The sequence below is a fragment of the Triticum dicoccoides genome, chromosome 1B, assembly GCF_002162155.2.
Source record: "Triticum dicoccoides isolate Atlit2015 ecotype Zavitan chromosome 1B, WEW_v2.0, whole genome shotgun sequence".
NCBI lineage: Eukaryota > Viridiplantae > Streptophyta > Magnoliopsida > Poales > Poaceae > Triticum > Triticum dicoccoides.
In genome coordinates, this window is record NC_041381.1 from 618,694,324 (window position 1) to 618,765,306 (window position 70,983).

General features: G+C 49.7%; 3 protein-coding genes across 4 annotated transcripts; 2 read left to right on the top strand and 1 right to left on the bottom strand.

Moving 5' to 3' along the window:
* Positions 1 to 5,366: 5,366 nt before the first annotated feature.
* On the top strand, positions 5,367 to 9,039 carry LOC119349156 (RGG repeats nuclear RNA binding protein A-like). The gene is made up of 6 exons (XM_037617166.1): positions 5,367 to 5,805; positions 6,088 to 6,466; positions 6,560 to 6,701; positions 7,707 to 7,868; positions 7,953 to 8,015; positions 8,629 to 9,039. Exons 1-6 carry the CDS (start codon positions 5,613 to 5,615, stop codon positions 8,818 to 8,820), a joined length of 1,131 nt encoding a protein of 376 aa, XP_037473063.1. The 5' UTR covers positions 5,367 to 5,612; the 3' UTR covers positions 8,821 to 9,039.
* A 1,650-nt stretch (positions 9,040 to 10,689) lies between these two features.
* Positions 10,690 to 18,012, top strand: LOC119349158. 2 transcript variants are annotated; one of them, XR_005169261.1, is made up of 11 exons: positions 10,690 to 10,867; positions 10,934 to 11,129; positions 11,222 to 11,382; positions 11,503 to 11,648; positions 12,052 to 12,114; positions 12,204 to 12,296; positions 12,736 to 12,897; positions 12,986 to 13,092; positions 13,873 to 14,021; positions 14,100 to 14,639; positions 17,959 to 18,012. XR_005169261.1 is itself a non-coding variant. In XM_037617167.1 (10 exons), exons 1-10 carry the CDS (start codon positions 10,750 to 10,752, stop codon positions 14,369 to 14,371), a joined length of 1,467 nt encoding a protein of 488 aa, XP_037473064.1. In that variant the 5' UTR covers positions 10,690 to 10,749; the 3' UTR covers positions 14,372 to 14,645. The 2 variants fall into 2 exon arrangements, 1 of the variants encoding a protein (XP_037473064.1); XM_037617167.1 differs by lacking the exon at positions 17,959 to 18,012 and having other exon boundaries at positions 14,100 to 14,645.
* A 17,407-nt stretch (positions 18,013 to 35,419) lies between these two features.
* LOC119349159 lies at positions 35,420 to 38,196 on the bottom strand. The gene is made up of 8 exons (XM_037617168.1): positions 37,838 to 38,196; positions 37,636 to 37,702; positions 37,514 to 37,553; positions 37,275 to 37,407; positions 36,706 to 36,777; positions 36,527 to 36,607; positions 36,009 to 36,070; positions 35,420 to 35,913 (listed from the first exon to the last, which is right to left on the bottom strand). The coding sequence occupies exons 1-8, from the start codon at positions 38,105 to 38,107 to the stop codon at positions 35,844 to 35,846; spliced, it is 795 nt and encodes a 264-aa protein (XP_037473065.1). The 5' UTR covers positions 38,108 to 38,196; the 3' UTR covers positions 35,420 to 35,843.
* Between the last annotated feature and the right edge of the window lie 32,787 nt (positions 38,197 to 70,983).

Genomic DNA, 70,983 nt, shown 5'->3' on the forward strand with positions numbered 1-70,983 from the left:
TCTGTAGGAATTTACGTTATCATTCTAGTTTCACATGTTCATTTATTCATGGAAGATTCATGTATGACTGATGTAGTTTTCATATGTTTTCCATGTGCCATATCCAAATGACTATCCTTGATTCGGTTTTTTGCAACCATGTATTTTGGGATTGCCCTCCCATCATACAAATGTGTGTGTACCTCGACTATATTGATATGCAAAATTATTATGTATCAAACCATTCTGCCAAAAAGTATATCCATCATAGGTTGGAATAACAAATAATGTTGCTTTTCTTTTCATTGTGTGGACACCAGAATTAAACATACTTTCTTCTCTACATGAGGGACAACATAGCTTTTTCGATGCAAATGTAATGTAATTCAATAATATAACAAAAGGAACTCATTTTCTAAAATATGCATGCATTTGGTCTACCTTCATTAGACGTACTTGGAACTAACCACCATTCTTTTTCTTTACTGGTGTGTTGGTATCTTTGAACAGCCTACAAAACTTCATGTAAGAGCGGTGTCTCCATTGTACCGATATTGCGTATTTTGCTGCTTAGACCAGCATAGCATGATAATTGAACGTCATAAATGTGTCAGCTTTAAAAGTGCAAAAAAATTCTGCATAATATGTCGTGTTGTTTGTAGTTATGTATATTGTGAATATATTATGTAATTAGTCAAAAAAGACGTGTCCAAATGTTTGAATTTTCAGCTTTATCAAACAATATATTGCTTTGACATTATTAAACTTTTGAGATTCTTATAAACTAACAATTTATAGATATTTGGTGCTTGTATTTAGCTAATTCTCCTCGTAGCATGAGATTTTCCGCAGAAACCCGAGAAAGAATGTGAAGGCTCGCAAAACTCTTGAAAGTTCATCGAAGCCCAGAAGATCATCAACACGGAAGAAGAAAAATTGCAATGAACAAACTTCATATAGATGTAAGTTCCCCCTTATCGTCGATGCTATGGTATTTATTTATACATGCATGTGTTGCACATGTTTCTTTCTTTAGGTTTGTGCATACTGTTACATGATCTAGTGGGCAAGTAAATTTGGCTATACACTTATATGTATTCCTATAAGATTGTTCTATCCCGTGAGAGTTAAGATTTGGATTTTCTTGTTTCATCTCGGGGGACATGAGGACATCAAAAAAAGAATCCCATCACATTTTTTACGACTTATGATAACTAGTAGAATGCCCGTGTGTTGTCACGGGCTTTTGAAATATTTTGCTAGAGTTCTATAAACATAATGCATGTCAAAATTTACATATAGAGAAAAGATAGCACATACACAATTGGGTAATAATTGAAGTCCACTTCACTTACAAAGGCAATTTAACTATGTATATGTATAATATAGAGTGATTATTCAACTGAAAATCTACAACAAATTAATGTCTACTTGATGCGCTTAAGAAATTCTCGCACAATACCAGGAATGTTGTTTTTAGATTCATTCGCATGATATTTGAGCAAGTATAATAGAAACTTCGCCACCGTCGCGCGCAAGCAACAACTTCAACCGCAAGTAGCCGAACGGGAGCACCATTGGAGATAACCGGCATACCACAAACCGCGTCGGAGCTTCGACCACCACTCCGTCGTCCCAAGGTGGTTTCTTCAAGAAGAAAACGACATCGACGCGTCATCACGACCCAATCTGGAGACTCTGGGCTTTCACCCAGGACGGGAATTAGAGGGCAAGAGCAGGATCACGATGCTGCCTTCAAGAAGGAACGACGTCGGAGCACCGTCGGCATCGTGGCCATAACAATCGGCCAAGGGTTTCCCCAATCCATCCCTACCAGACCCTCAACCCCACCGACCGCCAGATCCAGCGATCAGAGGACGCCGACATCGCCGGCCAGCGCAACAAGAAGAAGCTCCAGGGAAGGCCTCCGTCTGCAGATGCGCTCCAAGGACGAACAAGAAGCTCTGGGAGCCAGTCCACACCCGTTGTCGGCCCGCCGCCCACACGGCCAGGCACGACGCCCCACCGCATCGCATCAGCCACCGTCCGACTGTGGCCGCCACCATAGCTCCAGGCGCAATGCGCGTAGAGCACCATAGAGCCCATCACGCCGCCGCCAGGCAACGGCCCAGACACCGCCACCCGCAACACTCTCTACCAGCGCCGCGCCGCCGCCCGACCACAATGACCCGCATCAGCCACCATCGAGAGGGGGAAGATAGGCCCCGCCACCGCCGCCGTGACCGGGCTTTGCCCGTCAGCGTGAGCCAGCGGCGGCGAGGGGAGAAGCAAGGAGGAGGAAGGCCCTAAGGCCATCAGCTAGGGTTTCCCTCCGCGTCGCTCCGATCCGGAGGGGGAAGGGGGTTCACTTCTTCGCCCTTTTGTGAAGTTATTTTTATCATGTCTAACTAAGCTCGAGCATGTGCTCCACAAACAACATACTATAACTCTATAGGGCATTGCAAAGTTAAGTCTCGACTAATACAAATCAGAAAGAACATTAGAATCACAAAGAAATTATACATCTATTAAATTATAATCAAGTATTTCATTCATTGATAAATCATAAACTGTACATTGACTGAATTTTCCAAATGTCCTTCTGTAGAAATAATTCACTATAGACTAGGTACACAACACATGTAGAATTGTACTTACATTAAGAAATGCTTGACATAGCTTTACAAAAATTGTTTGTCAAAGCTATATGAACTCCAACTCAAGTGATAGTACCACATTCTTATTCGATACTATCCGGAACAATCGTCTAACTTGTCGTATATCCCAGGCATCAATTTTTTTTGTCTTGATTATTCAGAGCACTTTCTTCAGTAAGAGTAAGACAGTATTTCCTACGACTTACCTTAGAGCATTTGAATGTAGTAGAATGCATACAAAGATTTAGAGGATGACAATTGATAGAATATATACCATGGTCGCATAATTTTTTAAAGCTATGAGACCCCGCATACATATGTTCCATAAAAGAACAATTCTATGTAGATCATACTGGCCATGTGTTATAATATAGTCATGAGAATTTTCACACTCAAGAAATAAGTACTTACTTAGGCCCTTTCCCTTCATCCAAGTTCAATTCATGAAAATCAGTTGGTAAGTACCTCCTAGGCTTCATTACTTATTACTAACATTGTGGAAGAAGCCTCACATTTTTTTCAGACATAAAATGGCATGGAAAATAAATTATTCTGGAACAATTTTTAGCCATGATTAGAATTTTATCCCTCCAAATAGTCTGCACCACCTGCAATTCCATTAACCATTAGAGAAAATAGATGCAAAGAACCAGCCTTTTTTCCTCCATCCGGCAATGAGAAGAGAAAGTAAACACTATAAACTACAGGAAGCATCAACCACTTTGATCCTAAATTCTGACTATCCATGTTAAAGAGTAAAACTACCGGAATAAGTTGTACAGAACATGAAACAACCTCCTATCAATGAGGTATTCCAACCATTTTAACTCAACACTACTTATTCCTAAATCGTGATCATGCATCAGCCTATACATAACATAACCTAAAAACAAGCATGTTGTGTTGTTTTTAGGACATCTACCTGCTGGAGCAACTTATAGGACATATTATATAGGTGGATGGCCCAAATTGATTTTAAATGCCTAAAAATAATGTCTGTACAAAGGCATTCCAAAGTTAAGCAGGACCTAACTTGTAGAATATATAGTAAGAAGAAGAATGGATGGAAGCCAAATTTGTGTATTGTACTACTTCCGTTAGTGGTTGATACCAGAACATGGTAAAACAAAAGAAATACTACAAGATTTCGGGTGGCATGTAAAATGTGTTATTGTACTACTTTCCTCAGCATTTCGCAATGGCACACATTTCTGAACAGATTATCCATCATGTAGATTTCCAAAGGACAAACTAAAATTTCCCGCTGGTCTACAAGCATACCACCGGTTAAAAGTTAAAAACAAGAACAATGCAATTCTTATTCAAGCAACACAAACAATAAAAGGTATCACAATATGCATATCTCTATTCATGATGAAAGAAATCGAAGAGAGGTGATATTCACCTTCCGTTTGATGTATTAGATGGAGTGAAGTGCTCACATGTCGCAAATAGCGTCTGCACTTTCAGAATTTGGACGAGAAGTTTTTAACCTCGCTGGGTAGTCGCTCTTGGTATTCAGTGGCCAGTCAGAACACAATATATAGAAAACTGCACTGAGGTAGTCAAGAAAAAACCCAAAACTGTAGGTTCTATTCAAAGGTAGCTAAAAGTTTCAAATATATAGGACCAATTGACTCACCATGTAGATGTCTATATCTTCAAGCATGCAACCAAAAGTATATCAGCCTTCTGGAACTGTATTATAACATTCACGAAACACGACATATGGATCATTACGTATAAAAAAGGGTTTAGATAGCAGCGGCCATTACTGGTACTTCAGCCAATGTATCGGTGCAAGACGCCATCGTTCCCGAGCGCGAACCCTGTGTTGTCGCCGATGAACTTGCAACATCCCTCTTGCCAAACATTGTGATAATTGCAGTTTCAGATGACAAATAGACTCAGTTCCGAACATGCTGAACAAATAATCTATCTCCTACAAACTGCATACAGTTCATTTGAGTTACTGTTTCAATCTTACCTAGTAGCATCATGTAAACATCATACAATTCATTTCAGTTATTGTTACTTTTGAGCGGTAGCCCACGTCCAGAATTCAAAAGCTTCAGCTTCGCACCGACGATTCCTAAATTGCTTCAACTATCTGAAAATGGAACCCAGTTAGAGGAAGTTGATGAGCGCTTAAAGGCAGAATAAAAAAATTATTTCTCATGCCAAACTGATGAGGCTGAGAAGAGCTAGCCTCACCTCTGTGCCCTTACTGTGGAAGAGCTAGCCCCGGCTTCTATATAAACCTTATGTAATCAAATGCGGGATGTTTTAGTGCCTAGAACCGAAAATTGCTTTGGAGCTCGGCCTCCATTTGCAAAATTTAAAATTCATCAAAATTCATATTTCTATGTTTCAACCCACTCGGCTAGAACCCTGTACATCAACAGGGATTATTTTTCAATTAAAAATTAGATTAAAGCCACGATTCGCGAGTCGCGAGTGAGCGGTCAGCACGAGGAATACCGCAACGCCGACAGGCGAACCCCCGCGGGGCGATCCCAGCCGCTCGATCGGAATCCCACGGCCCAGCGCCCCCACGAGCGCCGAGGGCCCTACCCGACCCGTGAAATCCCGTAATCACCCCAAATCCCCGGGCCGCCTCCAGCTAAACAGCCCATCGGCGCGAGGGCACGGCGGTCATTTCGGCCGGCAAGACGACAGCGAGGGGATAGGGACTCGCGGCACTAGTAGTAGTCCGGGATAGTGCGGCTAGGGTTTCTTCGACTCCCCACACACATTCCTCCTCTTTCCCCCCACCTGCTCCGTCCCCATCCCCCTGCCGCCGCCGCCGCCGCCGCCGTCTGAGCCTTAGACTCGCGCGAATCCTCCCCGGGCCGAGCGATGGCGATGCAGAAGTCCGGCAGGAGAGACTGGTAGCGTGGAGGGTCAGTTCCCCGGTCACCCCACACACAAATCCCGGCGAGCGAGCGCAGAGTGACCCGACTTTTTCCGCCGTCCATGGCGACCGTGAACCCCTTCGACCTCCTCGGCGACGACGAGGGCGACGACCCCACGCAGCTCCTGGCCAAGGCGGCCGCCCTGGCGCAGAAGGCCGAGGCCAAGAAGGCCGCCGCGCCGGCCGCCGCCGGGAAGGGCGGCGCGAAGACAGTCGCCAATCTGCCCACCAAGCCGCCTCCTCCTGGTCAGGCTGGTAAGTCCAGGGTCCGGGTTTAGTAGCGAGTTGCGGAGATGCTGGATCTGGGGTTTAGGGTTTGCGGGGATTATTTATTTTTTTCGGTGGAAAGCGTGGCCTTCGGTCAACTGCTTACTGCTATGGGATAGTCTAGTTGCTAGTGTCTGAAATCGTACAAAAAATTCATTCTGATAAAGAATCGCTGTGAAGTTGGGGATTTTGATTCAGTTTTAGACATTGCTGCCGTGAAAGACTATTTTTTTGTGGGGGTTTAACTCCTGTTCTGTGTATGTGTTTCAGCTAATGAGTCTCGTGGTGGTGGTCCACCCTCCCGTGGAGGATATGGGCGCGGTGAACGTGGCTCAGGCAGAGGTGGACGAGGAGGGTATGGTCAGAATCGCGACTACGGCAGTGAAGACACAAATGGATACAGGGGAGGTTATGGTGCCAGAACTGGAGGTGAGGAAGGCGCCCAGGATAGAGAGAGGGCCCCTAGGCAACCCTACCAGGGGGGTGGCCGTCGTGGTGGGTATCGTGATGGTGAGTTTGGTGATGATTCTGAGAGGCCACCTCGAAGGAACTATGAGCGCCAAAGCGGCACAGGCCGTGGGTATGAGATAAAACGCGAGGGTGCTGGCCGTGGGAACTGGGGAACTACCTCTGATGAAATTGTTGCCCAGTAAGATATCTGCTCTACTGCTCTATGATGTAGGCTATTTATATGCAGAGTGGTGAAATGGGAGGTAACCTGTGTTGTTGTTTTGGTCACCAGGGAAACTGAGGCCCTGAAGCAGGATGAGAAGGCCCCTGCACCTGAGAAGCAGGGCGCACCGGAGGATGCACCACAGGCAGATGAGAACAAGGCCACCAAAGATGGCGCTGCAGTTGTGGAGGAAGAAAAGGAAGAGGATAATGTATGCTTCCTTCACGCTGTGGTCCTTATGAATGATAATTTTTTGATTAAGTTGTCTAGTTATAGTTATATTTCTAAGTCTAGTTCTAGTTATATTTCTAAGGCATAATAACATGCACATTTAGTTCTCTTCTCAACTTGAACAGAAGTGTGGGTTTTGGCTTGCTACTTTTACGTTATCGCTCATAGTTATCCTTTGGTATTTTACTTAGCTTGCCCCATTGTTTTTGTTTTGTTTTGCTTTATGGTTTGTCAGTCATATCGAGTCTTATGCAGCATGCATTTGCTTTAATTCATACACTATTATGTCTTGCATGTTTTATAGCTTGGAATTTTCATTCTTTTATTATGGATTTTTAAATATAGGGATAACTTGGTAATCTTATTGTCTTCTGTGAGCCAGTGAGATTTTTGCAATATTTCTCTTTGAGTATTCAATTAGTGCGTTCGCAAGTGCATGCTGATTTGGTTGGACTCGTAACATCCCCGAAGTTGCCATTTGATATGCCTTGCATTTGGTATATACTTAAGAGGACTGAAAGAAGTGAGAATAACAGTTTGCCGTAGGCTTTTGCTCTGCTCACTTCCTGATCATGTACAATATCTGTTTTGGAAGGACTTGCTAATTTCATCACCTTGCTTTCGATATTCATAGACTAACAGATAATTATTTACAGTAGTTTGTCAGTCTGGTCATGATATGCAATACCGTTGTCTGAATCTCAAATTAATGTTGATTATGGCTCTTTCTTCTGTTAGTGTTCGTGGTGGCTGAGTGATTATTAGTTTATTACACACATGTACAGTTTATCAGGCAACTCCACACAATAGCTCTTTTCAGACATGATTTATGCAGCCATTCTCATTGTATTTAAACATTTCCTTTTTGTATTATTATATCATATATCTGTTGCGGTCATGCTGTATGCATTTGCTTGTTTCTAAAGAAGGAAGAGTATACCTATATTTGTTGCAATCATTTGAATGAGATGTTTGATGATCTTAGGAGATGACTCTTGATGAATTTGAGAAAGTAATGGAGGAGAAGAGGAAAGCACTTGCTGCTTTGAAGAAGTCTGAAGAGAGGAAGGTTGAAATCGATAAGGATCTGCAGGCTATGCAACTACTTTCCACCAAGAAAGGAAATGATGAAGTTTTCATCAAACTGGTAAGTTAACCCATTATGCCTTGTACTCCATGCCTCTTAACTCAGTGGAGACACGTGACTGATTTTTTTTATGTATTTCCTTAGGGTGCTGATAAGGAGGCTTTGAAGAAGAAAGAGAATGCTGAACGTGAAGAGCGTGCTAAGAAGGTCTGACATTACATCCCTTGCATTATTTAGAAATATTTGTACCTTTTTTGTCAAGGTGCCTAAATACTAACAGTAATGTTGTGATGCTGGTGCAATCTTGCAATAACTTTCCTGATTCTCACTTTGCGTCTTTCTAGACATCATGCTACATATTGTCAATAACCACTTAGGGCATGTACAGTGGTTGATAAAGTTAGTCTTATCGTAAGCCACCATGTAATTTAGATATGACAATAAAAAATGATGCACAAAGGGTTATCTCTTAGCATAATCTCTAGTGACCAGATTTCTTGAATATGTGGTTGGAGGTATTATGCTAAGAGATCATCTCTTAATCTTGTTTCTCTCTCCTCCACCTCATCATTTATCATTCCTATGTGGTACTCCTGAGATAGAAGAGAACCATTGTACACACCCTTAGTTACTGAAGTGCTAAATTGTAGGCCTTTCTGGACATGTTAGTTGCCTGTCTTGGATTCATCTGTTATTCCCCTGTCCTGTTGTTAAAACAGCAATTACCTTTCGTGCTTAGCGCGCCCAGTTTTGTACCTGCACTTTGGTCTTCCTGCTAGATAACAATTACTAACTGGGGATTGTTTTCTGATGGGTGTAGTCTGTGAGCATCAATGAGTTCCTGAAGCCTGCTGAAGGAGAAAGGTTCTATGGAGGCCGTGGCCGTGGCGGCAGGGGCCGTGGAGACCGCGGAGGCTTCAGAGGTGGATTTGGTGGTGGGGGTTATCACGGCCCACCGCCTGCCCCGGCAATTCAGGACCAGAACCAGTTCCCAACCCTTGGTGGGAAGTGAGATTGCTGTACCGTCTCAAGTACCACCTTCACCGGTACCGTCGCCTGTCAAGTTTAATTTTTCCTATCACCATATATTTCTGCGCGGATACTTATGTTGAAGCAAATAACTCTGCTGTATGTGGACCATTCATCCCTGTGTCTGTCGACTTTGTAAATCCGACGGTTGTCGCTTGTCAGAATTTTGTAGGCTATAAATTGCTCGTTCCTTTGTCCGTCATCTTCAGGTTTCTAATGTCCTCTGTTGCGAGTGATTCATCAGATATAGATAGCGCTGCATAGGTGCGAGTGATAATATTGGGACAGCTTGTTTGTGAGTCCATTGGATCGGTCGATGCAGCATGATGTCTTTCTCCTCTCGTTGCAGCAACACATCCTTGTGTGATCGGCTTGCATACTCTGTTCATCGGGGGTGCCGTTTTGCCTACGTCCCCATTGCAGCAGCTGTGGTGCTGGCCATGCAACAACGCTCCCCATTGCAGCAGTGCCTGGTGTTTGCTGTCAAACAACGCCAGCAGCCTCGCATGAGTGGCTCGGGCTTGTGATGAGCCCCCCTCTCCCCTAGCACATTGCTGCTCACATAACCACATCCCTCGGTTGCAATGTCGATGAGTATGCGATTGTAGCACTGACGAGCACTCCCTTATGGCCGCAGCATGAGGTGCCCTAACCTCCGAGCATCGCGCCCCTATTCGGCTTGCAGCATTCACTCGGCCACCGCTCGTGCAACACCACACAGCGTGCTTGCGACACCGGCCATAGATCCATTTCTTCTGTTGATTTCTTCCATAAGCCGCTTCCCTCCCCCCATTCTAGAAGCACAAGTTCCTCGCTCCAGAAGGAGGTGACTTATGAGGGAAAGCAAAGAAAAAAAGAAGAAGAAGAAGAAGACCGGGTCCTGGTTGCCTACGTTTTATGAGAATCAGTCACCTACCGACTCAGCACTGACAACATTGTTTCAAAGCCAAATGGTCAACCGTGCCCTGGACGTTTAGCATGTCCGAATTCTTGAATTGCGATTTATTTTTGCTCCGTTGCATTATTCAATTGTGATGAATTTATGCTATATGATCGACGTGCATGGATTTTAAGGTTTTGATATGAAAAGTGTAACTGTCTAGCAAAACTTTTGAGGGGCCGTCCGGCACAGGCAACGATCGTGCCAGCGCGCGTCCGTTGACGTTTTGAGGACCGGATTTGCCAAGCCCAAATATAATTGCTCTATCTCGAGTATGGCGTTTTGACGAAGGCCGACCTTTTGAAAAATTCAAAAAACTCGAATTTTTTGTTAAAAACAAACTGATTGTCTTACAAGTAAACAAGGATGTGAGGTGTATGTGTGTAGAATTAGGATGAAATATGCTGAAATGCAACCTGTATGAAAAAGATAAATTCATGATCTGGAAGAATAAATAGTATCATGTGTTAAAAAGCCCCAGATTTTTTTGCACAACCCTCGTTTCAATGTATTTCATCCTAAAAATTTACGTACTTGTGCATTATGCCTTCATGTATTTTTTTCAGAATTTTTTTAAAATGTAAAAAAATATGAGTTTTCACAAATTTTGAATCTTACATTTGGAGGCCTCCACGGTGCTCGGCCTCCAAAAGCATTTCCGCTCTATCTCTCTTTTGATGGCTTCTCCCGTAAGCTGCTGCTCTGCTCTCTCCTTCCAGAAGCAGCGTTCCAAGGAGAGGAGGTGACTTACGAGAGAAGGCAAAAAAAGTAAAATTTTTTTTTAAAAAAAAAATCAACGGACAGACTTGCCGACTCCCACGGACAGCGTTGTTTCGAAGCCAACACACACGCGTTTAAAAAAAAAATAAATAAATAAAAAAAATTCCAACACACACGCTCCTCCCCTACTCGATTTCTCCCGCCTCGCTTCCCAAAGAAAATCCCCAAATCCACCACCTCACCGCCGACGCCATGCCGCCGCCGCCGCCGCCGCGCCGCCTCCCCCTCCTCTTCCTCCTACTCGCCGTCCTGCTCGGAAGCACCGCCAGCGCCCTCTCCATCCCCGCCGCCGCCGCCGCCGAGATAACAGGTAAGCTCTACGCCTCGCACCCCCCTCCCCAAATCCCCCTAAACCCTAACCCTAACCGCCTCGCAGTCGCCTCGCACCCGGCGGCCACCCTCCGCCTCCCGCCGGCGGAACCCCTCGCCGGGGACGGCCGGGGGCCCTTCTGCACGCGCGTCCACCTCCGCGGCCGCGCCTCCCGCTTCCGCGACCCGTCCCGCTTCTTCCACGCCCTGCGGCTCCGCGCCAACGCCTCCCGCCCCGACGCCCTCGAGCTCTGCTTCCACCGGTAAGCGAAAATCCCGAACCGAAACCCTACCTTTTCTTTTTTTGTGCTTGCTCGAACATCTCGGCCTGATTTCTTGGTGGTGGTGTCCGCAGGAATGCCACGATTGGTCCGTGCAAGTGTGCCGCGTCGCAGTGGCACAAGGTGCCCAAGAGCGGCCTCTGGGCGCAGTCCCTCTCGCCGTACGACCGCCGGATCCTCGACTTTCGGATGCCCGCGGACCCTTCGAGATCCGTTGTGGTGTCCACGGAGGAAGGTGCGTGGTTCTCTTTCTTCTCGCATTTCCGTGGTTTTGCTTGTTGTATGTGCACATTGACGGCAACTGTTTCGCGAGATGTTGATTTGGGAACTGGTGCTTTTGTGTTTGTCTCTGCAGAGTTCTTGCTCCATAGGGTGGTGTTCCTGGTGTTGGGGATGGTGCTGATGGCTCTGGCCCACACGCTTAGTCAGTCACTGGTGTTCTACTATGGCGGGGCCATGACGATCGGCATTTTCCTTGTGGTGCTGATTATACTCTTTCAGGTAAGCTCTTCCTCTCTACCCTGTTCTCTGTGGAGCGCCACTTAATCTGATAACTGGAGAGTCAGTTTTCATAATGATTGAGTGAAGTTCTCTTATTCTCTACTTCACGATACCAGTTGGGCTATGATAATTAGAGTAGCATATTCGGCACTATTGGACATAATCCTGCAAGAACATGTGCTTTCCTTCAGCTCGGTGGATATTATCTCCCTCCTATCCTTTCCCTCTTCATTTGTTTTTCCTGAATGTATTCACACGCTTTGTGCTGTTTATGATGCCTAATTTCCCAGAAGTCATGCTTGGTTTGTAAAGTCTTTTTGTCTGCTACTTGGTTAGGCAGTCACTTTCCGAGATATTATTTTATTTCTCACTACCTGCCTCTTTTTGGTATATCTTCTTTCAGGGAATGAAGCTTTTGCCTACTGGCAGAAAGAGTTCGCTTGCTATTTTTGCATACTCTTCAGTTGTGAGTATTCATTTGACCATTAAGAAAGTTTTCTTTTCTAATTTCATTTTCACACTCTTGGACATCATGATGATTTCAAAAAACAACAGGTTGGCATGACAACATATTTTCTGCACTATTTGTCGGGACTGCTGCGTGCAATTCTTGTGGAAATGGGAATCGCCGAAGACATGCATAATCCTGTATGTAAGTTCTCCATCCAGGAATAATGTCATCTATGGTTCATTGTGCTCGTTTAATTTCCACCTACATTTACATTGCCACTTATTTAAGGCATAACAGTTTAAATTGCCCCATGACTTTGACATTCTTGAGGCTTATATTTTCTCTGTTTTGTCTTGATAGATCACTATGAAGTATAAGCTGTATTACTGAATTACAGATTCTTCTTAATATGTTACGAATGCTTGTCTTTTTGAGTTCCTGTTGTCTAATAGCCAGGTTCTACTATATTGCCCTAGAAAGGGATTGTTAATGTTTTTGCATTGTTATACTAGTCTTTTAAGTTGTACTACCATATAAGCATTATTAATGTTTTAACATCATTATTCTGTTCGAGTTTCATTACTATCATTGCTCCATTGACAATTTGACATAATAACATGTAAAATACATTTGCAGCTGGGTATATTCCTTCTCGTTTGCGTCATCCTAGCTGGAGCCTGGTTTGGTTTCTGGGGTGTCCGTAAACTTGTTCTAACGGAAGAAGGATCTGTTGATGCTGGCGTGGCGTATTTCGTCGAGTGGGCTATCTTGATTGTTTCTGCTGTCTTGATCCTCCAGGTATTTTTTTGTAACGACGGCTGTTTGCTGACTATTCTACCGGTTATCACTTCACTAACTGGCAGTTTTGCATCTTTGATTCCTGTAGAGTTCTCTGGACTATCTCCTTGCATTTGCAGCTTTAGTCTTTTGCATAATCATCAAGACAGTTTCAAGGATCGAAGGGATGTCAAGATTTATGCGCCATTTATCAAGGTATGAATTATGATGTATATCCTATTATTATTATTGTATATGCCCCTTTCTATTATCTAAAGTTGAATAGGAACTTGCTAATTACAGGCTTACAGCCTTTTGTTATTCATGGTTTAAAAACTATGTAATATCGCTAAGCAGAAGCTGGTATAGTGGTATACTCCTGCTCATCAATAGTGTTAATTGTTAATATTAGTATCTCTAGGTATGTAATTCATTGTTGTTATAAGAGCACACATTTGAAGTATATTGCCCACCTATGCTCATGGTTCTAGTCTTTCGGGTGAACCAGCTGGTTTATGTAACTCAGTGTGGTGGTATCAGACAGGAGCAAGCTAGCAAGCTCCTGGTTCTAGACATGGCCAACACAGTATTAACAGAAGCAATTGGGATTTACTTACAAAAAAAAAAACTACACCATTCAGATAAAACTACTTCCACAAAAAGAAATGCTAGGAACGGAAGAAAGAAGCGGTAGAAATTGGATACGGAGTGAAATTTTAATGATCATGGGAACGATGTGGCAGGGATGTTGACCATGCCACCCAATATCACTAATGAATTGACCTGAGGGATAAAGTGGATAGTATCAATAGTTTGAGGTTGCAATTTAAATGGTTTAATAGGTCAGGTTTGAAAGTGGTCCTTTTCTGTTTGATAAACATTCTTGTCAGTTGTCACGACAAGAACTATTTGCATCTCCTGGAAAATCACAACTAACTTAAATGAATATATCTTCTCTTGAAAAGAAAAAGGGACTGAATGAATATCTTTATGCAGTGGACTTTCCAAGGGAATCACACGTGGCCTCTCCCGCTATGAAGATTTGGGAGGGTATTCCAACACGAATGGAGCTCACAAAGATGGGTTCAGCAAGCTTCATGGTGAATACCTGAAACATACGCCAAGAAGAAATTCACCTCTTTCAGGTTTGCCATCCTTCCGTCGCACGATTCTCCAAGTTCACTATTGTTGTCTCAGCATACCACTTGATTTTACTTGTCCAGGCTCACAGAAGAAAACATCGTCACAAGTTCTTGATAGGGACAGCTACTATTCGACCTACCACACTACCCCAGAGAGGAGAAAGTTTACGAAAGAGGAATACGAAGCATTCACCAAAGAAGAGACAAGAAAAGGTATGCAGCAGTTACTGTCCTCGCCGGATTTCAACAGGTGGGCGCTCGCCAATGCGGACAGGATATCAGTGACTCCAGCAGGATCTGGACGAAGCAGCAGCAGAAGCCAGGAGCGACATCGTTTCTTCGGACTGTTTTAAGTCGTGCGTGATTGCCACTCAGACAGATTTGTCGGTTATCCTGATGTGTTGAGTGCTTGCAGCAACATGTGTGTCTAGTGGTTCTACGAAGGATAGGAAAGGATAGGGTGGCAGCTGAATGTTACCACGTTTTTGGTGGCAACAGTCTTACAGTCTCTAGTGTTAGGTTAGCTATGAGTTCAAACATCTTGCTATTTTTGTGTGCTCGGTAAAATTCTGATTGAGAAGTCTTCCCGTACTGGCAAACACGATCCAGATTGTTATCTAGGTTGTACAACAACAACAACAACAAAGCCTTTAGTCCCAAACAAGTTGGGGTAGGCTAGAGGTGAAACCCATAAGATCTCGCAACCAACTCATGGCTCTGGCACATGGATAGCAAGCTTCCACGCACCCCTGTCCATAGCTAGCTCTTTGTCGATACTCCAATCCTCCAGGTCTCTTTTAACGGACTCTTCCCGTGTCAAAATCGGTCGACCCCGCCCTCTCTTGACATTCTCTGCACGCTTTAGCCGTCCGCTATGCACTGGAGCTTTTGGAGGCCTGCACTGAATATGCCCAAACCATCTCAAACAATGTTGGACAAGCTTCTCCTCAATTGGTGCTACCCCAACTCTATCTCGTATATCATCATTCCGGACTCGATCCTTCCTCGTGTGGCCACACATCCATCTCAACATACGCATCTCCGCCACACCTAAGTGTTGAACATGTCGCCTTTTAGTCGGCCAACACTCCGCGCCATACAACATTGCGGGTCGAACCGCCGTCCTGTAGAACTTGCCTTTTAGCTTTTGTGGCACTCTCTTGTCACAGAGAATGCCAGAAGCTTGGTGCCACTTCATCCATCCGGTTTTGATTCGATGGTTCACATCTTCATCAATACCCCCATCCTCCTGCAACATTGACCCCAAATACCGAAAGGTGTCCTTCCGAGGTACCACCTGGCCATCAAGGCTAACCTCCTCCTCCTCACAGCTAGTAGTACTGAAACCGCACATCATGTACTCGGTTTTAGTTCTACTAAGCCTAAACCCTTTCGATTCCAAGGTTTGTCTCCATAAATCTAACTTCCTATTTACCCCCGTCCGACTATCGTCAACTAGCACCACATCATCCGCAAAGAGCATACACCATGGGATATCTCCTTGTATACCCCTTGTGACCTCATCCATCACCAATGCAAAAAGATAAGGGCTCAAAGCTGACCCCTGATGCAGTCCTATCTTAATCGGGAAGTCATCGGTGTCGACATCACTTGTTCGAACACTTGTCACAACATTATTGTACATGTCCTTGATGAGGGTAATGTACTTTGCTGGGACTTTGTGTTTCTCCAAGGCCCACCACATGACATTCCGCGGTATCTTATCATAGGCCTTCTCCAAGTCAATGAACACCATATGCAAGTCCTTCTTATGCTCCCTATATCTCTCCATAAGTTGTCGTACCAAGAAAATGGCTTCCATGGTCGACCTCCCAGGCATGAAACCAAACTGATTTTTGGTCACGCTTGTCATTCTTCTTAAGCGGTGCTCAATGACTCTCTCCCATAGCTTCATTGTATGGCTCATCAGCTTAATTCCACGGTAATTAGTACAACTCTGAACATCCCCCTTGTTCTTGAAGATTGGTACTAATATACTCCGTCTCCATTCTTCTGGCATCTTGTTTGCCCGAAAAATGAGGTTGAAAAGTTTGGTTAGCCATACTATCGCTATGTCCCCGAGACCTTTCCACACCTCAATGGGGATACAATCAGGGCCCATCGCCTTGCCTCTTTTCATCCTTTTTAAAGCCTCCTTCACCTCAGACTCCTGGATGCGCCGCACAAAACGCATGCTGGTCTCATCAAAGGAGTCATTCAGTTCAATGGTAGAACTCTCATTCTCCCCATTGAACAGCTTGTCGAAGTACTCCCGCCATCTATGCTTAATCTCTTCGTCCTTCACCAAGAGTTGGCCTGCTCCGTCCTTGATGCATTTGACTTGGCCAATATCCCTCGTCTTCCTCTCCCGGATCTTAGCCATCTTATAGATGTCCCTTTCACCTTCCTTCGTGCCTAACCGTTGGTAGAGGTCCTCATATGCCCGACCCCTTGCTTCACCAACAGCTCGCTTTGCGGCCTTCTTCGCCATCTTGTACTTCTCTATGTTGTCTGCACTCCTATCCAGGTATAGGCGTCTGAAGCAATCTTTCTTCTCTTTAAGCGCCTTCTGGACATCATCATTCCACCACCAGGTATCCTTATCTTCGCTTCTCCTTCCCCTGGACACTCCAAACTCCTCCGAGGCCACCTTACGAATGCAAGTCGCCATCTTCATCCACACATTGTCCGCATCCCCTCCTCCTCCCAAGGGCCCTCCTTAAATACCCTCTCCTTGAACACCTGAGCTACCTCCCCCTTGAGCTTTCACCACTTCGTTCTAGCGACCTTGGCACGCTTATCCCGCTGGACACGAATCCGAAAGCGGAAGTCATCAACCACCAGCTTATGCTAGGGTACAACACTCTCCCCAGGTATCACCTTACAGTCTAGGCACGCAGGCCTATCTTCTCTTCTCGAGAGGATGAAATCAATCTGGCTAGAGTGTTGGCCACTACTAAAAGTCACCAGATGTGATTCTCTCTTTCTAAAGAGGGTGTTAGCTACAATCATGTTGTAGGCTAGAGCAAAGCTTAAGACATCTTCTCCTTCTTGATTCCTGATGCCATAGCCAAAGCCCCCATGCGCCCCTTCAAAACCTGTGTTAGATGTACCCACGTGGCCATTGAGGTCTCCTCCTATGAAGAGATTCTCACCAATCGGTACACTCCTAACCATGTCTTCCAAGCCTTCCCAGAACTCCCTCTTGGTGTTCTCATTGTGGCCTACTTGCGGGGCATATGCGCTGATAACATTGAGAACCAAGTCCTCAGCTACCAGCTTGACCAGGATAATCCGGTCCCCACGTCTCCTGACGTCTACCACTCCATACTTGAGGCTCTTGTTGATCAAGATGCCTACGCCATTTCTGTTTGCAGCCGTCCCCGTGTACCACAGCTTCAAGCCGGTATCCTCCACCTCTTTCGCCTTCTGTCCTCTCCATTTGGTTTCTTGGACGCAAAGGATATCAACACCTCTCCTCACTGCTGCATCAACTAGCTCCCGAAGCTTCCCTATCAGAGACCCTACATTCCAGCTACCTAAGCGAATCCTCCTAGGCTCGGCTAGCTTCCTTACCCTTCGCACTCGTCGAGTCAAATGCGAAGACCCTTTCTCATTTTCCACTACATCTGGGCGCTGATGTAGCGCGCCACTAAGGATGCGACGACCCGATCCTCGCTCACTTGCCACCGTATCCGGATCAAGATACGGCGCACCACTTGGGGGGTGACGGCCCGGCCCTTACCCATTTTCCACCACACCCGGGTTCCGATGTGGCGCGTCGCTGAGAGGGTTACGCCCCAACGAAAATCTTTTGGGTTTCATCTCCATAAGAGTGGCTGAGTTTTTACGTTGGCTCGCCAAGCTTATCACAACCCTCCTCCTTTACCCGGGCTTGGGACCGGCTATGTTGAGACAACATAGGCGGAGTTTTATCTAGGTTGTAAATGTAGTGAATTATTGTGGGTCGAGTTGAATGAGGACAATTATTATCGTTCCAGTGCTGCACCTAAGTTAACCTGGCAGTTCCTGACTTTGTATTGCTTAATTGTATGTATGATGAATGAAACATGCCGGTATGCTCCCTCAGGAATAGTCAAATTTAAGAACATATAAATAAAATTCTGGTTTCTAAAAAAAAGATAAATAAATAAAATTCTGATTTATTTTCTTTGCCGCCAAAGATGTTAGGAGCGTTCAAAATTTCATGGAGACAAGTCCTCGGAGATGGTTGCAGACAAAAAGGAAAACACAATTGGCTCTACAAAAGGTTTTGGAAATAGACATTTTAGAGCATTGATTTTATTCTCTTTGTCCAGAGCATCACAAATGTCATTTCTGTCGGCGTTCTGTGAATGGGGATACCCAGACTTGCCTGCCTGTGGCTTGCAGCGTGGCTCAAGAAGTGGCCCAGTACGACCCATCTTCGTCAACACAAGCTCAAGACCCTCGCGAGGGGCCAAGCCTCGCGGGACGGATGACAGGAAGCTTCCTCAGGCGCAGCCTCGTCAGGCTGGCTCGCGAGGAGGCGGAAAGATCAAGGTGGGGTACCTCACGAGTTGCCCGTGACGCAAGCCATGACGACCGAAGCCAGGCGGGCGCCAGGCGGGCGCCGGCCTGGGCAGTGTCCTTGTTTCCCCTTCGGTGCAAAGGGGGCAAACACAGGCCAAAGCATCAGGCAAAGGTTACCGTTTCGGTGCAACAAGATCAAGACCAACAAAACGGCTGGATGGAGGTCATCGTGGAGCCCAGGAAGGCGTCATCGTTAGAGCCTTTGGCAGGCGAGGACCAACTTTGGTCAGGATAAGTGTACTAGATGTTCCCCTTCAAATTGGCCAATTGTTGGCGCCCTTCCCGCTCAATATTTGAGAAGAGGACCAGGGCCTTGCTCTATAAATAGGACTAGCCGCTCTCAAGGCAGGGAGAAGGGGGATCGACCAATCGAACCTTAGCCAGAACCACCGACTCAAGAACTCCTCCCCTCGCGAGGCAGTTCTTCCTTTGTATTGTTCATCATCAGCCCCTCAGGCAATCCACACACCACACATTGGAGTAGGGTATTACACCACAATGGTGGCCTGAACCAGTATAAATCTTGCGTCCCTTGTGTTGTTCTTCGTGTAGCCTAGATCCTTTGCGAGGCGACGAGACGTGAGCCGGTAGGGGGGGGTGATCTCCGTGTGCACCCCAGAGTTCGAACCTCAAGGGTCTGCCGGAACCCGAAATCCGACATTTGGCGCGCCAGGTAGGGGTGCGCCGGAATCCTTCTCCCACCGCCCCGCGTTCCGTCGCGTCGTCATCATCATGTCCGGTGACCCGACGGGCAACCTCGACCCCTGGGCGGCCTGGCCCACCCGCACCGAGCCGCCCGCCCAGGGCGACCTCAACCTTGTGTCCCAGGCAGCCCGCGCTCCGCAGGGCACTGCGGGCCGCGGGCGACGCGGCTAGGCATCACCTGCTCTCACGCCGCGGCAGGTGCGGTCAACAGCAAGGGCTTCAAGCCACGCCGCAGCAACAACGCCGTACACTCGACGGGAACATGCGAATTTAAGGTCCGCACTCACGGTGGCCCGAGAACTACTACGATGCAGGCTGCTGGAGGGCGGTCGCGACGTGCTACTGGAGCGGGTGGCAGAGCTCCTGGGCTCCGCCGCCTCGGGGGCTCATCCCTTCTGCGCCCAGCTGCCACCCCAGGTCCAGGGCGGACTGTACGGAGGCCCCGTACGCGCCCATGCAGCTCCGAGCGGGTTCCAAGGCCTCACTAGCGCTAACCTGGCCATCAGCGCTAGGCGACCAGCAGTGCCGGCTCCGCCTCCGACCGACGTAGAGGCATTCGCCGCGGCCCACGGCCCCTGCGGACCACCACGCTACCACCCCAAGACAACACTTCGAGCAGGACTGCGTGGCACGTGGGGCACTACAACGAGGCATTTGGGGCGGCGGCCCCGGAAGCTTATGTGCCCCACATGGTAGATCAAGGGCGCGCACTGGAAGAAGACTGTCGGAACCGGCGGATCTCGGGTAGGGGGTCCCGAACTGTGCGTCTAGGCGGATGGTAACAGGAGACAAGGGACACGATGTTTTTACCCAGGTTTGGGCCCTCTCGATGGAGGTAAAACCCTACTCCTGCTTGATTAATATTGATGATATGGGTAGTACAAGAGTTGATCTACCACGAGATCAGAGAGGCTAAACCCTAGAAGCTAGCCTATTGTATGATTGTTGTCCGTCCTACGGACTAAAACCCTCCGGTTTATATAGACACCGGAGAGGGCTAGGGTTACACAGAGTCGGTTACAATGTGAGGAGATCTTCATATCATATCGGCAAGCTTGCCTTCCACGCCAAGGAAAGTCCTATCCGGACACGGGACAAAGTCTTCAATCTTGTATCTTCATAGTCCGGGAGTCCGGCCAAAGGTCATAGTCCGGCCATCCAGACACCCCCTAATCCAGGACTCCCTCAGTAGCCCCTGAACCAGGCTTCAATGACGACGAGTCCGGCGCGCAAATTGTCTTCGGCATTGCAAGGAGGGTTCCTCCTCCGAACACTTCATAGAAGATGTTGAACACAAGGATAGTGTCTGGCTCTGCAAAATAAGTTCCACATACCACCGTAGAGAGAATAATATCTGTACCAATCTAATCTGCTGACGTATTCCGCAGCGTGACATCACGCCACAGCCAAGCCTTTATTCGAATCATTTTACTGTTCCACCTCAGCGCGTTTAGCGAGGCGGTTTCCTTGGCACGTCTTGTCAAAGCAGAGATCGTGTCCCCTTATTCCAGGATTCTCATCAATACGGGCGTGGGTAACCCAACCGCGCCATTAACCGTGACGCTTGGGAGATAAGCGAGTTTTATTAGGCTGGTGGGGGTTTGTAGCTTCGGCCGCCCATATAAGGGGATAAGGATCTACCCTTTCCATTTACGCCTTCTTCCTCCTTTGCTTATCCATCCCTGCGCACTCGAGCTCCAGCGCCCAAGTCCGCACTTCCTACCTCAACCTTCTCCAATCATGTCCGGAGCGGGAGGTAGATGGATGGCCTCCTCCGTCATGGAGGGACAAATCAAAAAGTTGAGGAAGGCCGGATACTTGTCTGACGACATCGCGCACCGGCTTCCAGATGAGGGGCAACTCATCCCCACCCCTAGGCCCCATGAGAGGGTTGTATTTCTCCCCCATTTCCTCCGCGGACTGGGCTTTCCTCTTCACCCGTTCGTTCGGGGGCTCATGCTCTATTACGGCCTGGACTTCCACGATCTAGCCCCGAACTTCATCCTCAACATCTCGGTGTTCATCATCGTGTGCGAGGCCTTCCTCCGCATCCAGCCTCACTTTGGCCTATGGCTAAAGATCTTCAGCGTCAAGCCGAAGGTCGTGGACGGCCGCCAAGCGGAGTGCGGAGGCGCCATGGTGGGCAAGATAGCCAACGTGACATGGCTCGAGGGCGCCTTCATAGAGACCATCAAAGGATGGCAATCGGGGTGGTTCTATATCACCGAGCCACGTGACCCTGAATGGGCAGCGGCCCCTGAATTCCGATCTGGCATCCCCACACGGCTCACATCTTGGAAAGAGACGGGCCTGTTATGGGGTAATTCGGTAGAAGTGACCGGACTTCAAACCTGCATCAAAGACCTGATCGGCAGGAAGGTTAAACTTGTCACTGTAGTCCAGGTCATGCTCTTCCGCCGGATTCTCCCGTGTCAACGACGGGCTTTCAACTTGTGGGAGTTCGATCCGGCCCAGCACCAGACTCTGTCCCGGCTCTTCGACACAAAGCACGAGGATGCCTAGAAGGTGCTATTCAAGAGCTCCGAGGTCTCCCCTCCCGTCACCGAGGATCGCGGATTCTACGCCAAGCGCCAAGCCAGCGCAGTGAGCTTAATTTTTCCATTACAGGGTATTTGTTTTCCATAGATTTGATTCTATGCGGGATCAAAAACCCCATCCCTTTAACAGGACTGGCAGAAGAAGGCTGGACAAATCAACTGTCCGGCTCCTTTGCCCGAAGACCCAGCGGACGCTCGCTTAACGAAGCTGCTGGTTTCGGCACCTCACGTGGTGCCGGAGAAGAAGGCCAAGAAGAAGGCCACGGGGACTCGAAAGAGTTCCCGGCGCCTGGTGGTGTCGGATTCATCACCCGACGACCCCGAAGCACCCTCCGCCTCCGAAGACGAGGAGGAGGAAAAAGAAGAAGCCTCTCCCCCTCCAGCGGGGGGAGGAAAGAAAAGGAAGGCCGCCCCAACTGGGGAGGCCGGAGGGCCCAAGAAGGGGAGGACCCTTCTGCCGGACTACGCCTCCGATGCCGAAGACGACGGGGAGGAATGGCCATCCAGGGTCAAGCCCCTGACAAAATCTTAAGTATCCGGACACCCGAATAACTTATGGCACTCCTTTATTATACGGTACCTTCTGACGCCGAATTCAATTATGCAGTCCGCCCACGGGTCAGCTCGGCGATTCGTTGAGCGGTTCCCTGAATTCGTCGGACGTGAATAGCGCTTCACTTCCAATGGCCTCCTCCCCTATCCCTGCGGACGACGCCGAGGTAGAGTCCCAAAAGGGACTCAACCAGGAGGAGGTGGTCCTGGAGGCGCCGCAAGGCGACCTCCCGGACTCCAGGCCCAAAGGGGGTAAAGCCCCAGAGGGATCTAAGTCCGGCCCTAGGCCGGACACTGCTCCGGAACCGTCAACAGTTCCAGAGTCCGACAGGTGGCGGCTTCGTAAGAAGGGCAAGCCTACGACGCCGGCGACCTCCGTCCACCCGGGGGCGCCAGACAATTTGCTGGAGGTGCTTAACGGCGCCTCCATCGACGAAGAACACCGCACTGTTATGAGTGCGATGCTTCAAAAGGTTCAGTCCGCCAAGAGCGGGCTGACAGAAGCCTGTACAAGTCTGTTAACAGGCTTTGAGGTATGTATTTGAAACATATAAAAATGTTACTGCATAGACAGTAGCCCCTGATGCTCAGTTTGGTGTTCGGAAAGAAAAGCCGAGCTGAGGATCTAAAAAGATATACGCAGGAGTCTAACATAAATATGTCAATATGGGAATGCAGGCTGCGCTACTGACCTCTGCCGCACTGACTGCGGAGGTCAATGCATTGAAAGAGAGCCTCGAGCGGCCCGAAAACGAGCTCGGCCGTGCCAAGAAGTAGCTCGAGAACAAGGAGGGTATGTAATACCGCATGTAAATGTATATAGATATACCTGGTTGCAAATAATGACAGGACCAACATGAATGTTGCAGGGGCCACGACTGAGGTGGCGACCCTGAAGGAAGCGGTGTCCAAGGCCGAAAATAGTGCAGCCTTGGAGCGCACCGAGCGAGAGAAGTAGGAGGCGCGGGTGGTGGAGGTGCGGCAAGAGCTCCAGGCTCTCGTGGAAAAACACGAGAGTTTGGAGCATGACTCGAAGACTCGAGAGTCCGAGCTCGCCTTGGCTCTTGAGAGTGCCAAAACCGCTAAGGCCGAAGCCCAAAAGGCCCTCCAGGAGATCGAGGCGATAAAGAAAATAGCGGCGGGTAAGGCATTCTTTATGCAAAGCAAGCATATAAAAGTGAATTATCTGTTACTTACCCGAATCCGGAGCTCTCCAGGAGTGTTCGCCGATCTGCCCGTAGTGTGTCTGATGCTGCCGCGTTCTACCGAGCCGAGGAGGGGAGCTCGACGGAAAAGGTGTTCTGGTCTCAATATGCTGAGGCCGGACATCTGGTGCCCCTGAGCGACCAGCTGAAGCAGCTGGTCGAGCTCCACAAGGTTGCCGAACAGGCCATGAAGGCCCTCATAGTTCCGCTGTGGCCTAGAGAAGCCATGCCTGGGAGCTACTTCGGTTTGGTGCGGCGGATGGTGGACGCTTGTTTGTGGATTGAAGTCATCAAGCGCTCCGTCTGTATTGAAGGTGCCCATCGGGCCCTTGCCATGCTAAAATGCACTGGGGCAAGCTGGACGCTGAGAAGCTTTTGACGGACGCGCCACCGCCGGGCAAGGAGTATCGCACGCCCGAGATGTATTATAAGGGCGTCCTGAAGGGTGCCCGCCTTATAGCGGGTGAATGCTCCAAAGATGTAATTTTTGAGTAGACTTGCATCTGTTATCCTGTACGCTGAAAACTTTGTTCATATGCATTAAGCAACGCTTGTTAATTTAAAATATTACCTTCTGTGCGGCCGTTTGTCAAATCTGAGAGATGCAAGTCGTCGGCTTCTACCCCCAAGCCATGAGTGCTGGGGTGTTCGGGATAAACCTGAGCGCTCTTGTTCCCATTCTTGGGTCCATCTAGGGAGGCGCTCAGCACAACGAACCAGGTCATCGGACTTATAATGCTTTATCACTCTCACTTAGCCATAGAATTCTATAATTTTAAATTTCGGCGAAGCCCCTAGTATTCGGAAGACCGAGTTCGGGGCGCTATCCACGCCTAGGCCGGATAAGTTCGGCTCCTCGCTCTAAGCGGCATAAGTCTTTAAGGACTCGAAAAACCTCGCGAACAGCTACCGGTCTCTCGCACTATCATGACGGTCAGTTTTAGCTTTCTCTACTGAGGTGTTAACCCAGCTCAACTGGGGCACAATCACAGTAGTTCTCCCAGCGCTACCTTAGCCAACATTGCGGAACGTAAGGTACCAAAACATGGGAGCCAGGCAAATGCAACTATTGACCCAAGACATGATTCGGAGCCGATGCATATAGTGCTATAAGTTCGGGGTGCCGCACTCATGAGAGTGTTCGGTCTTCTCACACCATGTTATGGGGTGCTTAAGCCCCTGGTGTATTGGCCGTACCAAAGTGTACGGTTGCATAATTTCATGACTGAACATATTTGTATAAAAATAGATGAATACAATAATAAATAAGAGCTATGTATTGTTTATTAAAAAAGGGCTGCTATGAAAGTAGAACGATACAAATAGTGCGATAAGCAATAGATGGGATTATTTGACATGTCCCCCTCCAGGGGCAAGCTGCGGGACTTTAAGTAAAACAGGTATTTAGCTCGTTATAGAGACCACCTGGACATTTGACGCGACTTGTTCTTTCCCTGACTGTTGCATCATGTGTTCGGCGAGTGTATTGCCGGACAGGCCTTCCGAATAGTTGGGTCCTAAAAGTATATAAAAAAAGAAACGGCAGAATAGGGAGCCCCTAAGTGCGGTTGAGCCGCATTCTGGGCGTGCCGTGGTTGTGCCCCTCCCCTTATGCCCATGGTATTTCCAAAGCGTAATTATGTACGCGTGGTACCGATATCGCCATCTGGCGAGGGCTGGGGTTGGGGCCGCACTGCTATGCTTGCTCGGAACGTGCCAGCCGGTTTTGTTGTAGGTTACTTCAGGCGCGCTTGACGTTGTTCGGACGTTTAACACCCGGATTGGAGAATTGCCTTGAGAGGCTACTCTGTACTTCCGCCACTAGGGCCGCCGTGTGCTCCTCCGTTCGGAGAAAGCGTTCGGTGTTTCCATTTACCGTGATGACTCCGCGAGGGCCTGGCATCTTGAGCTTGAGATATGCGTAGTGCGGCACCGCATTGAATTTTGCAAATGCGGTTCGTTCGAGCAGGGCGTGATAGCCACTGCGAAATGGGACTATGTCGAAGATTAACTCTTCGCTTCGAAAATTATCCGGGGATCCGAAGACCACTTCGAGTGTAACCGAGCTTGTACAACTAGCTTCTACACCTGGTATGACGCCTTTAAAGGTTATCTTTGTGGGTTTAATCCTTGAGGGATCTATACCCATTTTTCGCACTATATCCTGATAAAGTAGGTTCAGGCTGCTGCCGCCGTCCATGAGGACTCTAGTGAGGTGAAATCCGTCGATGATTGGGTCTAGGACCAATGCGGCGAATCCACCGTGACGAATGCTAGTGGGGTGGTCCCTTCGATCAAAAGTGATCGGGCAGGAGGACCATGGGTTGAACTTTGGGGCGACTGGCTCCAACATATAGACGTCCTTTAGAGCATGCTTCCGCTCCCTTTTGGGGATATGGGTTGCATATATCATGTTCACCGTCCGCACTTGCGAGGGGAAGCCCTTCTGTCCTCTGTTGTTCGGCGGCCGGGGCTCCTCCTCGTCATCGCTATGCAGCCCCTTCTCTCTGGTTTCGGCACTTAACTTGCCTGCCTACTTGAACACCCAACAATCCCTGTTGGTGTGGTTGGCTGGTTGTTCGGGGGTGCCGTGTATCTGACACGAGCGATCGAGTATCCGGTCTAAACTGGATGGGCCCGGAGGGTTTCTTTTGAATGGCTTCTTCCGCTGACCGGGTTTAGAGCCGCTGAATCTGGCATTGACTGCCGTATCCTTAGTATTGTCGCTGTTAATGCGGCGCTTGTGCTTGTTGCGATGTGACCTGCCATTGTTGTCCTTGGTATCCGAATTGCCAGGGCTCTTGGTTATGTTATTGCTACGAGCTAGCCAGCTGTCTTCTCCCACGCAAAAGCAGGTCATGAGTGTCGTGAGGGCTGCCATAGATTTCGGCTTTTCCTGTCCTAGGTGTCGGGCAAGCCATTCGTCTCGGATGTTGTGCCTGAAGGCTGCAAGGGCCTCGGCGTCCGGACAGTCGACTATTTGATTTTTCTTGGTTAGGAACCGTGTCCAGAATTGTCTGGCCGATTCCTCTGGCTGCTGGATTATGTGGCTTAGGTCATCGGCGTTTGGTGGTCGCACATAAGTGCCCTGGAAGTTGTCAAGGAATGCGGATTCCAGGTCCTCCCAGCAACTAATTGACTCTGCTGGCAGGCTGTGAAGCCAATGCCGAGCTGGTCCTTTAAGCTTGAGCGGGAGGTATTTGATGGCGTGTAGATCATCACCACGGGCCATGTGGATATGAAGGAGATAATCCTCGATCCATACCGCGGGATCAGTTGTGCCATCGTATGATTCGATGTTTACGGGTTTAAAACCCTCAGGGATTTGATGATCCATTACTTCGTCTGTGAAGCATAGTTGGTGTGCGGCGCCCCTGTACTGGGCTTTATCGCGACGTAGCTCGGATGAGCTTTGTCTGTTGTATTCGGCCTGGCCGTATTTATCATATCCGGCGTGACAGTTATCGTCACGTGATGTGGGGCGCCCACGCGATCCGTAGATCGATCTTGTTTGCCTTGCCTTATCCTCCAATATGTCTCGCAGGTCTGTTGCGTTTCCCCGTGCTCTGGTATTCTTAGAGCGGCGCCGGGGTGCGGCTTGGATTGAGGGCCGAAGGGCCTCTCTGTCGCGGCCATGGGGTTGCCGATCGGGTGCATCATACGCTGGTGATGTAGGTTTAGTTGCTTCCTCCTCTAGTTGGGGTAGCAGCCTGCGCTTTGGATAACTCTTGGAGGGGCATTCGAGTTTATATTCTTCTGGAGCCAGGACTTCAGTCCATCGGTCGGCTAGCAAGTCTTGGTCAGCTCTAAGCTGCTGCTGTTTTTTCTTGAGGCTGCTCGCCATGGCCATAAGCCTGCGTTTGAAACGCTCTTGTTCGACGGGATCCTCTGGCACGACGAATTCGTCGTCGTCGAGGCTTGCCTCGTCTTCGGAGGGAGGCATATAATTGTCGCCCTCAACCTCTCTATCTGCCGCTCTCTCATGAGGGCTGGCTCCTTCGTCCTCCTGCGCTGAATCCTGCTGGAGGGGGTTGTCTTCGGCACTGTCCGGGGTGTTGATGTCTCCGGTGCCGGATTCGTCGTTCTTGCTTTGGCGGGATTTAGAACGGCGCCGCTGACGTCGGTGCTTGGGTTGCTTCTTGGTTTCATCACCATCCCCTGCTTTGGGGGTGTCCACCATGTATATGTCATATGACGAGGTGGCCTTCCAGTGCCCTATAGGTGCCGGTTCTTGGTCGTCTCCTTCATCGGCGTCCATACCGTCGATGTCTTCGGAGTCGAAGTCGAGCATGTCGGTCAGATCGTCGACAGTGGCTACAAAGTGGGTGGTGGGTGGGTTTCGAATTTCTTCATCGTCCGCATCCCAACCATGCTGACCATAGTTCGGCCAGGGCTCTCCTGACAAAGAGAGAGACTTTAGTGAATTCAGGATATCGCCAAAGGGCGAGTGCTGAAAGACGTCCGTGACGATGAACTCCATGATCGGAGCCCAATCAGGTTCGATCGGAAGGGGTGCGGAAGATTCAGAGTCCGGAACGGAGCCCGACACCTTGGAGTCACGAGCCTTGCAAAGGACTAAGCTGGTATTCGGCTCTATCGCCGTTGAGATTGCGGCTCCCGGGGCGGCGTCCAACCGACCGTCCCCGACTGGCGCAGTCGGCTCCGAGCTAATGGTCGGAGCGGACACCTGAGCGGCGCTCGGGGCACTGTCCGGCGGCAGAGCTAGATCATGCCCATCGTGACAGTGTGGCGCGCTCGGCTGTGGCTCGAATCCGTCGAAGATCAAGTCCCCGCGGATGTCGGCCGTGTAGTTTAGGCTTCCAAATCTGACCTGATGGCCAGGGGCGTAGCTTTCGATCTGCTCCAGATGGCCAAGCGAATTGGCCCGCAGTGCGTAGCCGCCGAATACGAAGATCTGTCCGGGGAGAAAAGTCTCACCCTGGACCGTGTCGTGGTTGATGATCGAAGAAGCCATCGGGCCTAAGGGTGACAACACAGAGGAACTCTCAATGAAAGCACCAATGTCGGTGTCAAAACCGGCGGATCTCGGGTAGGGGGTCACGAACTGTGCGTCTAGGCGGATGGTAACAGGAGACAAGGGACACGATGTTTTTACCCAGGTTCGGGGCCTCTCGATGGAGGTAAAACCCTACTCCTGCTTGATTAATATTGATGATATGGGTAGTACAAGAGTTGATCTACCACGAGATCGAAGAGGCTAAACCCTAGAAGCTAGCCTATGGTATGATTGTTGTCCGTCCTACGGACTAAAACCCTCCGGTTTATATAGACACCGGAGAGGGCTAGGGTTACACAGAGTCGGTTACAATGGGAGGAGATCTTCATATCATATCGGCAAGCTTGCCTTCCACGCCAAGGAAAGTCCTATCCGGACACGGGACAAAGTCTTCAATCTTGTATCTTCATAGTCCGGGAGTCTGGCCAAAGGTCATAGTCCGGCCATCCGGACACCCCCTAATCCAGGACTCCCTCAAAGACCATGGCTCATTCCTTGGCCCAGGCTGGGGGGAAGAGACGCCGGAAGCTGAGATCTTTCGGGAACCCCAGGAGAGCCTCGACGACCGCGCTAGTGGCAGCAACTATCAGGTACCGCTAATTCCTGAGGAGCAAGCTTACGCTAACCATGGGTCACATGAGGTACAGGTCGCCGCGGCAGATGGCTGCCCCAATCCAGCAGCTTCCTACCCCTCAGGAGGAGGGCACGGGGGCTGCCGGAGAGGGGCCGAGATCCGGCCTCACCCCCACAGCGCTCTGAGCAAGGCGTCCTCAGGAGGTAGGCCCTCTGCCGGGGAGGTGCCCCAGGGCCTGCCCCCGGCAGAGGACCCGTGGTCATCGGGGGAACCGCTGGCGACCGCTCTATCCCATCGGCGGCATCCTTGGTCTCTGGCCGTCGTCGGTGGCAATAGAGTGTGGCGCAAGGCGGGGCCCTCGTCTGGTGATATGAAGCAAGGCCGGTACCTGTGAAGAAGGCCTAGTGCCTGTGAAGCTCGCCGCCCCGTGACACTCTCACGTAATAACGAGTGGGGCTGTACATGCCCCGGTGTCTCCGAAGAGCCGCCCTCGGGCCTTGGGGGCTCTCGCCCACGCCCAGTGGCAGCACTTAGCTCCGCGCTGGTGAGAAGACGTTGAAGACTAGACTAGGCGCCGGACGCGGCTTTTTTGCTTTTTTTGCCTCTCTCTTGATTGTCGAGTTTCCTTGGTTTGAATTTAAGTTGGATTTGAGCTTGAGGCTTGCGTGTGTTCGGGGAAGGGGTGTTTAGTCTCGTTTGAGCAATCTCTCGCGTTCTGGTTGCCGCTTTGCGTCAGTTCAACATCAGCTGCCTCCCCTCGCGAGCCCCTCACGAGTCGGGCCAGGCCAGGCACGTATGCAGCCCGGACTGCTGTCGTTGCGCCCTCTCAGGAGGTTCTCATCACAGGATCAGTGGGTCCACTCAGGAGACACTCGGGGCACTACGACCCCCGCAGGATCGCTCGGGACCCGTCCGGGCCAAAGGTAAAACAATTCAACTATCCCATCGTAGGGTCAATGGCTCAGCATAAGCGTGCATGCGGCGTTATGTCTACAATGACGCCAACCGCAAACCTTTACACGAGGGGCTCCCCCTCCCAAAATGCTCTTACAATCTTCAGGGCCAAGCCCGACTGTTCTCGCGCAGAGTAAATAGCGGAGGAAACACGCGATCAATCAGACAAATGTCCCAATGCATCTTCAGGGGCACCACTGGAGTCATCGCTGGCGTTGCTGGCTTCATCATCACCCACGCCTTCGCCGTCATCAGCATCCAGACCGTTCACCACGCCGCCTTCATTGGCAGCCACGACCACGCCGTCGTCATCAGTGGTAAAGGCCCTAACCAGGGCATCCATGTTGTCTTCCACCCACTGCGCCAGATCGCCCCGGATGGCCACGGGCACCGGTGCGATGGCGGCGGCGAAATCAAAGTGGGGGTCCCTGTCCTGAAGATAACTGAAGACACGAGAGAAAGCACGTCCAAGCAGGGCACGACTCCTCTCCTCAACAAGCCTGTCGGCCCTACCCGACTGAGTCTCCAGCTGCGTCACCACATCTGTGAAGAACCAAAGGTTGCCGACATAGTTAATCACACGGGGATCCTCAACGGCCGCCTCACAGATGTTGCCCAAGGCCGCGTTAGCCCTTTCCCGGAGCACGCAGAGCATGGGGCCATGCACGTGCTCCAAAGTCTGCCGCTGGCGTATCTCGTCCTCGTTCCGCCCCGCAACGGCCTCAGCCTCGTCAACCCTCTGATGAAGAAGGAGCACCTCGGCGCGGGAAGAAGCCAACTCCGTCTGCACTGCGCCAAGGGAAGCCCCGGAGGCGTCCGCACGCCGCGTCACTTCATCCAGCTTGGCCTTAAGGGCGGCAGTCCTGCCCTCCGCTTCGACCCCGATCAGCTCCAGCTTTCCTCCGTACTCGCGTTCAAGATTCGAGCGAGCCTCCGCCACGCGACGGTCAACCTCCTCTTGGACTCGGGCTTCCCGCGCGGCGACATCATCCTCCGCCTAAGTCACCAGGCGCTCCCTCGTCTCCAACCGCTCGAGGTCAAGGGTGCGCTCAGCGGCCTCCAGCGCCAGCGCCTCCTCACGCCTCTGGAGCTCCGCCTGGTCGACGGAAGCCCCCTTCAGCGACACAAGGGCCGCCTGACGCAGCTCCACTTGCTGTTCTAGGGAGTTGCTCTAGGCCTGGAGCTCCCACGCGCGCTCCTCCGCAGCCTTGCACTGTCGGTCTGCCTCCCGAGCCTCCTCGACGGCTTGGGAGCAGGCCTCCCGCGAAGCCGCCAACAACGCTTCGGCCTTCGTGTTGTCAAGATCACGCTGATGACGCGCAAGGGCGATGACTACCTTCAGCTTGCGCCTCTCCTCAGCAAGGCGCAGGCCTTCGGCCTTAAGGCGCGCGTCCTCGCCAGCAAGCTCCGCGCCGAGCTGGCTCACTGCATCAGCCGCCCTCTGAAGAAACACTTGGCGAAGGGCGCGGCGCTCCCGAGCGCGCCCGAGCATGTCTCCGGTGTCATCCTCCGCTGCTAGCGAACGCGGAGGGCCCTGAGGCGGCATGCCCCCTTCCCGTGAGGGGCGGGTGGCTGGCACCCCAGCAATCGCCGGACGGACCCCGCCAGGAATCCAACCTGGCGCCACTCCATCCCCAGAAGAGGAACTCAAGGCCGACCTCAGCCAGTCACCATCCACGACCAAGGGAGGAGCTCGGGGCAGGTTGGCAGCGCCCCAGGGGAGCTCGCGAAGGAGGGGCATGAGGCGTGCAGGATCAAGATGCTCTGCTGGATGGCTCACTTCTCCGACCATCCCCACGGCAAGAGCGGTACTCGAGCTCGAGGCACTCAAAATTGGTGGAGAGGCCGAAGCTTCAGGGGATAGCTCCTCAGCCGCCTCCATGAACTCGGCAGGAAGGGCCCTGAAAGGCAATGGTCAGCCGAAGCAACAGGAAAGTAAGGGACCAAGAAAGGGGAAGACTTACTCGTCGATGGCAAAGTACTTCCTGCGCTTCAATAGGCGGCAGGGGTAATCATCACCACCCAAGGCTTCCTTCATCTTTCAAAGAGCCTCGAAGTCTATGCGGAAGCGGCCTAGGCGCTCGACGCAAGGGTCCGCCTGCGGCATGAAGAAGGCGTCAGGGTGACCAGCGCAAGGGGAATCGCCCTGGAGAGCGCCACCAGGCGCCGCCTCGTGAGCAACGGCCGAGGCCTCAGAAGCCCCAGCCTCAGGAGCCGAAGGCCGCGACTCCTCGCTCGCCGCTGCTCCAGAACAGGCTTCGGGAGATGCCACCCGTGGGGCTCCGCACAGCGTCAGCCTCTCGGCATTACCCCCTTCGGTCCCCGACGGTTCTCGTCTCCCTACTCCATCACCCGAGACGGAGCCGCTTAGGGCGACCAGAAGGGCAATCACGACGATGGGATTCTCGCGGGGCCCCCTGAGGCCAGCTGGGCGCAGCCCCCACTCGTCAAAGCTGGGCATCTGCCTCACAAAATCGGCCCTGCCCGAGCAGAGATACAAGAGGGCACCGCCGTGTCGAAGGCTGCCTGGGGAAGGATCGCCAGTCAGGACCCTGAGCACTATCCTCAGCGCTTCAGGCGCCAGGTCCTCCTCCTGAAGCCGCATACGGTCCTCGTGCCCTGCAAAGTCCCACATCTGGCGAGAGTGTCGCTGGAGAGGGGCAATGCGACGCTGGAGGAACTCCTTCACCACCTTGGCGCACCGTCACATCGAGCGCCCTCAGACTCTAGAAGCGCGCCAGACGAAGGCAAGCCGGGGGCTCACGAGCGTCTCATGATCCCAGCCCGAGTTGGTAACAACAGGCAAGGTTGGGTGCGAGAGCAGGGGGCTGGGTACTCCGACATCCACGTACAACCACCGCTCTCTGAACCTGGCCGCAGGAGGAGGAAGGCCAAAATCGATCCCTGAAGCAGCCGTCTCCGGCACAACAAGGAAGCTCACACACCCCGAGCATTGAGTGGGGTCGCTCAGGCGCAAAGAGAAGAAATGGCGCAGCAGGCAACGGAAGGAGGAATGCCCACCATTGCCTCGTAAACAAAAGCGAAGACATCCAAGAGGGTGACGGACTCAGGCCCGAGGTGCATCATGTGGATCTGATAATGGGAGAGCACCACATTGAAGAAAGCGAAAAAGGGGGGAACCAGACCCGCCAACAGGGCATCGGCGAAGAACCGGACCTCCGTGACGACCCTATCAAAGGAGGCATGGGACGCAGGCCAGACCGTGGTCCTGCCGCATTCGTTGAAGATAGCGGCAAGGGCAGAGCTGACCTTGTTCAAGGCTTCGGGATTGAGTATGATGGACCGCTCAACGGCGGGGGCCACCGCCGGGACCAAGCGGGATGAGGGCGCGGGCTTCTTCCCCCTTTCCTCCTACATTGGCGCCATGACAATGGGAAGGGGGGGGGAGAGTTCGAGTTGGATTGGAGGCGGAGGTTGGAGCCTAAAGAAGAAGGAAGGGCAGGAAGCACGCATGCGGCGAAAGGGGAATGGCTGTGTGCAACCACGGGTCCGCCTAGCCGGGCGTGTACTGAGGCATCGTGGGGAAGCGGAGACGCCCACGTCCAATAAACCGCCACGCGGCGCCCAAGGCCGCAGGCTGTTGGGGCCCGCGGCGCTTTGCACTTGCCCCTTCGCTTCTCCGCTAAGCCAAGTTCGGGCGCGCCTTGGGCCCGGGGGCTACTGTCGGCGTTCTGGGAACGGGGGTACCCAGACTTGCCTGCCTGCGGCCTGCAGCGTGGCTCAAGGAGTGGCCCAGTACGGCCCATCTTCGTCAACACAAGCTCAAGACCCTCGCGAGGGGCCAAGCCTCGCGGGGCGGACGACAGGAAGCTTCCTCAGGCGCAGCCTCATCAGGCTGGCTCGCGAGGAGGCAGAGAGATCAAGGCGGGGTACCTCACGAGGTGCCTGTGACGCAAGCCATGGCGACCGAAGCCAGGCGGGCGCCGGCCTGGGCAGTGTCCTTGTTTCCCCTTCGGTGCAAAGGGGGCAAGCACAGGCCAAGGCATCAGGCAAAGGTTACCGTTTCGGTGCAACAAGACCAAGATCAGCAGAACGGCAGGATGGAGGTCATCGTGGAGCCCAGGAAGGTGTCATCGTCAGAGCCTTTGGCAGGCGAGGACCAACTTTGGTCAGGATAAGTGTATAGATGTTCCCCTTCAAAATGGCCAAATTATTGGCGCCCTTCCTGCTCAATATTTGGGAAGAGGACCAGGGCCTTGCTCTATAAATAGGACTTGCCGCTCTCAAGGCAGGAAAAAGGGGGATCGACCAATCGAACCTTAGCCAGAACCTCCGACACAAGAACTCCTCCCCTCGCGAGGCAGTTCTTCCTTTGTGTTGTTCATTATCAGCCCCTGAGGCAATCCACACACCACACACTGGAGTAGGGTATTACACCATAATGGTGACCTGAACCAGTATAAATCTTGCGTCCCTTGTGTTGCTCTTCATGTAGCCTAGATCCTTTGCGAGGCGACGAGACGTGAGCCGGTAGGGGGGGATGATCTCCGCGCGCACCCAGAGTCCGAACCTCAAGGGTCTGCCAGAACCCGAAATCCGAAAATTTCTTCGTGAAACTGTGCACACACACCTGGAACACTAAGCATACCCGTTAAAAAAATATTTATGCCATTTTTCTCCGGATTTTTGATTTGCCTTGCTATTCTTTTTGAATTTACTGTTCATGCGGGCGGGGCCTTGTGCAAACTATGTTGTTCGAAGGTTGGTTTTGGAAAGGGAGGTAGTACAGAACGTTCGTACACGTGAAGCAACTGCCATTAGCATGTACTTCCTCTGTCTTACAATATAAGATTGTTTTTTAAACTATTAGCTTAAGGGTATGTCACCCGCGTTGACATAATGCATACCTAAATCTGTTATTCATTTCATTCAAATCAACCAACTCTATAGCATTTCCCGATATTGCAATCTGAAAGTTCCCTGTGCACCTCCAGATGTGGATTCCGTTCAAGAGGCCACCACTCAAAACAACAGCTCCTTTCCACTTCACTTGATACCAGGATTGTTATTCGCATTGCAGGGGCCTGAACCTGGATAAAATCTAGGCCCCATGTCCATATGGCAACCTGAGGTGATGTCACACTGTCATACAAATTACGTGTAGTTTTCACACTGTCACACTGTTATATTATGGGACGGAGGGAGTACATTGTGAAAAACACTTCGACACCTACTTTCCTTGGAAGAGAACCAGGCGACCGCCATGAATAGAAGACTTCGAAACAACCTGAGGTGACGTCCAGTCATACAAATTACGTGCGACTTCCGCACTGTTGTTAGGTACATTATGAAAAATATCTCAACATGTGTTCATGGCACATACACAATGCACACGCAATGCAAAGTACTACACGGCATGCCCATACTTGCTCTGTTGGTGCACAACTCTTGAGAAAAATCATCTTATGTTCAGCTAGTTCGGTTAACCATTGATTTCCTCAGAATTTAACAAATGAACCGAATTTAAAATGTTTTAGTAATTCTCATACCATATAGATAACCATAAACAAAATTGACCAATAATTTAGGCTCCAGTTGCTACTTTTTTTTGTTCTGTTTTGATATCTATAGCCTTAGCGCCGGCTGCCTTCTCTGTAAGGTGCTGCCTATTTGTTGGCTCCAATGCAATCCATGACAATGATTAGTATCATTCCTATTTCAAGATTCCTATTCCTCGAGGGTCCAGTTGCGGCACTGACAATGAACCACTGCAAGGGAAGCCATGTAATCACCAGACCTATTCCAAGAAGTACAATGTTAGTGAAATGTGCCTCAGCTGTCACTTAGTGTATCTACAGTCTGAACCAGGTGTAAGGGGAATGAAAGCAAGACCTTGATCCATAAGGTGTCTTGCATGCAGCAACAATATGAGATTTCGCCAGATCTGCGTCCTTCTGTTCCGTAAGCAATGAAAATAATAAATCATTTGACTATTAGAACGCAGGGAGTTTATAGTGTGGTAAGTCCATACAATGGATAAGAGATCATGAAATTTCATAAAATAATATATTAGCCTGGTTACAAGATGTGTAAACTGTTCCAGTTCTAACACAAAATTACAAGCTGCAAGAAAATAATCTGATGAGTTACGTGTTGATGTGGATTTTTTGCTTTCTGCGGTGATGTGTTGATCAGAGTTTATTCCTGCAATCTATGGACTTAAGTGGGTGCAATGAGGAAGGTGATTGTACAAAATAAAGATGTATAGATGTCATTCTACAAAGAAACAGCACACGGTTTTGAAATAGCAGCTTGTCGCAGATTAGCTCAGCTACAACTATTACAAAATCCATAAATGGCCTAAACAAGAGCACAAATGCCAACACAGAGATTGTTCAATCAATTTGTACCTGAGATTCATAGTAAAGCCCAGCGTATAATGATGCATAGAAGAGTTCACCACCAGAGCTACTAGAAAAATTTGAAGTTAACTGGAGACATGAAAACCACAAAAAGTTAACTTTCTACCGAAATTTACAAGGACACAGATCAGATCAGATAGTATGCATTGTAGCTCAAATAAGCTCACCTTTTCAGGGTCCCCACCATCTTTGAACAAGGCGTAAGCTTCGCGCATCACGGGTCTTCGATCTAAACCGACCTGAAAAGCGAATTCACAAGGAGTTACCATTTGATCGTCCATCGAACACTCTGCACATGGCGGTGCCTGCAGCCCCTTTCCGCTTGGAGTTGTTGCACAGAGTACCAAAAAGTTCTACATGTCGGACACATTATGTCCTGTGTCCGTACCAAATTTGGTTCATTCAACAAATCAGAAATCACACTTCCCGCAAAAAAAAACAAAAACAAATCAGAAATCACACACATATGTGGCATTCAGTATTTCTGGCAGAGGGAACAGTGCTTGTTTGCTACTTTGTTTGTTCATAAACTTTGCACTGTCCCATCTCAATCTTCAGTTAGTCAATTAACATATGCAGCACCTTATATTTGCAGGTTGGTTGTCAGCCCATTTTAGGCTGACGTCAAAGTTCTTGAATTGTGCACTAACAACAAAACTCTGCATCTTGCCTCAAGACATTAGCTGTATACGTGGTATAACTGAATTATTGTACAGTATAAAGAGAAGAGAATTGCCTCCAAGAAGCGATTCCTTGCTTCCTCCACCCCATACAGCTGAGCTTCACACAGGAAACACCATATCGACTCCTCGGTGTCATTGGGGTTGGCAGCAACGTCCAGCCTGAACTGCTCCGCGGCGTCCTCGAACCTGTATATGCCAATGTCCGAAAATGAAAGAAAACTGAAACCCAACGGCGGGTAGGATAGTTGCAGTTGCAGATGTCAGGTGCCTGATTACTCATTGGATTATGCACCTGTCGAGGTAATACAGTGACAGTCCCCTTTGCCAGAGATCTGAAAACACTCACACAAGCTAGTGATCTTGTTTCTTTGACCGACTGACAACAATGGTGGATTAGGAGGAGCACAAACGTACACGCTTTCTGCCGCGGATCCAACTCGATCGCGCGATCGAACTCCGCCACTGACCCAGCCACATCTCCCTGAAATGCAACGGGGGAAGAAATATCAGGCGAGGCGAGGGAGGAGCTCCTCTGTAATTGTAGTTACGGAAGCAGAGCGGGGAAATGGCGTAAGAGGAGGTTTATCTTTATCCTCTCAGACTCTGACAGTCTAACCTGCTTGAAGAGCTCCATACCGCGCCGGACGGCAAGGGGCGCGGCCGCTGCACCGGCCGCACCGGCCGCACCGCCGGAGAGGAAGTCCCAGATGCCAGCGGCGGCCGGCAGGAGGAGCCTGCGCGGCACCCCGGGCGTGGCCGTCGGCGGGAGTGGCGAGCGGTGCGGTTTGGGGGGTGCCAACGGCTGGGCCCAGCAGACGTGGCCGCAGGCTCCGGTGGCCGGCTGGAAGGAGGCCGGCGAACGGAGGAAGGAAGAAGTGGATGCCATTTTGGAAATTGATGAATGGAGGCGAGGCAGCCCGACGAGAGGAAAGACGCGAACGAAGCAGAGACAGACGTCTTCGGCTGGAGAGTGGATGGAAGCTAGCGAGTGCTCGTTGGCACGATAAGCCTCCCGTCGTTTTTACTCTCGTGCCCGTGCGAACCAGCTCATGGATGGCCAGGAGAACAGTGATATCATGATCAGGATTTAAGTCTTAGAATTGATACTGGTACTCGTATTATTTTTGAATTTATTTCAGGCTTGCGGCGATATTCAACCAGTGGTTTAGTCTATCGGAGATGCTCATAAGGATAGGGCATATGTGCATGCTTTCATAAAAAATTGTATGCTCGTGTATATAAGTGACTTTAATTGCACTGTGTTAAAAAAAAAGATACAATGCCCGTTAGGAGGAGGTGGGGCTGCGTCAATTAATTTGAATAGGAAGGAATAGTAGTTTCTACTACTGCCAAAATATTCTTGATCTCAATTCAGTTAACATCTTCGAAAATATTATTAATTGACGTATATAAAAGACCGAAACGGTAAAATAATATCATTTTTGTTGTTTCTATTTTTCTTCAAGCATACTCCCTCCGTCTTTGATCGTACTTATATAATAATACACCAACATTTAGGCCATCAAATTAGTAGCCTTATATTCATCATAAAATATATTTTCATCATATACCTATTTGTTTCACAACCATTAATATATTTTCCCACAAACTTGGCCAAACTTTGAGATAGTTTGATCCTTCAATAAAGTTGAAAGTACACTTTTTAAAGGATGAAGGAGTAGACAACCAAATAAGATCAAATATCCACCTACGATCTAATGAATACGAAGTTGAAGTTGTCACGGAGCAGTGAGAACGGATACTCAGATCATTAACAAGAGGACATATGCCAGTTAAATGTAAAGTGTAGCTTTAATGGCAACCAAAAATCTACTGTAAGTGTATCTGTTGATGGATGTTATGTAGGTTTCAACTAATAACAAAAGATATGGAGATAAGGTAGTTCATTTCGTCAGTATTTTTTATATATTCTGAAAATATTTTTCATAAAATTTCAGCTCAATATGAGAATTTTTATTTCTACACAAAAACAACAGCAGTGCAATTCTTCTGAACACAACGTCAATCCGGGTTAGTTTCATTCAAATTATACAAATCAGAGTCTAAAACAAGATCAAAAGTGTTTGGAAAAGTAAATACGTTTGGGACGTATCACTAGGTTAATAGGTTAGTCCAAAAAATGATATATAATTGCATATAAAACATCTAAAATTAATACTATAATAGTATGGAATAATAAAAAATTATAGATACCTTAGAGACGTATCACATACATGAGGCGTGCTACAAGCAACACGGTCATTAGATTTGATGTAGTGTTCCTCCATTTCAGTCCATGACCTCTGCCTTCATCCTGAACTTGACCCCGTGACTGGAGATATGAAATACTAAAAGCAAAACAAAAGTAACGGGAAAAATAATCACATGTCTCTATAGACAAACCAATGTAATCTATAAAAATCATACAACCTTGTATAAAGAATGAACATGTTGGATCTATCTAACAACATGCATCAATGCATATGTTTGGTAGTACACATCATACCTGGATGAGGGCACCATTATCACCACGCCCGATCTCCTTGATCCAGCCATTTGGAAGCCAATCTGGTGGCTCCTCCATGCCATCTTCCACCTTCTCCTTAACATCCTCCAGTAGCGTCACTTCCTCGCCATCTGAGATTGAGTCGTCTTCCATTCCTAAAACTCTCAAACTCACGCCGTTCTCTTTCAAAACCTCGTTTTTTTCTCAGATATAAAAGAGCATGAGAACGGGAATGTTGGCAAATCTGGGGGTGGCTAGATATCTAATCTATTCAGCGGTAGGAACTTCGCCGCCGCCGCCGCGACTCGATTAGGGCTAGAGAGCACACCAATCACCCACAATTGCTCTATTTGCTACCTTTTATAGACAGGTATTATTTGCCTCCTTGGCTTGGGCTGGTGGCTATGCTAGATGGGTTGACTGGGCCAGTTAACCATAATAGTCCAAAAAAGCCACAAGAATAACTGCCCATAGGAAGCTGTAAGGGCATATTTACCCCTTAGTAGTTTTGGTGATTGATGACAATGCTTTTCTGGACTAATCATGTCCATTGAGCATTTAAGATATATCATGTCTAAACACAAGATGATTTGGTGCCCCTCGAAGACTATTGAAGACGACACTTCTCTACGTTTCTTTTTGGTGGATTTGAGTCGTAGGAAAGCCGTATTATTAAGAGGGGGTCCGCATTGGAAAGGTTTGGGTGGAATCTCACGTACACGTCTGTTCCTTTTTGCACCACCTTTCCTTTGGCTCTTTGGAGCATCCTCCGTCTCTCCGTGTCTCTGCAAAATGAAGGACTCCTAATGTTGTTGATTTGAGGCAGGCGGTAGTACTGCTCTCCAGAGCGGTACTACCGCAGGCCCTTGCGGTAGTACCAGGATCCAACACGGTAGTACCGTAGGTGCTCACGATAGTACCACTCCTTGGGAGCGGTAGTACCGTAGCCTCAGGCCAGGCGCAGCTGCACGAGCGGTAGTAGGGGCGGATGTAATTTTTTACATCCGTGCCCTACGCGGCAGTACCACGCCATGGGTGTGGTAGTACCGTGAGCTCTGGCCAGGCACAACAGCATGAGGGCGGAAGTAGGGAGGGATGTAATTTTTTACATCCGCGCCCTACACGGTAGTACCGCTCCGGGCTTGCGGTGATTTTTTGGATAGATCAAAACTCAGCGGAAGTAGTCACTGATGTAATTTATTATATCCGTGCCTTCTCAACCTAGACTATTCCTGGCTTGCGATAGTACCGCAAGGGGGCTCGGTAGTACCGTGCCAACGGTTCTACCACCCCCTGTCTTAGCACATCAGGACTAGTCTTGGCCCCTGCCGTGCCAGCGGTAGTACCGCGGTAGTATCGCGGGCCCGTGCGGTAGTACCACTTGTATGATGTGGTAGTACACCGCGGGCCCGTGCGGTAGTACCACTTGTATGATGCAGTAGTACCGCGTGTTGCAGGCTGAGTTGGTGGATAATGGTTGGATTTATCCCTTGACTATAAAAGGTGTGTCTCTTCCCCAAGTTGACTACCTCTTCCAGCTCTAAGCTCCATTGATGCTCTAAGCTCCATTTTTTCCCGATCTCTCTCCCTAGCCAATCAAACTTGTTGATTCTCTAGGGATTAGTTGAGAAGGCCCCGATCTACACTTCGGCCAAGAGAAATTTGATTCCCCCCACTAATCCCTTGCAGATCTTGTTACTCTTGGGTGTTTGAACACCCTAGACGGTTGAGGTCACCGTGGAGCCATAGTCCATTGTGGTGAAGCTTCGTGGTGTCATTGGGAGCCTCCAATTAAGTTGTGGAGATTACCTCAACCTTGTTTGTAAAGGTTCGATCGCCGCCTCCAAGGGCACCAATAGTGGAATCACGGCATCTCGCATTGTGTGAGGGCGTGAGGAGAATGCGGTGGCCCTAGTGGCTTCTTGGGGAGCATTGTGCCTCCACACCGCTCCAACGGAGACGTACTTCCCCTCAAAGGGAAGGAACTTCGGTAACACATCCTCGTCTCCATCGCTTCCGCTTTTGTTTATCTCCCACCTTTACTTGTGGAAGCTATATTGTGTTATATCCTTTGCTTGCTTGTGTGCTTATCGTTGTTGCATCATATAGGTTGCTCACCTAGTTGCATACATAGCCAACCTACTTTGATGCAAAGTTTAATTTGGTAAAGAAAAGCTAAAAATTGTTAGTTGCCTATTCACACCCCCTCTAGTCAATTATATCGATCCTTTCAATTGGTATCAGAGCCTCGTCTCTTTATTAAGGACTTTACCATCCTAAGAGTATGATTGACACCATAGACGGTGAGGAGGAGCACCCTAGTGTGAATCCTTCTTCGTCTACGGCCGATGGGGGATCCCCGGTCTCACGTGAAGAATTCAATGTGGCTTTGGACACATTGAAAACCTCCATGACGACCGGGGTCAAAGGCATATTCAAAGAGTTCCTTGATGGTCTTAAATTATCCATCGCACCCTTGGAAGTGGCCTCTCCCACTAACAAGGTGGCGGATGCCAACTCCGATAAGGGGAAGCTTCTAGTGATAAAGTTCCTTTTCCTAGTGGTAAAGGTGGAAATGGCATCTATGCTCATGTTGAACCACCTCTCACTTATGGAGGACCGGTTCCCTCCACTCATTTAAATCATGCGGGTTCTCCTCCCAAGATTGTGAAAAATGAGGATTTTGACTCTTGGGTTTATCGCTTTAAATGTCATTTAAACCATGTTAATACTAATCTTTGGAGAATCATTGAGGAAGGTTTCTATCCGCATGATCGAAGCAACTTCACCCCTAGTGAAGCCGTGGATAATCAATTCAATGAGAATGCTCTCTTCATCATCCAACATGCAATTCCACCCGAAGATATTGCGCATCTCCGACCCTTCACCGTGGCCAAGGAAGCATGGCACCATGTTGTTTCCCTTTACAAGGGAAGCGCAAGCATCCAACGCTCCAACTATGAAGTGGTGCAAGATGAAGCCGATGAGTTTGCAATGAATGAATATGAAGAACCTTGTGAGCTTTACCGGAGATTAACTACTCTCGCGGTCTCACTCCGAGATCATGGGAGCAAGGATACAGATGATAATTGGATCAAGCGCAAATTCCTCAAGGCCATGATGCCTTACCACAAGGCCATGTCCCCCGTAATCCGTCAAAGGCCGGACTTCCACACCTTGTCCTCAAGTGAAGTGTGGATGAGTTTGTGGCAATGAGGATCTTGGACAAGACCACCAACAATGCGGTGTTGCATTCTCAAAGAGCAAAGAAGCCCAACCTTTCCTTGAAGGCCAAGGCTAGTGTTGAAGAAGAGGTTGAAGAGGAAGATGAGGAGATCAACCCCGAAGATACGAAATATGATTATCATGAGCACATGACTCTTGCTTCAAGGCAATTTTGGAGTAAGAAGAACTCAAGGCCAAATTCCAACAAGAACAACTCAAGTGGCTTCAACGGCAAGCAACGTGTGAGAACATGTTACAATTGTGGTGGCAAGCTCATCCGAAAAGACAAAGCCAAGTACTTCCCCAACAAGAACAACTTCACCAAGAAGACTCCGACCAAAGGGTTGGTGGCACAAGAAGAATACAGTGAGGATGATGATGACGATGAAGATGGTGAAGCCATGGCCATGGCCTCCGTTGCCATTGACACAACTCCACGGGTGTCTCTCTTCGATTCACCCAACGAGAACATCACCGCCAAGTGCCTCATGGCCAAAGCCACCAACAAGGTTGTTGGGGAACGTAGTAATTTCAAAAATTTCCTACGCACACGCAAGATCATGGTGATGCATAACAACAAGAGGGGATAGTGTGTCCACGTATCCTCGTAGACCGAAAGCGGAAGCGTTAGCACAACGCGGTTGATGTAGTCGTACGTCTTCACGGCCCGACCGATCAAGCACCGAAAGCACGACACGTCCGAGTTCTTGCACACGTACAGCTCGATGACGTCCCTCGAACTCCGATCCAGCCGAGTGTCGAGGGAGAGTTCCGTCAGCATGACGGCGTGGTGACGATGATGATATTCTAGCGACACAGGGCTTCGCCTAAGCACCGCTACGATATTATCGAGGTGGACTATGGTGGAGGGGGGCAACGCACACGGCTAAGAGATCCAAGGGATCAATTGTTGTGTCTATGGGGTGCCCCCTGCCCCCATATATAAAGGAGCAAGGGGGAGGGGGCGGCCGGCCAGGAGGAGGCGCGCCAAGGGGGGAGTCCTACTCCCACCGGGAGTAGGACTCCTCCTTCCCTTGTTGGAGTAAGAGAGAAGGAAAGAGGAGGAGAGGAGGAAGGAAAAGGGGGTTGCACCCCTTGTCCAATTCGGACCAGAGGGGGGCTGCGCGCCTCCTTCCTTTCGGCCTCTCTCCTCTATTCCCGTATGGCCCAATAAGGCCCATATACTCCCCGGCGAATTCTCGTAACTCTCCGGTACTCCGAAAAATACCCGAATCACTCAGAACCTTTTCGAAGTCCAAATATAGTTGTCCAATATATCAATCTTTATGTCTCAACCATTTCGAGACTCCTCGTCATATCCCCGATCTCATCCGGGACTCCGAACTCCTTCGGTACATCAAAACACATAAACTCATAATGTAACTGTCATCTAACTTTAAGCGTGCGGACCCTACGGGTTCGAGAACAATGTAGACATGACCGAAACACATTTCCGTTCAATAACCAATAGCGGAACCTGGATGCTCATATTGGCTCCCACATATTCTATGCAGATCTTTATCGGTCAAACCGCATAACAACATACGTTGTTCCCTTTGTCATCGGTATGTTACTTGCTTGAGATTCGATCGTCGGTATCTCAATACCTAGTTCAATCTTGTTATCGGCAAGTCTCTTTACTCGTTCCGTAATACATCATCTCGCAATGAACTCATTAGTTGCAATGCTTGCAAGGCTTATAGTGATGTGCATTACCGAGTGGGCCCAGAGATACCTCTCCGACAATCGGAGTGACAAATCCTAATCTTGAAATACGCCAACCCAACAAGTACCTTTGGATACACCTGTAGAGCACCTTTATAATCACCGTTGTGACATTTGGTAGCACACAAAGTGTTCCTCCGGTAAACGGGAGTTGCATAATCTCATAGTCACAGGAACATGTATAAGTCATGAAGAAAGCAGTAGCAACATACTAAATGATCAAGTGCTAAGCTAACGGAATGGGCCAAGTCAATCACATCATTCTCCTAATGATGTGATCTCGTTAATCAAATGACAACATGTCTATGGTTAGGAAACTTAACCATCTTTGATTGACGAGCTAGTCAAGTAGAGGCATACTAGTGACACTATGTTTATCTATGTATTCATATATTATGTTTCCGGTTAATACAATTCTAGCATGAATAATAAACATTTATCATGAAATAAGGAAATAAATAATAACTTTATTATTGCCTCTAGGGCATATTTCCTTCAAAGGTAACCCCCAACATCAAAACTACCACCATTACTAATCCTTCCTTCACGGATTGCATTGATGAAAGTGAGGGGTCTAATGAGGGAGTAAATGAATTTGAGTCTTTGATGAGTAAGCTCAAGGGCAAATCCAAGAAGCACTTTGTTGCTCTCTTGGAACAACTTGGTGAAGCCAATGACATGATCGAGGCTCATGAGGAAACCATCTCTAAGATGGAAGGTCATAGTCGTGACTATGCCAATGAGATATCAGACCTCTCTAATGCGCTTGAGGAAGAGCGTGTTCATCGTTTGGCTCTTGAGGAGTCACACAACGATGACCATACTAAATTAAAGAAATATCTTGATCATGCTCTTGTTGTATCTCGTGTGCTAAATTCCGAGAAGGCTAAACTTGGGGTTGACCTTGCTAGACTCAAAGAGGAGTTTGATATACTTTACAAGTCTGACAAGTCCTTGAAGGGTGCTCATGCTAGCCTCAAGGAGTCTCATGATCAACTCCAAGTGAAGCTAACCAAGGAGAAAGCCACTGAGGGAGTCCTGGATTAGGGGGTGTCCGGATGGCCGGACTAAGACCTTTGGCCGGACTCCCAGACTATGAAGATACAAGATTGAAGACTCCGTCCCGTGTCCGGATGGGACTTCCCTTGGCGTGGAAGGCAAGCTTGGCGATACGATATGAAGATCTCCTCCCATTGTAACCGACTCTGTGTAACCCTAGCCCTCTCCGGTGTCTATATGAACCGGAGAGTTTTAGTCCATAGGACGAACAACAATCATACCATAGGCTAGCTTCTAGGGTTTAGCCACTCCGATCTCGTGGTAGATCTACTCTTGTACTACCCATATCATCAATATTAGTCAAGCAGGAGTAGGGTTTTACCTCCATCGAGAGGGCCCGAACCTGGGTAAAAACATCGTGTCCCTTGTTTCCTGTTACCATCCGCCTAGACGCACAGTTCGGGACCCCCTACCCGAGATCTGCCGGTTTTGACACCGACATTGGTGCTTTCATTGAGAGTTCCTCCGTGTCGTCACCTTTAGGCCCGATGGCTTCTTCGCTCGTCAATCGCGATGCGGTCCGGGATGAGACTTTTCTCCCCGGACAGATCTTCGTATTCGGCGGCTTTGCACCGCAGGCCAACTCATTTGGCCATCTGGAGCAGATCGAAAGCTATGCCCCTGGCCATCAGGTCAGGTTTGGAAGCTTAAACTACACGACTGACATCCGCGGGGACTTGATCTTCGACGGATTCGAGCCACGACCGGGCGCGCCGCATGGTCACGATGGGCATGATTTAGCTCTGCCATCGGACAACACCCAGAGCGTCGCTCAGGTGTCCGCTCCGACCATTAGCTCGGAGCCCACTGCGCCAGTCGGGGACGGACGGTTGGACGCCGCCCCGGAAGCTGCAACCTCTACGGCAATAGAGTCGGACACCAGCCTAGTCCTTCGCAAGGCCCGTGACTCCAAGGTGCCGGACTCCGATCCGGACTCCGTAAATCCCGCACCTCTTCCGATTAAGCCCGATTGGGCTTCGGTCATGGAGTTCACCGCCGCGGACGTCTTTTAGCACTCGCCTTTTGGCGATATCCTGAATTCATTAAAGTCTCTCTCTTTGTCAGGAGAGCCCTGGCTGAACTACACCCAACACAGTTGGGATGCAGACGACGAAGAAATTCGAAGCCCACCCACCACCCACTTCGTAGCCACTATCGACGATTTAACCGACATGCTCGACTTCGACTCCGAAGACATCGATGGCATGGACGCTGATGAAGGAGACAATCAAGAACCAGCACCCATAGGGAACTGGAAAGCCACCTCGTCATATGACATATACATGGTGGACACCCCTAAAGCGGGGGATGGCGAGGAGAAAACAGAGGATGATCCCTCCAAGAAGCAACCCAAGCACCGATGTCAGCAGCGCTACTCTAAGTCCCGCCAAAGCAAAAACGGCGATTCCGGCACCAGAGGTAACAACACGCCGGACAGTGCTGAAGACAACCCCCTCCAGCAGGATTCAGTGCAGGAGGATGAAGGAGCCAGCCCTCATGAGGGAGCGGCCGACAAAGAGGATGAGGACGACAATTATATGCCTCCCTCCGAAGACGAGGCAAGCCTCAACGACGACTAATTCGTCGTGCCAGAGGATCCCGTCGAACAAGAGCGTTTCAAACACAGGCTCGTAGCCACGGCAAGCAGTCTCAAGAAGAAACAACAGCGGCTTAGAGCTGACCAAGACTTGCTAGCCGACAGATGGACCAAAGTCCTGGCGGCCGAAGAGTATAAACTAGAACGCCCATCCAAGAGCTACCCAAAGTGCATGCTGCTACCCCAACTTGAGGAGGAAGCAACTAAACCTACATCACCAGCATACGATGCTCCCGATCGGCCACCCCGTGGCCGCAATAGAGAGGCCTTCAGGCCCTCGACCCAAGCCGCACCCCAGCACCGCTCAAAACATACCAGAGTACGGGGAGACGCAACAGACCTGCGAGACATCTTGGAGAATAAGGCAAGGCAAACAAGATTGATCTACGGATCGCATGGGCGCCCCGCTTCACGCGACGCTAGCCATCACGCCGGACATAATAAGTATGGCCCGACCGAATACAACAGACCAAGCTCGTTCGAGCTGCATCGTGATATAGCCCAGTACAGGGGCGCCGCACACCCACTATGCTTCACAGACGAAGTAATGGATCATCAAATCCCCGAGGGCTTCAAACCTGTAAACATCGAATCATACGATGGCACAACAGATCCTGCGGTATGGATCGAGGATTATCTCCTTCATATCCACATGGCCCATGGTGATGATCTACACGCCATCAAATACCTCCCGCTCAAGCTTAAAGGACCAGCTCGACATTGGCTTAATAGCCTGCCAGCGGAGTCGATTAGTTGTTGGGAGGACCTGGAATCCGCATTCCTTGACAACTTCCAGGGCACGTATGTGCGACCACCAGACGCCGATGACCTAAGACACATAATCTAGCAGCCAGAGGAATCGGCCAGACAATTCTGGACACGGTTCCTAACCAAGAAAAACCAAATAGTCGACTGTCCGGACGCCGAGGCCCTTGCAGCCTTCAGGCACAACATCCGAGACAAATGGCTTGCCCAACACCTAGGACAGAAAAAGCCGAAATCTATGGCAGCCCTCACTACACTCATGACCCGCTTTGGTGCGGGAGAAGACAGCTGGCTAGCTCGTAGCAATAACATAACCAAGAGCCCCGGCAATTCGGATATCAAGGACAACAACGGCAGGTCACGTCGCAACAAGCATAAGCGCCGCATTAACGGTGACAATACTGAAGACACGGCAGTCAATGCCGGATTCAGAGGCTCTAAACCGGGTCAGCGGAAGAAGCCATTCAAAAGAAACCCTCAGGGCCCATCCAGCTTAGACCGGATACTCGATCGCTTGTGCCAGATACACGGCACCCCCGAACAGCCAGCCAATCACACCAACAGGGATTGTTGGGTGTTCAAGCAGGCAGGCAAGTTAAGTGCCGAAACCAGAGACAAGGGGCTACATAGCGATGACGAGGATGGGCCCCGGCCGCCGAACAACAAAGGACAGAAGGGATTTCCCCCGCAAGTTCGGACGGTGAACATGATATACGCAACCCACATCCCCAAAAGGGAGCGGAAGCATGCTCTCAAGGACGTCTATGCGTTGGAGCCAGTCGCCCCAAAGTTCAACCCATGGTCCTCCTGCCCGATCACCTTCGATTGAAGGGACCATCCCACCAGCATCCGTCACGGCAGATTCGCCGCACTGGTCCTAGACCCAATTATCGACGGATTTCACCTTACCAGAGTCTTAATGGACGGCGAAAGTAGCCTGAACCTGCTTTACCAGGACACAGTGCGAAAAATGGGCATCGATCCTTCAAGGATTAAACCCACAAAGACAACCTTCAAAGGTGTCATACCAGGTGTAGAGGCCAGCTGTACAGGTTCGGTTACACTCGAAGTGGTCTTCGGATCCCCGAATAACTTCCGGAGTGAGGAGTTAATCTTCGACATAGTCCCATTCTGCGGCGGCTATCACGCCCTGCTTGGATGAACCGCATTTGCAAAATTCAATGCGGTGCCGCACTACGCATATCTCAAGCTCAAGATGCCAGGACCTCGCGGAGTCATCACGGTAAATGGAAACACCGAATGCTCTCTCTGAACGAAGGAGCACACGGCGGCCCTGGCGGCAGAGGTGCAAAGTAGCCTCTCATGGCAGTTCTCCAATCCAGGCGTCAAACGTCCGGACAACGTCAAGCGAGCCTGTAGTAACCTACAACAAATCTGGCTGGCACGTTCCGAGCAAGCATAGCAGTGCGGCCCCAACCCCAGCCCCCGCCAAATGGCGATACTGGTACCACGCGTACATAATTATGCCTTAGATATACCATGGGCATAAGGGGAGGGACACAACAACGGCACGCCCAGAATGCGGCTCAACCGCACTAAGGGGCTCCCTATTTCGCCGTTTTTTACACACTTTCAGGACCCAACTATTCGGAAGGCCTGTCCGGCAATACACTCGCCGAACCCACGATGCAATAGCCAGGGAGAGAGCAAGCCACGTCAAAAGTCCAGGTGGTCTCTATAACGAGTTTAATACCTGTTTTACTTACAATCCCGCAGCTTGCCCCTGGAGGGGAACATGTCAAATACTCCCATCTCTTGCTTACCGCACTTCTTGTATCGTTCTGCTTTCGCAGCAGCCCTTTTTTAATAAACAATATATAGCTCTTACCTATTATTGTACTTATCTATTTTTTATATACAAATATATTCAGTCATGACATCTGCAACCGTACACTTTGGTGCGGACAATACACCAGGGGCTTACAACACCCCATAACATGGTGTGAGAAGACCGAACACTCTCACGAGTGCGGCACCCTGAACTTATAGCACTATATGCATCGGCTCCGAATCATGTCTTTGGTCAATAGTTGGGTTTGCCCGGCTCCCATGTTTTGGTACCTTACGTTCCGCATTGTTGGCTAAGGTAGCGCTGGGAGAACTACTGCGATTGTGCCCCAGTTGAGCTGGGTTAACACCTCAGTAGAGAAAGCTAAAACTGACTGTCATGATAGTGCGAGAGACCGGCCGCTGTTCGTGAGGTTTCTTCGAGTCCTTAAAGACTTATGCCGCTTCGAGCGAGGAACCGGACTTATCCGGCCTAGGCGTGGATAGCGCCCCGAACTCGGTCTTCCGAATACTAGGGGCTTCGCCGAAATTTAAATTTATAGAATTCTATGGCTAAGTGAGAGTGATAAAGCATTATAAGTCCGACGGCCTGGTTCGTTGTGCTGAACGCCTCCCTAGATGGACCCAAGAATGGGAACAAGAGCGCTCAGGTTTATCCCGAACACCCCAGCACTCGTGGCATGGGGGTCGAATCCGACGACTTGCATCTCTCAGATTTGATAAACGGCCGCACAGAAGGTAATATTTTAAATTAACAAGCGTTGTTTAACGCATATGAACAAAGCTTCATCGTACAGGATAACAAATGCGAGTCTACTAAAAAATTACATCTTTGGAGCACTCATCCGCTATACGGCGGGCACCCTTAAGAACGCAATTATAATACATCTCGGGCGTACGATACTCCTTGCCCGGCGGTGGCGCGTCCGTTAACAGCTTCTCCGCGTCTAGCTTGCCCCAGTGCACCTTAGCACGGGCAAGGGCCCGACGGGAACCTTCAATACAAATGGAACGCTTGAAGACCTCAATCCACGGACATGCGTCCACCAGCCGCCGCACCAGACCGAAGTAGCTCCGAGGCATGACTTCTCCAGGCCACAACCGAGCTATGAGGCCCTTCATGGCCTGTTCGGCCACCTTGTGGAGCTCGACCAGCTGCTTCAGCTGGTCGCTCAGGGGCACCGGATGTTCGGCCTCAACATACTGAGACCAGAACACTTTTTCCGTCGAGCTCCCCTCTTCGGCTCGATAGTATGTGGCGGCATTAGACACACTACGGGGCAGATTGACGAACGCTCCTGGAGAGCTCCGAATTCAGGTAAGTAGCAGATAATTAACTTTTATATTTTTGCTTTGCATAAAGAATGCCTTACCCGCCGCTATCTTCTTCATCGCCTCGATCTCCTGAAGGGCCTTCTGGACTTCGGCCTTAGTGGTCTTGGCACTCTCAAGAGCCAAGGCAAGTTCGAACTCTCGAGTCTTTGAGTCACGCTCCAAACTCTCGTGTTTTTCCACGAGAGCCTGGAGATCTTGCCGCACCTCCGCCACCCGCGCCTCCTGCTTCTCTCGCTTGGTGCGCTCCAAGGGCGCACTCTTTTCGGCCTTGGAGACCGCCTCCTTCAGGGTCGCCACCTCGGTCGTGGCTCCTGCAACATTAACGTTGGTCCTGTTATTATTTTGCAACCAAGTATTTCTATATACATTTACAGGAGGTACTATGTACCCTCTTTATCCTCGAGCTGCTTCTTGGCACGGCCGAGCTCGCTCTCGGACCGCTCGAGGCTTTCCTTCAATACATTGACCTCCGCAGTCAGTGCGGCAGAGGTCAGCAGCGCAGCCTGCATTCCCATATTGACATATTTCTATTAGACTCCTGCGTGTATCTTTTTAGATCCTCAGCTCGGCTTTTCTTTCCGAACACCGAACTGAGCATCAGGGGCTACTGTCTATGCAGTAATATTTTTTATATGTTTTTGAACACATACCTCAAAGCCCGTTAACAGGCTTGTACAGGCTTCCGTCAGCCCGCTCTTGGCGGACTGAACCTTCTGAATCACCGCACTCATAACAGTGTAGTGTTCCTCATCGATGGAGGCGCCGTTAAGCGCCTCCAGCAAATTGTTTGGCGCCTCCGGATGGACGGAAGTCGCTGGCGTCGCAGGCTTGCCCTTCTTATGGAGGCGCCGCCTGTCGGACTCTGGAACCGCTGATGGTTCCGGAGCAGTGTCCGGCCCGGGGCCGGACTTAGATCCCTCCGGGGCTTTACCCCCTTCGGGCCTGGAGTCCGGGAGATCACCTTGCGGCGCCCCCAGGACCACCTCCTCCTGGTTTAGTCTCTTTCGGGACCCCACCTCGGCGTCGTCCGCAGGGAGCGGGGAGGAGGCCGTCTGAAGCGGAGCGCTGTTCACATTCGACGAATTCAGGGAGCCGCTCGATGAATCACCGAGCTGAGCTCTGGGCGGACTGCATGATTAAAATTTGGCGTTAGACATTACCAAATAATAGAAGAGCGCCATGAGTCATTCTGGTAACCAGACACTTACGACTTTGCCAGGGGCTTGACCCTGGATGGCCATTCCTCCCCGCCGTCTTCGGCATTGGAGGCGTAGTCCGGCAGATGGGTCTTTCCCTTCTTGGACCCTCCGGCCTCCCCAGTTGGGGCGGCCTTCCTTTTCTTTCCTCCCCCCGTTGGAGGGGGAGAGGCTTCTTCTTCTCCTCCCTCCTCCTCGTCTTCCAAAGCGGAGGGCGCGTCGGGGTTGTCGGGTGATGAATCCGACACCACCGGGCGCCGGGAACTCTTTCGGGTCCCCGTAGCCTTCTCCTTGGCCTTCTTCTCCGGCACCATGTGAGGTGCCGGAATCAGTAGCTCCGCTTGGCGTGCGTTTGCTGGGCCTTCGGGCAAAGGGGCCGGACAGTCAAACTGTCTGGATGTCCTCTTCCAGTCCTGTCAAAGGAACGGGAGTTTAGATCCCACATAAAGTCACACTATGAAATTCGGGTAGCCCGTGAGGGACTAAATGTAAGCTTACTTCGGAGGCTTGACATTTGGCGCAGAATCCGCGATCCTCGGTGATGGGAGGGGAGACCTCGGAACTCTTGAAAAGCACCTTCCAGGCGTCCTCGTGCTTCGTTTCGAAGAGCCGGGATAGAGTCTGGTGCTGGGCCGGGTTGAACTCCCACAAATTGAAGTCCCGTCGTTGACACGGGAGGATCCGGAAGAGCATGACCTGGACTACGTTGACAAGCTTGACCTTCTTGATCACCAGGTCTCGGACGCAGGTTTGGAGTCCGGTTACCTCTTCCGGATTGCCCCACGACAGGCCCATCTCTTTCCAAGATGTGAGCCGGGTGGGGATGCCAGATCGAAATTCGGGGGCCGCTGCCCACTTAGGGTCACGCGGCTCGGTGATATAGAACCACCCCGATTGCCACCCTTTGATGGTTTCCACGAAGGCACCCTCGAGCCAAGTGATGTTGGCCATCTTGCCCACCATAGCACCTCCGCATTCTGCTTGTCGGCCTTTCACAACCTTCGGCTTGACGCTGAAGATCTTCAGCCATAGGCCAAAGTGAGGCTGGATGCGGAGGAAGGCCTCACACACGACGATAAACGCCGAGATATTGAGGATGAAGTTCGGGGCCAGATCGTGGAAGTCCAGGCCGTAGTAGAACATGAGCCCCCGGACGAACGGGTGAAGAGGAAAACCCAGTCCGCGGAGGAAATGGGGAAGAAAAACAACCCTCTCATGGGGCCTGGGAGTGGGGATGAGTTGCCCTACATCTGGAAGCCGGTGCGCGATGTGTCAGACAAGTATCCGGCCTTCCTCAGCTTTTTGATTCGCCCCTCCGTGACGGAGGAGGCCATCGATCTACCTCCCGCCCTGGACATGGTTGGAGAAGGTTGAGGTGTGAAGTGCGGGCTTGGGCGCTGGAGCTCGAGCGCGCAGGGACGGATAAGCAGAAGAGGAAGAAGGCGTGAATGGAAAGGGCGGATTCTTATCCCCTTATATGGGCGGCCAAAACTACAAGCCCCCCACCGGCCTAATAAAACTCACTTATCTCCCAAGCGCCGCGGTTAATGGCGCGGTTGGGTTACCCACGCTCGTATTGATGAGAATCCCGGAATAAGGGGACACGATCTCTGCTTTGACAAGATGTGCCAAGGAAACCACCTCACTAAACGCGCTGAGGTGGGACAGTAAAATGAATAAAAGCCTGGCCGTGGCATGATGTCACGCTGCGGAATACGTCAGCAGATTCGATTGATGCAAATATTATTCTCTCTACGGTGGAATGTGGAACTTATTTTGTAGAGCCGGACACTACCCTGGTGTTCAACATCTTCTATGGAATATTCGGAGGAGGAATCCGCCTTGCAATGCTGAAGACAACTTGCACGCCGGACTCGTCGTCATTGAAGCCTGGTTCAGGGGCTACTGAGGGAGTCCTGGACTAGGGGGTGTCCGGATGGCCGGACTAAGACCTTTGGCCGGACTCCCGAACTATGAAGATACAAGATTGAAGACTCCGTCCCGTGTCCGGATGGGACTTTCCTTGGCGTGGAAGGCAAGCTTGGCGATACGATATGAAGATCTCCTCCCATTGTAACCGACTCTGTGTAACCCTAGCCCTCTCCGGTGTCTATATAAACCGGAGAGTTTTAGTCCATAGGACGAAAAACAATCATACCATAGGCTAGCTTCTAGGGTTTAGCCACTCCGATCTCATGGTAGATCTACTCTTGTACTACCCATATCATCAATATTAATCAAGCAGGAGTAGGGTTTTACCTCCATCGAGAGGGCCCGAACCTGGGTAAAAACATCGTGTCCCTTGTCTCCTGTTACCATCCGCCTAGACGCACAGTTCGGGACCCCCTACCCGAGATCCGCCGGTTTTGACACCGACAACCACCTTTCCTCATATGGTCTTAATTGATAACGCAAATGCTACTAACCCGTGTTGTGAGCATGTGCATCTTGTGGAGGAGAATACCAAGTTGAAGGAGCAACTTGAGAAAGGCCTTGTGTCTTGCATACAAGGTGAGAAGAACCTCAATGACCTTTTGAGCAATCAAAAGAAAGTTGTGGCCAAGGAGGGAGTTGGGTTCGCACCCAAGTCCAAGAACAAGAAGAAGAATGACAAGACCAAACGACCTCCTCCTATCAAGCAAACTTTTGTGAAGGAGGGAGAAGGTGCTTCTAAGGAGAAGAAGAACAATGTGAAGGGTGGTGATGTCAAAAAGGGCAATGCCACCCCTTCCAGCAAAGCTGACGACTTTAACCCCTGTTATGTGTTGTGTCTTGCTAGTGATGGGCATGTTTATGCTAAATTTGTTGGTTCTCCTTATGAGTACATTGAATGGTCTATTTTGGTTCCTAAGATCCTTGTTACTAACATCAAAGGACCCATTACAAAATGGGTACCTAAAACCAAGCATTGATCTCTTGTAGGTGTTTGCTTCCGGTGGGGGACAATGGTTGCTCGATAGTGGAGCCACAAATCATATGACCGAAAGCAAGGATTTGGTGGTGGACATGCACAAGATTCCATCTATGCCCACCAATGTCGAGTGGGGTGATGCCTCATCCTCCAAGGTATTGGGTCTTGGCAAGGTTGTCATTTCTCATGATCTCACGATCGAGAAATTTATGCTTGTTGAGTCCCTTGCATACAATTTACTTTCCGTTCGTCAACTTGCACTCATGGGTTTTGCCACATTCTTTGATATTGATACCGTGGCCCTCTTGTGGAGCAAGACTCTTAAAGTAGCCTTTGTTGGGCATGTCGAGAATGGTCTTTATGTGATTAACTTTTCAGAGTGACCCACTAAGACCGCGACATGCCTAATGGCTAAAGTTGATGTGGAATGGCATTGGCATCGCCGTTTAGCCCATGCCAATATGAGAACTTTGCAAAGTATTCTCAAGGGGGACCATGTCCGTGGACTAACAAATGTTAGTTTTTCCAAAGATCGTGCTTGCAGTGCTTGTATCAAAGGAAAGCTACATGAGAAGGCTCACCCTCCCACGACTATCATCTACTCGAAGAGACTCTTGGAGCTCCTTCACATGGATCTCTTTGGGCCTCCATCCTCTGATAGTCTTGGGGGTAGAAAGTATTGCTTGGTGATTGTCGATGATTACTCAAGGTACACTTGGGTATATTTCTTCAAGAGGAAGAGTGAAACTCAACAAACTGTCATCGACTTTGCAATTGAAGCTCAACCTCAACACGACGCAAATATCTTGACAATAAGAAGTGACAACGGCATCGAGTTCAAGAACTACACCTTGGATGAGTTTCTTAGTGATGAGGGGATCAAGCATTAATATTCCGCACCTTACACCCATCAACAAAATGGTGTTGCGGAGAGGAAGAATTGGATGTTGATGGATGCGGCAAGGACCATGATGGCGGAGTTCAAGTCTCCTTACAACTTTTGGACCGAAGCCATCAACACTGCGTGTCATGCATCCAATAGGCTCTATCTCCGCAAAGGCTTGAACAAGACTCCATATGAAATACTCACCGGTAACAAGCCCAACCTCAAGTACTTCCGGGTGTTCGGTTGTAAGTGTTTCATTCTGAAGAAAGGTGTTCGTTTGTCTAAATTTGAGGCTAGAGCTCATGAGGGCATATTTGTCGGTTATGCTACAAACTCTCATGCTTACCGTGTCCTCAACAAGTCCATAGGACTCATTGAGGAGATGTGTAACGTGGAGTTTGACGAGAATAATAGCTCCCAAGTGGAGCAAAGTGGTACTTGTGATGTAGGTGATGAAATTCCTCCCCAAGCCACAAGAAGAATGGGTGTTGGTTATATCCTACCCATTGAGGAATCCCTTGTGGACGAAGGAGAAGGACAATGCTCCACTCAAGTGGAGCCATCACCGACCCAAGACCCACACGCTTCCAAAGAACAAAGTGAAGGCCCTCAACCACGTGAACAAGATCAAGGGCAAGATCAACCTCAAGATGGAGGTGAGCCACCAAGTGATGCCCAAGGCCGAGTTCTCCCCTCCGATCAAGTTCAAGATCAAGAGCAAGCTCAAGATCAAGAACAAGCTCAAGACGGCGCTCAAGATGATCAAGTTTCCGCTCCTCTTTTCACACATGAGGAGGAATTAGAGCATCGTGCCACTAAGATTGCTTCCAACTCACAACCAAAGGTCATCTCATGGAGAGTGTGGTTGAAAGCCTAAAAAAGGGGGTAAGCACTCGTAGACAATTAGCAAACTATTGTGAACATTGAGGGAGTCCTGGATTAGGGGGTCCTCGGACGGCCGAACTATGTAGCATGGGCCGGACTGTTGGGCCGTGAAGATACAAGACATAAGACTCTCTACCGTGTCTGAATGGGACTCTCCTTAGCATGGAAGGCAAGCTTGGCACGTGGATATGAAGATTCCTTTCTCTATAACCGACTTTGTACAACCCTAGTCCCCTCCGGTGTCTATATAAACCAGAGGGCTTAGTCCGTAGAGGAAATCATAATCATACATGCTAGACTTCTAGGGTTTTAGCCATTACGATCTCGAGGTAGATAAACTCTTGTAATACTCATATTCATCAAGATCAATCAAGCAGGAAGTAGGGTATTACCTCCATAGAGAGGGCCCAAACCTGGGTAAACATCGTGTCCCCCGCCTCCTATTACCATCAACCTTAGACGCACAGTTCGGGACCCCCTACCCGAGATCCGCCAGTTTTGACACTGACATTGGTGCTTTCATTGAGAGCAAATCGACAGCTACACCCCTGGCCATCAGGTCAGGTTTGGAAGCTTGAATTACGTTGCCAATATTCGCGGAGACTTGGTCTTCGAGGGATTCGAGCCCATGGCAGCCGCTCCCTGCCACCACGATGAACATGACCTAAATCTGTCATCGGACCATGCTCAGGAGATAGCGCCCGTAACTGCTCTAGCCCTGGATCCAGAGTAGATTGCGTTGTCCGAAGACGGGAAGCTCAACTCCGCCGTGGAAGCCGCATACTCAGCAGCGTTAGAGCCGCACACAGATCCAACCTCGAGCGGGGCCTGTTTCATCGGAACCTCGGATTTGTCTCCGGCTATAGGTTCCGAACCGCATGCATCCGCACCCATCGAACCTGATCAGGTGCCGATCATTGAATTCAGCTCTGCGGACATCTTCCGGCACTCACCTTTAGGCGATGTGCTAAACTCATTAAAAGCCCTCTCCTTATCAGGGGACTCTCAGCCGAACTATATCCGGTTTGGATTGGAAGCTGATGACGGAGAATTCCGCTTCCCACCCACCACTCACTTCATAGCCACTGTCAAAGACTTAACCGACATGCTCGATTACAGCTACGAAGACATCGTTGGTATGGGCGACGATGCCGGAGAGGAGCAGGCACAAAAACTACCGCTCACAGGGCGCTGGACAGCCACCTCCTCGTATGATGTATACATGGTGGATATATCCAAAGAGAACAACAGCAACAATGAGAAGGATCCAGTCGAGGATAAGCCTCCTGAGATATAGCCAAAGCACCGACGTTAGTGGCGCCATTCTAAACCATGCCGTGGAAAAAACAGCAATACTGGCACAGGAGAAAATAATACTCCGGATGACGCTGAAGACAACGAAGACCCCGTTGAGCCAACTTCCGAACAGGATGAACGGGAGGATGGGCGAGTCAGCCCTAATGAACATGCCGTTAACGAAGACTCGGAGGACAATAGTTATCTTCCACCCTCCGAGGATGAGGCGAGCCTCGGTGATGAAGACTTTATCGTGCCTGAGGAGCCTGTCAATCAGGAGCGCTTTAAGCGTCGGCTAATAGCCACTACAAGGAGTCTGAAAAAGAAGCAGCAACAGCTTCAAGCTGATCAAGATCTACTCAATGACAGATGGACTAATGTCCTGGCAGCCGAGGAATACGGCCTCGAGCACACAACCAAAAGTTACCCGAAACGCAAATTTTTACCCCAATTCGATGATGAGGCGCTGGAGCCCGTCCTACCAGCACGTAATGCAGCTGACCGGCCACCATGTGGCCGGGACAAAGCGGCAACTCAAGCCGAACACCAGCCCACACTACCTCACCGTAAAAATAGAGACACAACAGCTCAGGGATAGACATATGACCTGCAACATGACCTAGAAAACAGAGCAGGTCAGACCAGATCGATCTATGGATCGCGGGGGCGTGCCCCGATGCGCGAAGATGGCCATCCGGCCGGACGTGACAAACATAACCACGCCCGGGCCGAAAACCGCATACGAACTCCATCCGAGCTATGTCGCGGCGTGGCCCGACATAGAGGCGTCACACACCCCCTTTGCTTCACTGGTGAAGTAATGGAACACGAATTCCCGGAGGGGTTTAAACCCATGAATATCGAATCATACGATGGAACAACATACCCCCGCAGTATGGATTAAAGATTTCCTCCTCCATATCCACTTGGCCCGCGGTGATGACCTCCACGCCATCAAATACATCCCACTAAAACTAAAGGGGCCAGCGCGGCACTGGCTGAACAGCCTCCCCGAGAACTTCATCGGCAGCTGGGAAGACTTGGAAGACGCCTTCCGTGATAACTTCCAAGGTACATATGTTCGGCCTCCAGACACTAATGACCTAAGTCACATCATCCAGCAGCCCGGGGAGTCTGCCAGGAAGCTCTGGTCTAGGTTCTTAATCAAAAAGAACCAAATTGTCGATTGTCCAGATGCCGAAGCCCTCGAGGCCTTTAAACATAGCATCCGAGATGAGTGGCTCGCCCGCCACCTCGGTCAAGAAAAACCAAGATCCATGGCTACCCTTACCACTTTGTTGACCCGTTTTTTGCACGGGAGAAGATAGCTAGCTCGCTCCTAGAAGCAACAACACCGATGATCTGGGTACTCCCGAAGTTCGAGATGTAAACGCAAGCCATGACACAATAAACACAAGCATTGCAATAACAATGAAGGAACGCAAGACATAGCGGTCAACGCCAGATTCAGTGGTTCCAAACCCGGTCGATGGAAAAAGCCATTCAAGGCAAACAGAGACGGACCATCCAATTTAGAGAAGATACTGGATCTGCCCTGCCAGATTCATGGCACCCCCGTTAAACCAGCCAATCACACCAACATGAGCTGTTGGGTTTTTAAACAAGTCGGCAAGCTTAATGCCGAACATAAGGTGAAGGGGCCGCCCAATGACAGTGATGACGAAGAGACTCGCCAACCGAACACCGGGGGTCAGAAGCAATTCCCCCCGAAGTAAAGACAGTGAACATGGTATACGTGACGCACATCCCTACAGGGGACTGCAAGCACGTGCTACGGGACGCTGGCGTCAAAGAGCCAGCCGCCCCAAAATTAAGCCAATGGGCGGCCCGCCCGATCACTTTTGATTGCAAGGAACACCCAGCCAGTATCCTTCATGAAGGTCTGGCAGCTCTCATCCTCAATCCAATTATCGATGGGTTCCATCTCATGGAAGTCCTTATGGACAGCGACAGTAGCCTTAATCTACTCTACCAAGACACTGCCTGCAAAATGGGCATTGATCCTTCAAGAATCAGGCCCACCAAAACTACCTTCAAGGGAACAATCTCTGGCATAGAAGCTCACTGCACGGGCTCGATTACATTGGAAGTCGTTTTCGGCTTGCCGAACAACTTTCGAAGCGAAGGCTTGACCTTCGATATTGTCCCGCTCCACAGTAGCTGCCAGACACTACTCGGGCGTACCGCTTTTGCTCGCTTTAATGCGGTCCCACATTACACCTATCTCCAACTTAAGATGCCCGGTCCATGCAGCACCATCACCATAAACAGAAATACAGAATGCTCCCTCCGTATAGAGGAGCATATTACGACTACTGCGGCCGAAGTACAAAGCGGCCTTATCAAGCCACACATTTCGTCAGCCATCAAACCCCCGGTCTCCATTAGACAGGATGAATCAATCTCAGAGCTGGATTAGCAGTTCGGCCTCCGCCGTCCGCCCCATATAGCCGCGAAGTCTGTCCCGCGCACATAATTATACACTTAAAATACCATGGTCACCGGCAGAGGCACAATGCGGCCAGACCTATAACACTATCCACACTCTCATAGTCTTTTTACTTTTTTCTAACCATTTTCTATCTTTTACCACATGTGACTATATTTGCTGAGAAGTCCTTTAACCAAGGCAAGGCAGCACAGACGTGTGACAGGAGGTCCAAATGTTTTTTGTAGACCGCACTCTTTATTTCAAACCTGTAAAGTGCCCTTTTTCTCAGCTTTCAACCCCCAACATGTCAAATAGCCTTGGTAGTAGCGTTATAATCTGTAAAGATCGCGCTTCACGTATCATTCAGATGCTAGTCAACATAACCTGCATTCAGTATTCACTTTTCTCAAAGAACTAAATTTTGCTTCTGTGGTTATTTCATGCATGCACCTCGGCATATATTGCCAGGGGCTCGATATGGCAACACATGAGTTGCCGACAAGTCACGAGTTTGGCCTTATATGCATCAGCTCTGAATCATGTCTTTGGTCAATAGTTGGCTTGCCCGGCTCCTGTGCTTACTACCTTATGTTCCGCTCTATCGGATAGGGTAGTAAAGGGAGAACTACTATGATTGTGTCCTGGTTTGTCCGGATGAGCACCTCAGTAGAGAAAGCCGAAAACTGACTGTCATGATGCGGCGAGAGCTGGTCAACCACTCGATGACTCACCGGAATCTTCACGATTCCTTCCGTATTACACGAAGGACAGTTCTTCTGGTCATGTATGAAAGCGCGTCGTATTTGGATAACCGCGTACATACCAGGGGCTATATCGTAGACCCACCGTCAAACTCCTATGGCTAAGTGAAAGTGTTAAATCCCTATAGTCCGATTGCCTGGTTCGCCGCATTGACACCTCCTTAATGACCAAGACGTTGGGTCAAGAGTGATCAAGTGCTTTTCCGAACACCCTCGCGTTATATGCAAGGGGGCCGAAGCTGACAACTGGTAAAATTTCAGATTATACAAAAAACGACTGCACAGGAGGCACCAAAAACTTTTTAGGCAAAATTATAAAAAACATAGCCCTAATATATCATAACATTGTTTTTACAATTTTGATACATTTCACTCGAACATAATATCTTTCAAGCACCAACCCTCTATCAAGTGGGCACCCTCTAGGACATCCTCAAAATAATGCTCCGACGTATGATGGTCCTTGCCCTTGGGTGGACTTTTTGCTGCAATATCGGTGGCCTTCATCTTCGCCCAGTATGTCTTGACGCGGGCAAAGGTCATCCATGCACCTTCTATGCACGTTGATTGCTTAACGGCGTCGATACATGGCGCCGCATCAACAAGTTGCTGCACCAAACCGAAATAACTATTCGAAATTGTATCAGTCAGCCATAGCCGGACCATGACATCCTTCATGGCCCCACTAGGCCATCTATTCGTTCAGCAACAGCGGACGCTTTGGCATGCTGAATTGCGACCAGAAAAGCTTTTTCATCGCATGTCCCTCTTGCGCTTGGAAAAACTGCGTCGCATTGGAGACACTCTTCGGCAAGTCCAAAACTGCGTCTGGAGAACTCCACATTTGATTAAGCGGGGCATACTTCAGATCGCCGAATTTAGTTCGTAATAAGAAGGGCTTACCAACCGCGATCTCCCCAGCTTGTCGGATCTCCTCCCGAGCCGCTCTAGACTCGGACCGTGCTTCCCTCGCCTCTTGTAAGGCCTTGTCAAGATCGGTCGCTCTGGTTTTGTTATCTTTCTCGAGAAATTCACATCGGCTAGTGGCATCCTTTAGCTCAAGCACCATAGTAGATATTCTCTCCTCGCACTAGCGTCGAGCAGCCTGTTCGGCCTTTAATTCAGTAGCTGCCTTTTCGATAGCCGCATTACTCATCCTGGCTTGCTCCTTAGCCCGGGCAAGCTCAGCCCGAAGGGTCTCAACTACGGCGGCACCATCTGCAGTTATGCATATCTCAGTATACAATTCTCAGCGTTATGCTAATATTATAATACTTGCATATACTGACTGCCCCAAAGACATACCTTAAGCGTGATGTCATCATCCGCCACATCAAGTTTCTGCTTCAGATCTGCAACCTCTGTAGCTTGGGTAATCGCCAGGGATGCAACAGCCTATATTCCAATTAGTCAGATTATTTCCTGGGCATATCTTTCTTAATCCTCTGATCACCTCCCTTTATACGCCAACCAGAGTCTCAGGGGCTACTATCTATACACAGGCGCATTTTGCATTTATAGCACAATTGAAAATATTACATTACGTACCTTGAAGCCTCTTAGCAGGCCCGTAAAGGCTTCATTCAATCCGCTTTTCACGGACAGAACCCTCTCAACCACCGTACCCATCAAGGTACGATGTTCCTTTGAGATGGGCACATGTCACAATATGTCCATCAATGTATCCGGCGCCTCCGGATCGCTGGAAGCAGCTGTAGGGGTACGGACTCCCTTCAAAGGAATATGTTTACTCGACCTTAGAGTCGTCTCTGGCTATAAATCGGATAGTCCGGGGCCTTTATTGTTGGTCCCCGTAGGGGACGCACACCCCGGACCCTGGACAGCCCAAATGTCACCTTCGGGCCTAGTCTTCATTATCCCTCGCACCACTTGTTGATGGGAGAGATCCTTCAGGACGACACCTCGATCGGGGTCGTCTGCCCTATTGGGCGAGGAGATCTGTGGAGGCGTCCCGCTCTCCGTCATCTCCGGGAGAAGATCCCCTGAGGAGGAATAATGTTGTGGAAGGCTACATGCAAGACTGCAAACATATATTTTAAATATTACCCTTGCAACCAGGAAAGAATGGGATATGTTTAAGACACCCTTGTTCACTTACGATTCAGCTAAGGGCTTGTCCTTATGGACGGACTGCGTGACAACATCGCCTCCCGAACCAGAACCCCCTGACAGGGATATCTTCCCTCGCTTAGAAGCCTTTATCTTCAAGTCTTCGGAGGCGGTCCTCTTCTTCCCATGGGGAGAGGGGATGTCAGTTTCTCCTTCCCTTTCATCTTCGGAAGAGGGAGTTCCAATCTCCCCGGACGAGGTGCCTGGCGTACCTCTAGAATGGGGGCCACCCTGGGCCTTCTTGCTCTCCTCCTTGTCTTCCTTCGCCGACACTTGATATGGTGCCGGAACCAGCATCCTTGTTAACACCGGATCAGCTAAGTCTTCAGGAAGAGGGGCCGAACACCTAATTCTCTCCCCCTTCTTTATCCAACCCTGGCCGGGTATGGTTTTCTCAGTATATTGTTATGAGAAATTTAACTAAGTTGTGTTCAAGAGTCGAGTGCTTACCGAGGTATCCGGATGGTTGCAGTCAAGGACGATGTCCTCTATAGTATCCGGACATGGTTTTCGTGTCTCGAAGAATAATTTCCACATCCCTGTGAGCGTCGTGCCGAAGAAGTGCTGAAGGGTTTGTGGTCCTTCCGGATTGAACTCCCACATGCAGAGAGGCCATCACTGGCATGGTAGGACCCGGCGGACTAACATCACTTGGATTATGTTGATAAGACCGGTGTCCTTTTCAATGAGGCTTTGAATGCGGCTTTGTAGCATCTGCACTTCATCAATTGATCCCCAGTCCAGTTCCTTATTAATCCATGATGCAAGCTGTAACGGAGGGCCAGATCAGAATGCAGGTGTAGCTGCCCACTTGGTACCACAGGGTTCAGTGATGTAAAACCACTCCCGCTGCCATAGGTTGGAAGTTTATGTGAAGGAGCCTTTTGGCCAAGGAGTATTGGTGAGTTTGCTCACTGCAGCACCACCGCACTCCGCTTGTTTCCTGTCGACTACCTTTGGCTTCACATTAAAGGTCTTGAGCCACAAGACGAAGTGTGGGGGAATACAGAGGAAGGCCTCGCACATGATAATGAACGCCGAGACGTGAAGAAATGAGTCTGGAGCTAGATCATGAAAATCTAGCCCATAATAGAACATGAGCCCTCGGACGAAGGGATGAAGAGCGAACCCTAGCCCTTAGAGGAAGAGATGAATACGACCCTTTTGCCGAATCTGGGAGTAGGAATAACCTGCTCTTAAGTAGGAAGCCTGTGGGGGATTTCCGCGGTCAGGTATCTTGCCGCCCGGAGCTTCGCAATATCCTCCTATGTGACAGAGGAGGCCACCCACCGGCCTTGAGGGCTGGGTCCGGACATGACTAGGAAGCGCAAATCGATTAAATTGAACCTTGGGTGCTGGAACTCGAGGTCGGAGAGGTTGGGGAAAGGGTTGGCGTAAAGGAGAAAAGACGGGTCTTAGCCCCTTTATAAAGGCGATGAATATCAAACGCCCCCTCCTAGGCTTTAAAACTTGCCTATTCCTAAGGAATCATGCCAACAGAACTATTGGGTTACCCACGCCCGTATTGATGAGAATCTCGCAATAAGGGGACATGATCTCTGCTTTGACAAGACGTGCTAATGAAGCCGCATCTTGAAATATGGAGCGGCAGGCTAAAAAATGGTTCGAAATGATGGCCGGGCGGTGACTGATGTCACGCTACAAAAAGTTGTCAGCGGATTGGATTCTTGAAATATTATACTCTCTGCGGTTGTGTGTGGAATTTATTTTACAGAGCCGGACATGATTCTTGTGATCAAAGACTATTTTGGAGTATTTGGGGAAGGAACCCGCCTTGCAATGCCAAAGACAATTCGTGCGGCGGATACCTTGTCATTGAAGCCTGGTTCAGGGGCTACTGAGGGAGTCCTGGATTAAGGGGTCCTCGGACGACCGGACTATGTAGCATGGGCCGGACTGTTGGGTTGTGAAGATACAAGACAGAAGACTCTCTCCCGTGTCCGGATGGGACTCTCCTTGGCGTGGAAGGCAAGCTTGGCGCCTGGATATGAAGATTCCTGTCTCTATAACTGACTTTGTACAACCGTAGTCCTCTCCGATGTCTATATAAACCAGAGGGCTTAGTTCGTAGAGGAAATCATAATCATACATAATAGACTTCTAGGGTTTTAGCCATTATGATCTCGAGGTAGATCAACTCTTGTAATACTCATATTCATCAAGATCAATCAAGAAGGAAGTAGGGTATTACCTCCATAGAGAGGGCTCGAACCTGGGTAAACATCGTGTCCCCCGCCTCCTGTTACCATCAACCTTAGACGCACAGTTTAGGATCCCCTACCCGAGATCCGCCGGTTTTGACACTGACAAACATCATGCGTTTGTTTCTTGTGTCGAACCCCAAAAGGTCTATGAGGCGCTCGAGGATCCAGATTGGCTCAATGACATGCATGAAGAACTCAAAAACTTCAAGCACAACCAAGTATGGAGATTAGTGCCAAGGCCAACGGGGAATCATAATGTCATTGGAACCAAGTGGATATTCAAGAACAAGCAAGATGCTCATGGGATCATTGTTCGCAACAAGGCTCGTTTGGTGGCACAAGGCTACTCCCAAGTCGAGGGTATCGACTATGGTGAAACCTTTGCTCCCGTTGCTCGCCTTGAATCTATTAGTTTGTTTATTGCTTATGCTTCTCATCATAATTTCAAGTTGCAACAAATGGATGTGAAGAGTGCTTTTCTTAATGGTCCCATTAATGAGTTGGTTTATGTCAAACAACCCCCGGGTTCGAGGATCCCTATTTCCCCGATCATGTGTACCAACTCGACAAGGCACTCTATGGCCTTAAACAAGGTCCACGTGTGTGGTATGAGCATCTTACCGAGTTGTTGCAAGATCATGGGTTTGAAATTGGGAAAATCGACCCCACCCTTTTTACTAAGAAGGTCAAAGGGGAGTTGTTTGTCTGCCAACTATATTTTGATGATATTATCTTTGGTTCCCCTAACAAAGCTTTCAATGAGGAATTTGCCGCTCTCATGACCTCAAAGTTCAAGATGTCTATGATGGGAGAGTTGAAGTTCTTTCTCGGGTTCGAAATCAAGCAAAGAAGAGAAGGAACGTTCATCAACCAAGCCAAATACACTCAAGACATGCTCAAGAGATTCAAGCTAAGTGATGTCAAGCCGGCTTCCACTCCAATGCCCGTCAAATGCCAACTTGACATAGATCCCAATGGTAAAGGGGTGGATCAGAAGGTATATCGCTCCATGATTGGCTCCCTGCTTTACCTTTGTGCATCTAGATCGGATATCATGTTGAGTGTGGGAATTTGTGCACGGTTTCAAGCCGCACCTAAGGAAAGCCACTTTGTGGCGGTCAAGCGAATCTTTCGATATTTGGCTCATACCCCAAACTTTGGCTTATGGTACCCAAGAGGAGCCAACTTCGATCTCTTGGTCTATTCAAACTCAGATTGGGCGGGAGACAAAGTGGATAGGAAGTCCACCTCTGGAGGGTGCCAATTTCTTGGTTGCTCTTTGGTGAGTTGGTCTTCTAAAAAGCAAAGTTGTGTATTCCTCTCGTCCACCGAAGCGGATTATGTGGCTGACGGTAGTTGTTGTGCTCAACTTCTATGGATGAGGCAAACTTTGAAGGATTACGGTGTCACTTGTGACGAAGTGCCTCTTTGGTGTGACAATGAAAGTGCCATCAAGATCTCTCTCAACCCGGTGCAACACTTCACGACGAAGCATATTGAGATTCGGTATCACTTCATCTAGGATCATATTAGGCGAGGGGAGATCAAGCTCAAGTATGTCAACACTCATGATAACCTTGCAGATATTTTCATGAAGCCCTTGGATGAAGCAAGATTTCGCAAGTTAAGGCATGAGCTGAATATCATTGATTCAAGCAATGTAGCTTGAACTCTTGCAAGCCCCACCATACTCAACTTGATATCTTGTTTAGGTGTAGGCATGGACATAGGGGGAGTGTTGTTCTCTCAATGAACTCTCCCCCCATTATGCATAAATTGATCAACTCTTTCACATTAGCCATTTTTGATGGTACTTGTGCTTCAAAGACGAGTTTTGGTCATGGGCCCAAGGATAATTCTTCGTGGTGCCTGTCGGTGTCAAAACCGGCGGATCTTGGGTAGGGGGTCCCGATCTGTGCGTCTTAGGCTGATGGTAACATGAAGCAAGGGACACAATGTTTACCCAGGTTTGGGCCCTCTCTATGGAGGTAAAACCCTACTTCCTGCTTGATTAATATTGAAGATATGTGGAATACAAGAGTAGATCTACCACGAGATCATAGAGGCTAAACCCTAAGAGCTAGCCTATGATGGTATGATTGTAATTGTGATCAGCCTTCTAAGGACCATGCTCTCCGGTTTATATAGACACCGGAGAGCTAGGGTTTACATGGAGTCGGTTACAAGGAAGGAAACATAATATCCGGATTGCCAAGCTTGTCTTCCACGCAAAGGAGAGTCCCATCCGAACACGAGCCGACTTGAGTCTTGTATCTTGACGCTTCTATAGTCCGGACGATGTATATAGTCCGGCTGTCCGAATACCCCCTTATCTAGGACTCCCTCAGTAGCCCCTGAACCAGGCTTCAATGACGATGAGTCCGATGCACAGTCTTGTTTTCGGCATTGCAAGGCGGGTTCCTCCTCCGAATACTCCAAGGTTCCCATCATGACGAACAGTGTTCGGCATCTTCATCAATTTGTACTCCTCGGCTTCAGTGTATCAATAATGATCATTTCCACGTGTCGAGCGAATGTGAGGAGTCGAGGCATTTTTGCATTTGCCACCCTCGGCCCTTCGGGCTAGCCGTCTATTTGAAGAGACGGGGATTCCCAGATCCAAACCTCACTCTCCCTCCTCGAGCAAGCATCCAACAAAGCGCCCAGAAAAAACCATTCCAGCATGGCCGGTCGTCGCAGCTCTTCTGCTCGCTCCCCTTGCCCCAAGCCGGGACATTGGGGAGAGTGTTCAGTTTCTCATAGCCGTTTGATAAAGTTACAAACTCAAGGGCTCCTCCCGCCGGATTTCATGGTACTTGTTCGATCCGGAGTTGCCACCTATAACGGCGGAAAACAAGTGGAGAGATCCCCCATCCGTCTCTAGAGGAGCGAATATGCATAATTCTGCATCTGTTAAGGGGCGTCAGGTTTCCTATTCATCCATTCCTTCGTGGGCTTCTGGAGTTTTAGGGCCTCCAACTGCACAATTTTACCCCAACCTCCATACTGCATATAACAGGGTATGTTGCCCTTTGCGAGCTATTTCTAGGCTGTGAGGCTCATTTCGGATTATGGAAGAAGCTGTTCTTCCTTGTCCCCTGCAACCAGGGAGAATCCCTATGTCAAGTGGGCGGGGCCGAAGTATGGTGTATTGCTGACACCGGATACCTGTCCGGTACTCCCAAGAAGGCTCCAGACAACTGGGCTTCAGAGTGGTTTTATATTGACGACGCTCCCCTTCCGGATCCAGTCCGGACAGGACTCCTCAAGTTTAGTAACTCCCCACCGAGGGCACGTCTAAGATGGAGCCCCCGAGGCCCCGAAGAAGAGGATTCCAGGGAAGTACATTTCCTGATGAACAGGATAAAGTTACTAGCCAAATCCGGACTGATGATAGTCGAGGTGATGGCAGTATGCATAATGCGGGGAGTGCAACCGCTTTAATATCGGAGCAATCCCATGTGGCACTACAACGGGATAGATGACGCTACCCGCTGCGGCCGTAAGGGTCCGGACTCCCCCACCGCTTTGGCGAGGATACTGTCCGACCTGTACAAAGGAGAAGAGGAACAATTCCTCCATATCAAACCGCAGGACGGATTCTCCATGTACAATCCCCCAAACTGAGTAAGTCGCCATTTATTTTACCGCTTCACTTATTGTGGCGTTCTTTGCTAAAGTTACCCGCGTCGATATTTCCAAGCAGGAACTGAGGAGGGACGTGGAAGGAATCACTAGCCCTTCTCCGCAGCCAGTGGACCCCGAAAGGGCCCTGGATCCAGGACTCGAAGAAGACCCAGATGCGGCCGTGGAGCTTGTCGACGGGATATTTTATTGGACGAGCCGTGACGGTGCCCCAGTGGCTATTACCGCCGATTATCCCGAACTGTTACCTTCGTCGCGTGTAAGCCAAGCCGAAAACTCGATCCTCCAAAGAGAATTCTTTCCTGATGTCACACCTTATCCCTGATATGTCGTGCTTTTGCAGAAGCGACGTTCGGAGCGCAGGGCCGAGCCCCTAGGGACCCGTCAGCCATAGCCATCCGGATTGGCCAGGCTCAAGAGGAAGGCGATTAGAGCCGACACGTCTCTACAGAGGTAAGAAAACAACCTGTCATGCAATTTTGTTGTCGTTTGAAGTATAACAGCGCCCTTCGTACATCTTGGTAGGAAGAGGAGTATCCGGACTGTATCTGGAGATCCTGCCAACCACGCCTCCACCAGTCGGGCTCCAAGACCAACTTCGAGAGAGGAGGCGGACGTAGGGCCGACGCCGCATAGTCCTTCGACAGAAGACGCAGATATGCTCTCCGCCACCAATTCGGAGGTAGAGAGCGCCATGGATCATCGGCGTCGACGGCCCGTGCTTTGCAACAACATCTTTTCTGAAGAGGCGTTTAATGCCTTCAATTCCGGACACACATACATCCGAGCTGCTCAAAGCAGACTTGCTCGGGCGACAGTCTAGTATACCAAAGATATACGGGTAAGAAAGCTTGATGAGCATATATATAGTAGTAGCCCCTGAGACTTGAAACGGTTGAAACAAAAGTTTTAAGTATCAATTCATGCGCAGGTTCTTCTTGATAAGAATGAGCAATTGCCTCGGGAGCTAGAGGAGTGCAAGACTCAACTGAGGGCCATAGTTGCTAAGCTATAGGAATCCCAGAAGGCCTCGTGTGGTAATATTTATCTGAATTATATGAAAATGCACCCGTTGGCAACCGGCTAGTATGACAAATTTAATAGAGAGTTCTGTAGACAACCCCGGAGTAAATCCGAAGGGCGGCGGGGACGACGAGTCGCATCTACAGAGGCAACTAAAGGCCGGTGAGCGCATCCTGACGCAAGTGAAGCATGATAAGAATATGCTCCAAGATGCCAATGTTCGGCTAGACGTGGAATTGAAAGACGTCCGCGCACAGCTGGCAGACTCCGTGAAGGAGAACAAAAGGCTTCGCCTTGACATTTATCGTAAGTGCCTAAACAAACTGTAGTG

Bases quoted from the DNA above. Each gene is read 5' to 3' on its own strand.
- LOC119349156 (XM_037617166.1), top strand. From the start codon at position 5,613: ATGGCGACCGTGAACCCCTTCGACCTCCTCGGCGACGACGAGGGCGAC. The intron at 6,467-6,559 runs GTAAGATATCTG...TTTGGTCACCAG, and splicing joins TCTGATGAAATTGTTGCCCA to GGAAACTGAGGCCCTGAAGC. The intron at 7,869-7,952 runs GTAAGTTAACCC...GTATTTCCTTAG, and splicing joins ATGAAGTTTTCATCAAACTG to GGTGCTGATAAGGAGGCTTT.
- LOC119349158 (XM_037617167.1), top strand. From the start codon at position 10,750: ATGCCGCCGCCGCCGCCGCCGCGCCGCCTCCCCCTCCTCTTCCTCCTA. The intron at 11,383-11,502 runs GTGCGTGGTTCT...TTGTCTCTGCAG, and splicing joins TGTGGTGTCCACGGAGGAAG to AGTTCTTGCTCCATAGGGTG. The intron at 14,022-14,099 runs GTTTGCCATCCT...TTACTTGTCCAG, and splicing joins AAGAAATTCACCTCTTTCAG to GCTCACAGAAGAAAACATCG.
- LOC119349159 (XM_037617168.1), bottom strand. From the start codon at position 38,107: ATGGCATCCACTTCTTCCTTCCTCCGTTCGCCGGCCTCCTTCCAGCCG. The intron at 37,703-37,837 runs GTTAGACTGTCA...GTTGCATTTCAG, and splicing joins GTATGGAGCTCTTCAAGCAG to GGAGATGTGGCTGGGTCAGT. The intron at 37,408-37,513 runs GTGCATAATCCA...TGGCATATACAG, and splicing joins TCACTGTATTACCTCGACAG to GTTCGAGGACGCCGCGGAGC.